The sequence below is a fragment of the Arachis hypogaea genome, chromosome 1 (genome assembly GCF_003086295.3).
Source record: "Arachis hypogaea cultivar Tifrunner chromosome 1, arahy.Tifrunner.gnm2.J5K5, whole genome shotgun sequence".
Classification (NCBI taxonomy): domain Eukaryota; kingdom Viridiplantae; phylum Streptophyta; class Magnoliopsida; order Fabales; family Fabaceae; genus Arachis; species Arachis hypogaea.
The window spans coordinates 28,317,875-28,389,963 of NC_092036.1; the positions used below are offsets into that span (position 1 = coordinate 28,317,875).

The following is a 72,089-nucleotide window of genomic DNA, read 5'->3' on the forward strand; positions in this document are numbered from 1 at the left end:
GCATGATAAGAATATAAGAAGAATAGAATTTAGAGCCGGTGAACTCGTCCTTCTCTACAATTCAAGATTGAGGTTGATGCCCGAGAAATTAAGATTAAGATGGGAAGGTTATTAGGGCACCCTACCAATTTTGAAAGTTTTTGGTGTTAAGCTTGCTTGAAGAATGTAATTTGGAACATGGTTTTTGAGCTAAGAACACAAGCATGTGAGTCTTGAGCCAATTGCGTGGTTACATCATATAACCACTTATCCTCCTTCTTGTGTGCATTGTTCTCCTTCTATGATTGTGATCCTTGATTTGTTTGACTCTATATGTCCATTATTGTGTGTATGAATGCATGTATGTGATTGAGGTCATCATTTCACTTAGCCACTTGCCCAAATAGCCTTACCTTACAATAACCTTTGTAGCCAACTTTGAGCTTACGATTAACCCACTTGTTCTTTATTTTAGCACATTACAAGCCAAAAGCGGAAAACCATAAATGTCTTTATTTGAGTCTTTGATTAGCTTAGACTAGTGTGTGTGTGTCATTCAAGTGTAGGGAAACTTGGGACATTGGTTGAGGTAAGAGTATGTTTTTGTTTTTGTTGAAAATATTGGGAATTGGGTACATACTCATGTGTTAATTAAATATATAAACCATATGCATTGATACCTTTGTATATGAGTACATCAAAAAAAAAGAAAAGAAAAAAGAAAAGAAAAAAATGAATAATAAAAAGAAAAAAATATAGAAAGAAAAGAAAAAGAAAAAGAAAGAAAGGAAAAAGGGACAAAATTCTCCAAAGTAAGGTTCAATAACAATCAATGCATATGTGTAGTGATCAAAAGAGAATACATGAGTATGTAAAAAAGTGAGGAATGGGTAGTTAGGTTAGCACTTAATTATATAGGTTGTTATATAGGTTAGGTGGGAAGCTTAGATTAATCAAAGATTCAAATTCTAGTCCACTTAGCCATATATATAACCCTACCTTTACCCTAGCCCCATTACAACCTAAGAAAAGACCTCATGATATATGTATGTATGCATAGAATAATTGTTGATTGTTAGAGAAAAAACAAATTTTGGAAAGCATGAAGTAGAGGAGAATTGAGTGATCAACCCTATACACCGAGCGAATAGAGTGCAAACACTTCCGATGAGGGTTCGAGGCTCAATTCCTTGTTCCCGGCTCTCACGAGCGTTCTTCATGCAAGTTATGCGCACCTCACTTTGATGATTGGAATTGGTAGAGTTCATATATTGTTTCATCATTTTGCCCTACGTGCTCATATATGTTCTTGGAAGATTGATTTTCTTTTGACCAAGTAGATAGTAGCATTCATTTTAGTTGCATTCATATAGGTAGATTGCATCTCATAAATCTCATTCTCTTGTGATTCTTTGGTATTTTGCCTTCCTTTAGCATGAAGACATGCTTGGTTTAAGTGTGGAAAGGTTGATAAACCCCATTTTTAGGGTTTATCGTGTATTGATTTTGGGGGTTTTATCAATGTTCTATCACACTTATTCATACATAATGCATGGTTTTGTGTTTCCTTCCCAATTTTACTTCATAGTTAAAAACATGCTTCTTTTACACTAAATATGCCACATTTTAATTCTCTTCTATTACCATTCGATGCCGTGATCTGTTTGTTAAGTGATTTCAGAGTTTATAGGGCAAGGATGGCCTAGAAGAGAGGAAGGAAGCATGCATAAATGGAAGGAGCATGGAAAATGGAGCTTTGGAGCTTGGGCAGTGACGCGTACGCGTGCCTTACGCGTACGCATGGATGCGCTCTGCTAGGATCGACGCGAAGAAGCCAAGGATAGAAGCCGACGCATTCGCATGGTTGGGCAAGAACTGCATGGATGCGCGCGCGTGCTTTACGCATGCGCGTGGATCGTAAAACTCCAGGGGCGCGCACGTATGCTGTATGCATACGCGTCGGTGCTCGCACGTGATTTTTAGCCGCTTAGGCCAGGATTTTATCCCTTTGGACCCTCCTATCCATTAATGCTCAAAGCCTTGAATCCTTTTTTACCCTTGCCTTTTGGTTTAAAGGGCTATTGGCTTTTTCTGCTTGCTTTTTCTTTTTCTTTCTTTTTCTTTATTTTTTCGCCCTTTTTTTTTTCAAGCTTTGTGTTTTTCAATGCTTTTTCTTGCTTCAAGAATCAATTTTATGATTTTTTAGATTATCAATAACATTTTTCCTTTTTCATCATTCTTTCAAGAGCCAACAATTTTAACATTCATAAACTTCACTATAAAAAATATGCACTGTTCAAGCATTCATTCAGAAAACAAAAAGTATTGCCACCACATCAAAATAATTAAACTAATTTCAAGATAGAATTCAAAATTCATGTACTTCTTGTTCTTTTGCAAATAGAAACATTTTTCATTTAAGAAAGGTGAAGGATTCATGGAACACTCATAGCTTTAAGACATAGACACTAGTCACTAATGATCATGTAATAAAGACACAAAAATAGACAAAACATCAAGCATAGGAAACCAAAAAACAGAAAAATAAGAACAAGGAAATTAAAGAACGGGTCCACCTTAGTGATGGCAGCTAATTCTTCCTCTTGACGATCATATGGAGTGCTTGAGCTCCTCAATATCTCTTCCTTGCCTTTGTTGCTCCTCCCTCATAGCTCTTTGGTCCTCTCTAATTTCATGGAGGATAATGGAGTGCTCTTGGTTCTCCATCCTTAGTTACTCCATATTGGAACTCAAATCTCCTAAAGATGTGTTGAGTTGCTCCCAATAGTTGTGTGGAGAAAAATACATCCCTTGAGGCATCTCAGGGATTTCTTGATGAGGGACTTCTTCATGCTCTTGTTGAGGTCCATGAGTGGGCTCTCTTGTTTGCTCCATCTTCTTTCTAGTGATAGGCTTTTGAGATGAATCTCTCCATCTTTCATGACTCGGAGGTGGAAGCAATTGCCTTCCCTTTCCTCTTTCTAGAGGTTTCTCCGGTCTTAGGTGCCATTAATAGTTATGGAAAAACAAAAAGCAACGCTTTTTCCCATACCAAACTTAAAAGGTTTGCTCGTCCTCGAGCAAGAGAGGAAAGAAAGGAGGAGAAGAAGAAGAAATGGGGGAGATAGAGGTGTAGGAGTGGTTCAGCCAAGGATGGTTTGGAGTGTTTGTGATGTGTGAAAATGAATGAGTAAGGAGGGGTATTTATAGGGTAAGGGGGAGAGGGAATTCGTGTGATAGGGGTTGGGTTTGGGAGGGGAATGGTTTGAATTTAAGTGGGTGGGGGTAGGTGAGTTGTATGATGAGAGATAGTGTATGGATGTGAGTGGAGAAGAGATTATGGGAAAGAGGGTAGGATTTGATAGGTGAATGGTGTTTGGGGAAGAGTTTTATGGAAAGGTGTGAAGAGGAATGAGAGTGAGTTGGGGTAGGTAGGGATCTTGTGGGGTCCACAGATCCTGAGGTGTCAAGAATTTCTCATCCCTACACCTTTCTGGCGTTTAAACGCCCTCTTTGTGGCATTTCTGGCATTAAACGCCAGGCTGATACCCCTTTTTGGCGTTAAACGCCAGTCTAGCTGCCAGTTCTGGCATTTAACGCCCAGAATGCTGCCAGACTGGGCGTTAAATGCCATTCTGCTACCCTTTCTGGCGTTTAACGCCAGCCAGACACCAGACACCCTTTTCTGGCGTTAAACGCCAGTCTGTGTGCCATTTCTGGCATTTAACGCCCAGAATGGTGCCAGACTGGGCGTTAAACGCCCAATTTGCTATCCTTACTGGCGTTTAAACGCCAATAAGCTCGTCCTCCATGGTGTGCTGTTTTTGATGATGTTTTTAATTTTGCTTTAATTCTGCAGCTGTTTTTGTGACTTCACATGATCATCAACCTAAAGAGGGCATATAATAACAATGGAAAATAAAATGAAAGAGTAATTAATATAGATAAATAACATTGGGTTGCCTCCCAATAAGCGCTTCTTTAATGTCAATAGCTTGATAGTGAGCACTTACAGATCTTCACAAATGCTCAGAGCATGATTGTGGCCTCCCAACACCAAACTTAGAGTTTGAGTGTGGGGGCTCTGCTTGACTCTGTATTGAGAGAAGCTTTTCATGCTTCCTCTCCATGGTTACAGAGGAGGATCCTTGAGCCTTGAACACAAGGTAGTCCTCATTCAGTTGCAGGACTAACTCTCCTCTGTCCACATCAATCACATCTTTTGCTGTGGCTAGGAAGGGTCTTCCAAGGATGATGGATTCATTCTCATCCTTCCCAGTGTCTAGGATTATGAAGTCAGCAGGGATGTAAAGACCTTCAACCTTCACTAAGACATCCTCAACAAGTCCATAAGCCTGTTTCATTGATTTGTCTACCATCTCTAGTGAGATTCTTGCAGCTTGTACCTCAAAGATCCCTAGTTTCTCCATTACAGAGAGTGGCATGAGGTTGATACCTGACCCCAGGTCACATAGAGCCTTCTCAAAAGTCATGGTGCCTATGGTGCAAGGTATTAGGAACTTTTCGGGATCCGGTTTCTTCTAAGGTAATGTCTGCTGAATCCAGGTATTCAGTTCATTGATGAGCAATGGAGGTTCATCCTCCCAAGTCTCATTACCAAATAACTTGGCATTCAGCTTCATGATTGCTCCTAGATACTGAGCAAATTGTTCTTCAACAGTGTCTTCATCCTCTTCAGCGGAAGAATACTCATCAGAGCTCATGAATGACAATAGTAAGTTCAGTAAAATCTCTATGGTCTCTGTATGAGCCTCAGATTCCTTTGGTTCCTCAATAGGGAACTCCTTATTGGTCAGTGGACATCCCTTGAGGTCTTCCTCACTGGGAATCACTGCCTTTTCACTCTCTCTAAGTTCAGCCATTTTGGTTATAGTTATGGCCTTGCACTCTCTTTTGGGATTCTCTTCTGTATTGCTTGGGATAGTACTAGGAGGAGTTTCAGTAACTCTTTTACTCAGCTGAACCACTTGTGCCTCCAAATTTCTGATGGAGGACCTTACTTCATTCATAAAACTGAGAGTGGTTTTAGATAGATCAGAGACTATGTTTGCTAGGCCGGAGAGGCTCTACTCAGAATTCTCTGTCTGTTGCTGAGAAGATGATGGAAAAGGTTTGCTATTGCCAAACTTATGTCTCCCACCATTATTGTTGTTGAAGCCTTGTTGAGGCTTCTGTTGATCCTTCCATGAGAAATTTGGATGATTCCTCCATGAAGGATTATAGGTGTTTCCATAGGATTCTCCCATGTAATTCACCTCTTCCATTGCAGGATTCTCAGGGTCATAAGCTTCTTCTTCAAAGGAGGCTTCTTTAGCACTACCGAATGCAGCTTGCAATCCAGTCAGATTCTGAGAAATCATATTGACTTGCTGAGTCAATATTTTGTTTTGAGCTAATATGACATTCAGAATATCAATCTCAAAAACTCTTTTCTTCTGAGTCATCCCATTATTCACAGGATTTCTTTCAGAAGTGTACATGATCTGGTTATTTGCAACCATCTCAATGAGCTCCTTGGCTTCTACAGGGGTTTTCAAATGAAGAGATCCACCAGCAGAATGGTCCAATGACATCTTGGACAATTCAGACAGACCATCATAGAATATACATATGATGCTCCATTCTAGAAGCATGTCAAAAGGACGCCTTTTGGTTAATTGCTTGTATCTTTCCCAAGCTTCATAGAGGGATTCACCTTCCTTCTGTCTGAAGGTTTGGACTTCCACTCTAAGCTTGCTCATCTTTTGAGGTGGAATGAATTTGGTCAAGGAAGCATTGACCAACTTTTCCCAAGAGTTCAGGCTTTCTCTAGGTTGTGAGTCTAACCATGTCCTAGCTCTGTCTCTTATAGCAAAAGGGAAAAGCCTAAGTTTGTAGACCTCGGGATCAACCCCATTGGTCTTGACAGTATCACAGATCTGGAAGAATTCAGCTAAGAACTGATGAGGATCTTCCGATGGAAGTCCATGAAACTTGCAATTCTGCTGTATTAGAGAAACTAATTGAGGCTTAAGCTCAAAGTTGTTTGCTCCAATGGCAGGAATTGAGATGCTTCTTCCATAGAAGTTGGAAGTTGGTGCAGTATAATCACTAAGCATCTTCCTTGCATCTCGAGCATTGTTGTGGGGTTCGGCTGCCATGTCTGCTTCTTTTTCAAAATTCTCTGTAAGGTCCTCTACGGAGTGTTGTGCTTTAGCTTCTCTAAGCTTCTTCTTCAGAGTCCTTTCAGGTTCAGGGATCAGCTTCAACAAGAATGTTTTTATCCCTATTTCTGCTTATATGAAAAAGAAGAGAACAAAAGTGAGTAGTGGAATCCTCTATGTCACAGTATATAGACTCCTTGATGTGTCAGAGAAAAAGGAGTAGAAGAATGAGAAGAGAGAGGAGGTGAGTGGTGCACGAAAATTACACTCACACTATGTAATTCCGCACAACTAACCAGCAAGTGCATTGGGTCGTCCAAGTAATAGCTTACGTGAGTAAGGGTCGATCCCACAGAGATTGCCGACTTGAAGCAAGCTGTGGTTATCTTATTATTCTTATTCAGGATATCAATAGTGGTTCTTAATTTTAATTGTGAAAAGTGAAAGAGCATGAAATCAATCCTTGTTACGCAGTAATGGAGAATGGGTTGGAGTTTTGGAGATGCTCTGTCCTTTGAATTTCTGCTTTCCTACTATCTTCTTCTTCACGCACGCAGGTCTCCTTCCATGGCAAGCTGTATATTGGTGGATCACCATTATCAATGGCTACCAGCCATCCTCTCAGTGAAAAGGGTCCATGTACATGGCTAATCATATGTTGGTTCTCACTAATGTTGGAATAGGATCTATTGATCCTTTTGCGTCTGTCACCACACCCAACATTCATGTGTTTGAAGCTCGTCACAGTCATCCCTTCCCGGATCCTACTCGGAATACCACAGACAAGGTTTAGATTTTCTGGATCTCAAGAATGCTGCCAATTGATTCAAGCTTATACCACGAAGATTCAAATCTCACGGATTTGAATGCTCTGTTGTCAGGAGAGGCAGTCAAACTCATGAGCCAGGAACCCAAGAGACATCCATTCAATCTAAGGTAGAATGGAAGTGGTTGTCAAGCATGCATTCATAGGTTGAGAATGGTGATGAATGTCACAGATCATCACATTCATCAGTTGAAGCACGAATGAACATCTTAGAGTAGAAACAAGCGTGATTGAATAGAAAACAGAAATAATTGCATTAATTCATCGAGACACAGCAGAGCTCCTCACCCCCAACCATGGGGTTTAGAGACTCATGCTGTCAAAGATACAAATTCAGATGTAAAAAAAATGTCATGAGGTCCAAAATAAATCTCTAAAAGTAGTTTTTATACTCAACTAGTAACCTAGGTTTACAGAAAATGAGTAAACTAAGATAGATAGTGCAGAAATCCACTTCTGGGGCCCACTTGGTGTGTGCTTGGGCTAAGCATTGAAGCTTTCACGTGCATATGCTATTCTTGGAGTTAAATGCCAGTTTGTAACCTATTTTTGGCGTTTAACTCTGGTTTGTAACTTGTTTCTGGCATTTAATGCAAGAATATGGCAGAAAGCTAGTGTTGAACGCCAGTTTGCGTCTTCTAAACTTGGGCAAAGTATGAACTATTATATATTACTAGAAAGCCCTGGATGTCTAAGTTCCAACGCAATTGGGAGCGCACTATTTGGACTCCTGTAGCTCCAAAAATTCCATTTCGAGTGCAGGGAGGTCAGAATCCAACAACATCTGCAGTCCTTTTTCAGCCTCTAAATCAGATTTTTGCTCAGGTCCCTTAATTTCAGCCAGAAAATATCTGAAATCACAGAAAAACACACAAACTCATAGTAAAGTCCAGAAATGTGATTTTTGCATAGAAACTAATAAAAATGTACTAAAAAGTAGCTAGATCCTACTAAAAACTAAGTGAAAACACCCCAATAAGCGTATAAAATATCCGCTCATCACAACACCAAACTTAAACTATTGCTTGTCCCCAAGTAACTAGATAAATAAAATAGGATAGAAAGAAAATCAAGAGGCAATTTCAGAGTTTTATATGAAGCTCAAATTCTAATAAGATGAGTGGGACTAGTAGCTTTTTCCTTCTGAATAGTCTTAGCACCTCACTTCATCCTTTGAAGTTTAGAATGATTGGCATCCGTAGGAACTCAGAATTCAGATAGTGTTATTGATTCTCCTAGTTTAGTATGTTGATTCTTTAACACAGCTACTTTTATGAGTCTTGGCCGTGGCCCTAAGCACTTTGTCTTCCAATATTACCACCGGATACATAAATGCTACAGACATGTAACTGGGTGAACCTTTTCAGATTATGACTCGGCTTTGCCAAAGCCCCCAATTATAGGTGTCCAGAGTTCTTAAGCACACTCTTTTAGATCACAACTTTAACCACTCAGTCTCAAGCTTTTCACTTGGACTTGCATGCCACAAGCACATGGTTAGGGACAATTGGGTTCAGCCGCGTAGGCCAGGATTTTATTCCTTTAGGCTCTCCTATCCATTGATGCTCAAAGCCTTGGATCCTTTTTACCCTTGCCTTTTGGTTTTAAGGGCTATTGGCTTTTTTTTTTTCACTGCTTTTTCTTGCTTCAAGAATCAATTTTATGATTTTTCAGATTATCAATAACATTTCTTTCAAGAGCCAACAGTTTTAACATTCATAAACAACAAGATAAAAAAATATGCACTGTTTAAGTACTCTTTCAAAAAAAAAGTATTGCCACCACATATAAATAATTAGAATTTTTCTTTTAAGAACTCGAAAAAGTTACCTCCTTATTCTAAAAATATCTGCTATTTCATTCATGTTCAATGATGATGAGAAAAATAAATTATAGCTTACTTGGAGATGATAAAAATAAAAATAAAAATATTAACTACTACTACTCATATGACTCATAAAATAGATTTCTAATAGTAGAAGTTATCACAGAGTTAAGATTAGGACTCAACAACCTTTATTTAGGGAGATGGATGCTCCTTCAATTTGTGGGTTGTCTGGACCTTCAAGAGAAAGCTTCTGGCGCTTCAGCTCCTGTAGTTCACCTCTTGCTTCTCCTGTTCCTTAAGCAGTTTGTAGATTATACTATTTTGATTCTGCTGTTCTTCCTTAAGTTGATCCATTATTTCTTGCAGCTTGGTGACAGATGCTTCTAAGCGGGTGTAGTAGTCAATCTGAGGGATTTCTGGGAGGAACTTCTGCGCCCTCTTTTTGATGGAGTTTTCTTGTACTTGTTGTCCCTCCATTGACTTCTTGGTGATTGGATGTTCAATTAGGATGAACTCATCTACTCCAATCTTCACCCCAGCCTCTTTACATAGCAGAGAAATCAAGTTTGGGTAAGCCAATTTGGCGTCCTTGGAGTTCTTATTTGCAATTGTGTATAGCTCACAAGAAATTAGTTGATGAATCTCCACTTCGTTTCCTTGCATAATACAATGGATCATCACTGCTCTCTTGATAGTGACTTCGGAGCGGTTGCTGGTAGGCAGTATGGAACGTCCAATGAAATCCAACCAGCCCCTAGCAACTGGTTTGAGATCCCCTCTCTTGAGTTGGTTTGGAACACCTTTTGTGCTAGTTGTCCACTTGGTTCCAGGGATGTATATGTCCTCTAGAATTTGGTCCAAGCGCTTATCATCACACACCATTCTCCTATTAAAGGATTCTAGATCATCTTGTAGTTGAGGCAGCTTGAAGACCTCTCTTATTTTGTCAAGGTGGAAGTAAATCATCTTCCTTCTGACCATGGTTCAAAAGGTATAGAAAGCGGTTCCAGTCATTCTCTGCCTCTCTGTTTGCCACAGATTTGAGTAGAATTCCTGAACCATGTTTTTACCCACCTTTGTCTCAGGATTAGCTAGAATTTCCCAGCCTTTATTTCGAATTTGCTCTTGGATCTCCGGATATTCGTCTTTTTTCAGATCGAATTTAACCTCCGGGATCACTGACCTTAGACCCATTATTTTGTCGTAATGGTCCAAATGTTCCTTGGTTAAGAACCTCTTTTGATTCCAAAGTGGTCTTGGACTATTCTCTTTCTTGCCTCTTGAAATGGTTTATTTTTCCTTAGAAGCCATGATCTTAGTGAGTCTTAGCTCAGTGATCACGCACAACACACCAAACTTAGAGGTTTGCTTGTCCTCAAACAAAAAAAAAAGGAAAAGAGAAGAGAAGGAGGAGAGCCAAATTTGAATTGTGGAGGAGAGGGGGTGGCCGAATGTTAATTTAAAAGGGAGGGGTGGGTTCGAAAATTTTTGAAAAAGATATGATATAAGATATGATTTGTAAAAGATAATTATGATATGCAAAAGATGTAATTTTAAAATTGAATAGATAAGAGAGAGTTTTGAAAAAGATAAATCTAAATTTGAAAAGATAGTATGATGAGTTGAAAAAAAGATTTGAAAAGATATTAGAAAGATATATGAATTTTGAAAAAGATTTGAAAAGAAATTAAAATGATATATGTATTTTGAAAAAGATTTTGAGAAGAAGAAAAGATTTTTAGGATTAAGAATTATTTTTGAAATTTGAAATTGAAAGATTGACGATTTGTAATATGTTTATGCAAGAAATTATGGATGAAAACATAAAAAAAATTGATTTGGAAAACAAAATTACCTCTCCTCCACATTCCTGGCGTTAAATGCCCAAACACTGCTTGTTTTAGGCGTTTAACGCCCAATTGCTGCTTGTTTTGGGCATTTAACGCCCAGCCAGGTACCCTGGCTGGCGTTAAACGCCAGAAAGTCTTTATCACTAGGCATTTTTCTAAACGCCCAAGATGCTACAGTTCTGGCGTTTAACGCCCAAAAGTGCCTCTTACTGGCATTTTTGTGCCAGTGAGCTTCTTTTCTCTGCTCTCTGCTCTGAATCCTTCTGTAACTCTGTGAACTCCTACAAATAAGAATTAGTTATGATGATAATTTATTAAACTCCTATTTATTATTTAAATAACAAATAAACTGTAGTAATGGCTGGGTTGCCTCCCACCAAGCGCTTCTTTATTGTCTTTAGCTGGACCTTATTGAGCTTTAATCTAGTCTCAGTTTTGAGCATTATTGCTCAAAATTGCTTTCAAGATAATGTTTGAATCTCTATCCATTAATAATAAACTTTTTGTCAGAATCAATATCCTGAAGCTCTACATATCCATATGATGACACGCCTGTAATCACATATGGTCCTCTCCACTGGGATTTTAGTTTCCCAGGGAATAGCCTGAGCCTAGAGTTAAACAGCAGAACCTTTTATCCTGGCTCAAAGACTCTAGATGACAGGTTCTTATCATGCCATCTCTTTGCTTTCTCATCGTAAATTTTGGCATTTTCAAAAGCATTGAGTCTGAATTCCTCTAGCTCATTCAGTTGGAGCAATCTTTTCTCTCCGGCTAATTTGGCATCAAGGTTTAGGAATCTGGTTGCCCAGTAAGCTTTATGCTCTAATTCCACAGGCAGGTGACAGGCCTTTCCATACACAAGCTGGTATGGAGAGGTTCATATAGGAGTCTTGAATGCTGTTCTGTATGCCCATAGAGCATCATCCAAGTTCTTTGCCCAATCCTTTCTTCAAGCAATTACAGTCCGTTCCAAGATTCTTTTTAGTTTTCTATTAGAGACTTCAGCTTACCCATTGGTCTGTGGATGATATGGAGTTGCCACCTTGTGGCTAATTCCATATCGGACCATGGCAGTATAAAGCTGTTTATTGCAGAAATGAGTGCCTCCATCACTGATTAGAGCTCTAGGGACACCAAATCTGCTAAAGATATGTTTCTGGAGGAACTTCAGTATTGTCTTAGTATCATTAGTGGGTGTTGCAATTTCCTCCACCCATTTAGATACATAGTCTACTGCCACCAGAAAGTAAGTGTTTGAGTGTGATGGTGGGAAAGGCCCCATGAAGTCAATACCCCATACATCAAACAACTCAATCTCTAAGATTCCTTGTTGAGGCATGGCATAACCATGAGGCAGATTACCAGCTCACTGGCAACTGTCACAGTTACGTACAAAATCTTGGGAGTCTCTATAGATTGTAGGCCAGTAGAAGCCACATTGGAGGACTTTGGTGGTTGTTCGCTCACCTCCGAAATGTCCTCTATATTGTGATCCATGGCAATGCCATAGGATCTTCTGTGCCTCTTCTCTAGGTATGCACCTACGGATTGGTCTGTCTGCACATCTCTTGAAGAGATATGGTTCATCCCACAAGTAATACTTCGCATCAGAAAGTAGTTTTTTCTTTTGTTGCCTGCTAAACTCCTTGGGAATGAATCTTGCAGCTTTATAGTTCGCAATGTCTGCAAACCATGGCACTTCCTGAATGGCAAAGAGTTGCTCATCCAGAAAGGTTTCAGAGATCTCAGTGAGGGGGAGAGATATCCCTTCTACTGGATCTATCCAGGACAGGAGGTCTGCTACTTGATTCTCTGTCCCTTTTCTGTCTCTTATTTCGATATCAAACTCTTGCAGAAGCAACACCCATCTTATGAGCCTGGGTTTTGAATCTTGCTTTGTGAGTAGATATTTAAGAGTAGCATGGTCAGTATACATAATCACTTTTGATCCTACTAGATAGGATCTAAACTTGTCAATGGCATAAACCACTGCAAGCAGCTCTTTTTCTGTGGTTGTGTAATTCTTCTGTGCATCATTTAGAACATGGCTAGCATAGTAAATGACGTGCAGAAGCTTATTATGCCTCTGTCCTAATACTGCACCAATAGCATGGTCACTGGCATCATACATTAATTCAAATGGTAATGTCCAGTCTGGTGCAGATATGACAGGTGCTGTGACTAACTTAGCTTTCAAAGTCTCAAAAGCTTGCAGACACTCTGTGTCAAAGATAAATGGCGTGTCAGCAACTAACAGGTTGCTTAGGGGTTTTACAATTTTTGAAAAATCCTTTATAAACCTCCTATAGAATCCTGCATGTCCCAAAAAGCTTCTGATTGCCTTAACATTGGTAGGTGGTGGTAATTTTTCAATTACCTCTACCTTGGCTTGATCCACCTCTATCCCCTTGTTCAAAATTTTGTGTCTAAGGACAATTTCTTCAGTCACCATAAAGTGACATTTCTCCCAGTTTAAAACCCGGTTGGTCTCTTGGCACCTTTTCAGGGCAAGTGCTAGATAGTCAAGGCAGGAGCTGAATGAATCTCCAAATACTGAGAAGTCGTCTATGAAGACTTCTAGAAATTTTTCTACCATATCAGAGAAAATAGAGAGCATGCATCTCTGAAAGGTTGCTGGTGCATTACACAGACCAAATGGCATCCTTCTGTAGGCAAATACTCTAGATGGACATGTGAATGCTGTTTTCTCTTTATCTTGGGGTTCTACTATAATCTGGTTGTAGCCTGAGTAGCCATCCAGAAAGCAGTAATAGTCATGACCTGCTAGTCTTTCTAGCATTTGGTCTATTGATGCCAGGGCATCTAGGCCAGTTTCACTAACCTTTTCTTTACTGTTTTAGGGTAGTTTCATGCATTTTCTTAGGAAATAAGCAAGTTTTGGATGAAATTACATTTACACCTTGATTCAAGCAACTATTGTGAATTTTATATGATTTCATAAGGATTATGCAAGGATTGAATGACAAATTGTTGATGCATAATCTCATGACTTAGACTAGAGCTTTGATGCACTTTATTTGCTTGATTTCAGGACAAAAGAAGCAAGGAAGAACCACGTTAGTAGCCACGTTAAACTAATTAACGTGACCACTAACGTGGAATGGGAATGAGCTTGCAACGTTAATGAGAAAAGTGATCGCCAATAACGTCTTCGAAGCCATCATAGCCCATGTTAATTGCCATGTTAACTACATTAACGTGGTAGTTAACGTGGAGGAAAAGGGAGCTCCAGTATTAGTGGTAAAAGTGAATACCACTATTGCTCCAAATTGGCAATTGGCCACGTTAAGAGTCACGTTAACTTAGTTAACGTGAACTCTAACGTGGAAGAGGAAGACAACGCCAACGTTAGTAACACTTACCTTTGCACTAACGTTGGATTAAGCCAACATTGTCCACGTTAGTGGTCACGTTAAGACCACTAACGTGAGAAATAACGTGGAGCAAAGCATGATGAGCCAACGTTAGTGGCACTCACCTTTGTCACTAACGTTGGAGATGGCATTCACTACCACGTTAGTGGCCACATTAATCCAATTAACGTGAGCTCTAACGTGGGAAGGATGGGTGTTTGGAGTGTTAGTGACAAAGGAAAGTGTCACTAACGCTCTCGAAGCTTCGGCATGCCTACGTTAAGAGTCACGTTAGTTATACTAACGTGAACTCTAACGTAGGGAAAGGGGGCACAATGCAACGTTATTGGAAAAGGTGATCCCCAATAACGTTTGCGAAGGACAAAGAGGCAACGGTAGTGGTCACGTTAGTGCCACTAACGTTGAAGTTAACGTGGATCATTTGGGGTTGGAACATTAGTGAAAAAGGTGATTGTCACTAACGTTCTCGAACCCACATTTTCACTTAACGTTAACACCACTAACGTCCTAACTAATGCCCATGCCTAACTCACACTTTTCTGCAAGCTGAGCCCACTGAAGATTGTAACTGCTTCAACTCAAGATCTAAGGCCCATATCCAAGACTTGAAGAACTCGCTAGAAGATCAAGAAGAGTAATATATATAGGAGTAGTTTTGAATTATAGAGAAGCTTGGCACTTTGGAGAACTACCCTCTGTATATTTACTTTTCTGCATTTTCTAGTTTAGCATGTATTCTTCACTGCCATTTTCCATTTCCAGAGCTATGAACAACTAAACCCCTTTCATTGGGTTAGGGAGCTCTGTTGTAATTTGATGGATCAATTATAGTTCTCATTCTTCTACCTCTTTCTTTTCTCTTGATTTACTAGAAAGCTTTCGATCTTAATTCAATTGGTTAGTTGTCTTGGAAAAGAAACTCTCCATAATTGGATCTCCTCTGAGCCTTGGAAAAGGGATGAGGAGATCATGCTAAAAATGCTTTCCCATGTTGGACCAAATTGGGGTTTGGGCAGATATAGTGACATGTAATCCTCTCAACACTTTGATTTGGAAATACATGTGGTATAATTAGTGACCACACTTCATCTCTTCCTATGAGCAATTAAATCAAGGAATTGGGCACTTGTTCAAGCTTAGAGAGATTGGATTGCCAAGGAATTGGGATCCAAGCACATAAGATTGCCAAGGAGATCAATGAATACCTTGATTGAGGAAGAGATGAGAATGAATTTGATCCGGAGAATGCAACATCTCCTGAGCCCAATGAATCCCCCATTTTTGATCTTACCCATTCTCTTTACTTTCTGCCATTTATTTCCATGTTCATCTCCCCAAATCCCCATTTAAGATTCTGCACTTTATTTTCTATAATTTACTCTCCCGCCATTTAATTTCCTACAATATCAACTACATTCTGTTTAGCTCAACTAGCACACTCTTCCAACTAAAGTTGCTTGACCAATCAATCCCTGTGGGATTCGACCTCACTCTATTGTGAGTTTTTACTTGACGATAATTCGGTATACTTGTCGAAGAAAAATTTGTTGAGAGACAAGTTTTCGTGCATTAAGTTTATGGCGCCGTTGCTGGGGATTGATTTTGTATCAACAATGATTAAGTTGGAAGTTCACTAGATTGAGCATTTTTATTTTGTTTGTTTATTTTATCTAGTCATTTACCTTCAGTTAATTAGTTTCTTCCTCATCCCCTCACCCCTCGTTGTTTTCGTTTTTCTTTGTTATTATCTACAATTCTGCTCACTAACCCACTAACTATTTGACAATTTGTACCACTCACACTAACAGCCACTCTAACAAGAATAATCATTTCATTTTATTTCTTGCTGTGTGCTCTGTTAGTTGTATGACAGAAAGAAGAGGCGGAGCTTCAACTTCCTTTGATTCAGAACCTAAGAGGACCCTCCATAGATCAAGGAGGGAAGCAAGAGTAAAAAGAGTTGTTGGTGCTGAGGAAGAGGAAGAGTACTTTGAAATAAACATGGAGGAGAACTTGGAAAACAACCATGAAGGAGAAGCTCACAACCATGCCAGAGAAGGCCCTGTGAATCATGCTGGGCAAGAAAGGAGAGTTCTAGGCTCTTACATCAATCTAAACCCAGGAAATTATGGAAGTAGCATCCCAAAGCCCACCATACATGCCAACAACTTTGAATTAAAGCCCCAACTCATCACCTTTGTTCAGAACAATTGTTCATTTGGAGGAAGTGCCCAAGAAGACCCCAATCAACATCTAACCACCTTCCTAAGAATATGTGACACTGTGAAGTCTAATGGTGTTCATCCAGATGTCTATAGATTGCTTTTGTTTCCTTTCTCACTCAGGGACAAAGTATCTAAGTGGCTGTAATCCTTTCCGAAGGAGAGCTTAACAAATTGGGAAGATGTGGTGAACAAATTTTTGGCAAGATTCTACCCTCCTCAAAGAATTAATAGGCTGAGAGTTGAGGTACAAACTTTCAGGCAACACGATGGTGAGACTCTCTATGAGGCATGGGAGAGGTTTAAAGACATAACAAGAAGATGTCCACCAGACATGTTCAATGAATGGGTTCAACTACACATCTTCTATGAAGGTCTTTCTTATGAGTCAAAGAAGGTAGACCATTCATCAGGGGGCTCTCTAAACAAGAAGAAAACCATTGAAGAAGCTATAGATGTCATTGAGACTGTCGCTGAGAATGACTACTTCTATGCTTCTGAAAGAAGTAACACTCGAGGAGTAATAGAGTTGAACCACATGGATGCATTGCTGGCTCAAAACAAGATGATCACCAAGCAGCTAGCAGATCTTACCAAGAAGGTAGAAGAAAACCAAATCGCAGCAATCATCACCTCATCACCAGCTCAAGAAGGAGTGAATGTGGGAGAAGAAGGTGACTGGGAACAAGCAAACTATGTTAGAAACTGGTGGACAAAATTGTGATCATCACTAATGGCTCTTTGGTATGTGCATCTATTAACTCAGCACTTCCTTTCCACAACTCCGTTCAACTAACCAGCAAGTGTACTGGGTCGTCCAAGTAATAAACCTTATGTGAGTAAGGGTCGATCCCACAGAGATTGTTGGTATGAAGCAAGCTATGGTCATCTTGTAAATCCCAGTCAGGCGGATTCAAATGTGATTGGATTAGATAATTAAAAGATAAATAAAATAAACAGGAGATAAAGATAAAGTTACTCATGTAATCCAATGGTGGGAATTTCAGATAGGTGCATGGAGGTGCTGTGTTCCTTCCGAATCTCTACTTTCTTATTACATTCATCCAATCCTTCTTACTCCTTTCCATGGCAAGCTGTATGTAGGACATCACTGTTGTCAATGGCTACATCCCATCCTCTCAGTAAAAAAGGTCCAAATGCTCTGTCACAGCACGGCTAATCATCTGTCGGTTCTCAATCAGGTTGGAATAGAATCCAGTGATTCTTTTGCGTCTGTCACTAACGCCCAGCCTTCAGGAGTTTGAAGCTCGTCATAGTCATTCAATCTCAAAATCCTACTCGGAATACCACAGACAAGGTTAGACTTTCCGGATTCCCATGAATGCCGCCATCAATTGTAGCTTATACCATGAAGATTCTGATTAAGGCATCCAAGAGATATGTGCCCGGTCTAAGGTAGAACGAAAGTGGTTGTCAATCACGCGCATTCATAGGTTAGAATGATGATGAGTGTCATGGATCATCACATTCATCAAGTTGAAGTGCAACGAATATCTTAGAACAGGAATAAATCGAATTGGATAGAAAATAATAGTAATTGCATTAAAACTTGAGGTACAGCAGAGCTCCACACCCTTAATCTATGGTGTGTAGAAACTCCACCGTTGAAAATACATAAGTGAAAGGTCCAGGCATGGCTGAATGGCCAGCCCCCATGAAGGTCTAAGGACTAGGCGTCCAGAGATCGAATAATACAATCAAAGATATCTAATAGAATAGTAAAAAGTTCTATTTATACTAAACTAGCTACTAGGATTTACAGAGGTAAGTAATTGATGCATAAATTCACTTCCAGGGCCCACTTGGTGTGTGCGTGGGCTGAGCTTGATCAATCCACGAGCTGAGGCTTCTCTTGGAGTTGAATGCCAAGTTGTAACGTGTTTTGGGCGTTCAACTCTGGTTCGTGACGTGTTTCTGGCATTTGACTCCAGAATACAGCATAGAACTTCCGTTGAGTGCCAGTTTACGTCATCTAAGTACGAATAAAGTATAGACTATTATATATTGCTGGAAAGCTCTGGATGTCTACTTTCTAACGCCGTTGAGAGCGCGCCATTTGGAGTTCTGTAGCTCTAGAAAATTCATTTTAAGTGCAGGGAGGTTAGATTCCAACAACATCAACAGTCCTTTGTCAGCCTCCTATCAGAGTTTTGCTCAGGTCCCTCAATTTCAGCCAGAAAATACTTGAAATCACAGAAAAACACACAAACTCATAGTAAAGTCTAGAAATGTAAATTTAGCATAAATACTAATGAAAACATCCCTAAAAGTAACTAGATCATACTAAAAACTACCTAAAAACCATGCCAAAAAGCGTATAAATTATCCGCTCATCAGAAACTCACCCAGACAGACCCATGATCCATACTCAAAAAATTATAATTCTGGTTGGAGAAACCACCCTAACTTTGGGTGGGAAAATCAACAAGACCAAGGCCAGGACCAGAGACGCCACAATCACAATCCTAATAACAATACAATTCACCAACATGCCTCCTAGAGATCCTATCAACATTCACCTAATCACCCTTCTCAGCCACCTAATCTCAACCCACCATCACCAACCGAGGATAGACTTTCTGAAATTGAGACTCTACTTGAAAGAATGTGTAAGGAAATTCAAGACAGTAAAGTTTTCCGGGAAGAAGTGCAATCCAATATGCAGAATCAAGAGGCTGCCATCAAGAAACTTGAAACACAAATTGGCTACTTATTCAAGCAAGCCCCTAGCCACAACATCCACAGTAACACTAATCCAACTCCAAGGGAGGAGTGTCAGGCTATCACTCTCAGAAATGGAAAGGAATTGAGGGAGACCTACAAAAAACCACAAGAGAAAAACTCAGATGAGAAAGAAAAAGGGACAAGAGGAAATACAAGTCTCCACCCCTAAGCCCTAGTAAGAGGGAAAAGTGCTGAAACCAGGCTTCCCAAAAGCCCCATACCCCCAGCAATTAAAGAAGAAAGGAGAGGACAACCAATTCTCAAGGTTCTTGGAAATCTTCAAGAAATTACAGATCAACATACCCTTTGCTGAAGCAATAGAGCAAATGCCGCTCTATGCCAAGTTCTTGAAGGAGTTAATGACCAAGAAGAGAAGCTGGAAGAACAACAAAACTGTGATACTCACCGAAGAATGCAGTGCCATCATCCAGCACAAAATACCTCAGAAATTAAAGGATCCTGGGAGTTTCCAAATCCCTTGTATCATAGGGGAAATAACTGTGGAGAAGGATTTATGTGATTTAGGGGCAAGCATAAATCTGATGTCTTTAGCAATGATGTGAAAGATGAGGATTGAGGAGGCCAAACCAACAAGAATGGCCCTACAACTAGCAGACCGGTCATTCAAATTTCCTCACGGAATAGTGAAAGACTTGTTGGTAAAGGTAGGAAACTTTATCTTTCTAGCAGACTTCGTAGTGTTGGATATGGAGGAAGGAGCTAAGACCTCTATCATCTTGGAAAGGCCATTCTTAGCCACCGCTGGAGCCATCATTGATGTCCAAAAGGGTGAACTTGTCCTTAGACTACATAAGGAGAAAATGATATACAATGTGTTCAAGGCCATGAGTTACCCACAAGACTCACTGGGAGAGTGTATGAGGTTGGACTCAGTGGATGCTGTGGTGCAAGAGACTCTTGAAGAAGAAGAACTTAAAGGGTTAACAGAAGAAGAAGAGTCAGCATCAAGCGAAGAGGTTGCAACAGCTGAAACTCATGTTCATGGCACACTAGCGGGGAAGGATAAAAGAAAAGAAGCACCCAAACTTGAATTAAAGGCACTACCACCCACTCTCAAGTATGCATACTTAGGAGAGAATGAAAGCTATCCAGTGATCATAAATTCAGCCCTCAGCTACAAACAGGAGGAAGAATTACTTCAAGTCTTACAAAAGCATAAGGATGCCATTGAATGGACACTTGCTGACTTGAAGGGAATCAGTTCAGCCATATGCATGCATAAGATATTATTGGAAGATGATGCCAAACCTTCCATTCAACCCCAAAGGAGGCTGAATCCGATTATGAAGGAAGTGGTACAGAAAGAAGTCATGAAGCTGTGGTAGGGAGGAGTAATCTACCCAATTTCGGATAGCCCATGGGTCAGCCTTGTCCAAGTGGTCCCCAAGAAAGGAGGAATCACTATGGTACCCAATGAAAGGAATGAGCTAATCCCTACAAAAACTGTCATAGGATGGAGGATGTGTATTGATTACAGCAAGCTCAATGAATCCACAAGAAAAGATCATTTCCCACTTCCCTTCATGGACCAGATGCTAGAAAGACTTGCAGGACACGCATACTATTGTTTTCTAGATGGTTATTCAGGATATAACCAAATAGTGGTTGAACCAAGAGACCAGGAGAAAACATCATTTACTTGCCCATATGGGGTGTTTGCCTATAGGCGTATGCCATTTGGGCTATGTAATGCGCCAGCAACTTTTCAACGCTGGATGCTTTCCATCTTCTCAGATATGATAGAGAAGTACATTGAAGTCTTTATGGATGACTTCTCAGTATTCAGAGATTCCTTTTCTAATTGCCTAAATCATCTTGCCTTGGTATTAAAAAGATGTCAAGAGATCAATTTGGTCTTAAATTGGGAAAATGCCATTTTATAGTGACAGATGGAATAGTCCTTGGCCATAGAGTTTCTAACCAAGGTATTGAGGTGGACAGAGCTAAGGTGTAGCTAATTGAAAAATTACCTCCACCAAGTGATGTTAAGGCAATTAGAAGCTTTTTGGGGCATGCTGGCTTCTACAAAAGATTTATTAAAGACTTTTCAAAAATAGCCAACCCTTAAGCAATCTCCTTATGTCTGATACACCATTGATCTTTGATGAGAAGTGCATGCTCGCATTTGAAAACTTGAAAAAGAAGCTATCCTCAGCTCCTATCATCACCCCCACCTGATTGGAATTTGCCATTTAAACTGATGTGTGATGCATCTGATTTCGCAGTTGGGGCAGTGTTAGGACAGAGAAAAGAAAATTTGGTGCATGTCATATACTATGCCAGCAAGGTCCTCAATGACACTCAACGAAATTATACCACTACCGAAAAGGAGTTGCTGGCAATAGTTTTTTCATTTGACAAATTTAGATCATACCTCATTGGTTCTAAAGTTATTGTTTTCACTGATCACACAGCACTCAAATATCTATTTGCCAAACAGGAGTCAAAACCAAGACTAATCAGATGGATCTTATTGTTGCAGGAATTCAACATTGAGATTAGAGACAAAAAGGGTGTGGAGAACAAGGTAGCAGATCATCTATCCAGAATCCCTTGTGAGAAAGATGTTACACATGATGCAAGTGTAAATGAGTTCTTCCCAGATGAGCAATTAATGTTGGTTCACAAAGCACCCTGGTTTGCAGATATTGCCAATTTTAAAGCAGCTGGTGACCTACCCCCTAGGATCAACAAACATCAAAGAAGAAAACTCATCAATGATGCTAAGTATTTCATTTGGGATAAATCTTATCTCTTCAAGAAATGCTCAGATGGAATCCTTAGGAGTTGCATTTCAGAAGAAGAAGGACGGGAGGTCTTGTGGAGTTGTCATTAGCGCTAGCTATGGAGGTCATTTTGGAGGAGAAAGAACCGCAGCAAAGGTACTGCAATGTGGGTTTTTCTGGCCCACTATCTTCAAGGATGCTAAGGAAATGGTAAGGAGCTGAAATGAATGCCAAAGGGCTGAAAATCTGCCCAAGAGAAATCAGATGCCACAACAATACATTCTAGAACTTGAACTGTTCGATGTATGGGGAATCGACTTCATGGGACCATTCCCAACCTCATATTCGAACAAATATATCTTGGTGGCATTGGACTATGTATCTAAGTGGGTAGAGGCCGTGGCAACCCCAACAAATGACAATAAGGTGGTCATAAACTTTCTTAGAAAGAATATCTTCACCAAATTTGGAGTCCCACGAGCTCTCATCAGTGACGGAGGGAGTCATTTCTGCAATAGACCATTGGAGACCCTACTCCTAAGGTATGGGGTGAAGCATAAGGTTGCCACACCTTATCATCCCCAAACAAGTGGGCAAACTGAGATATCCAACAGAGAGTTAAAAAGGATCTTGGAAAAGACTGTGGGGGCATCAAGAAAGGACTGGACAAAAAAGTTAGATGATGCTCTTTGGGCATACAGGACAGCCTTCAAAACACCAATTGGGATGTCCCCATATCAACTGGTGTATGGAAAGGCCTGTCACTTACCATTAGAGCTGGAGCACAAGGCCTTTTGGGCTCTCAAGATACTAAACCTGGATAGCACTGCTGCTAGTGAAAAGAGGATCTTACAGCTGCAAGAACTGGAAGAGTTTAGGTCTCAAGTCTATGAAAACACCAAGATCTATAAGGAAAAAGCAAAAAGGAGACATGATCTCAACCTGGCACCAAGAAGTTTCGAAGAAGGACAACATGTGCTTCTCTACAACTCCAAACTGAAACTATTTCCTGGGAAACTCAAATCAAGATGGTCCGGGCCCTTTCTAGTCACAAAAGTCTCACCTTATGGACACATAGAAATCATGGAAGAAAGCTCAAAGAGGACATTCACTGTGAATGGGCAAAGAATCAAGCACTACTTAGGTAGCATGGGGGAAGAACCAAAATAGAAGTATAATCTCAACTAGAGAAACCACCGTTGAGCTAGCGACGCTAAAAAAGCGCTCTGTTGGGAGGCAACCTAACATGAGGTAGTCTCTTTTCATTATTGTCTTAATAAAGGACTCAAGTAGAACTCTCTGTATTGTGAGGAGCTAAGTTTGGTGTTGCACACCAAAACCTTCCAAGGGTGAATATGAGACTCTAAGTTTGGTGTTCCACCAAAAGACTCACCCTGAAGAGTGCATTGCAACCCTTCATTGATAAAGCATCTGCTCTAACAAACAGAGAAACTACTTGATGAATGTTTAATTTTTAATGCATTCTAAATAAAAGCACATGAGGTTTCTACATGTATTCAATTTGTTGCATTAGGCAAAGAGCTAAGTTTGGTGTTTAGACCCCAAACTAAGTTAAAAAAAAGAATTCACAGGCATACATGCATGCTAACCACTTTCTAAGTTATTGGGGAAACAAGCAACTTCCAATGGTTTTACAGGAGGTCAATCATTCTCAGGAAGGAACCATACATCATCATCTAAGGATGAATCAGATGCAAGGAAGTGCAAGTGGACATAAAGAAGACAAACATGGGAGAGGACATGAGCATTCCGATAAGTAAAAGGTAGTGGAGTTCCTTCCTTGTTTTATCTTTTGCATGTTTTAAATAAGGAAAATCATGTATGAAATAGAACATGCTTCCATAGTAGCTTAGGAATTTTTAGTTCTATTTTAAAGCTTTAGTTGCTTAGGTCTAAGTGTGTTAGTCTAGGCCCTAGCTTTCATTTTCATCTTGCTTATATGTACGCTTGCCATTCTAAGTCAATTAAAAAGAAAATGTTATGAAAAACAAGAGTGGAGTTATCTTGTGAAGAAGATTCTGAAAGTTTGTGGTATGGTCATTGGTAAGCTAAGTTGGTTCACCTATAAGGTATAGAGGCAACTATATGCTCTAAACCACATGCTTGAAACACATTCTATGAGACTAACCAAACAATAAGATCCCAATAAGAGAAGAAAAAAACAATAAGAGTTTGAAAAAGAAAGAAAAACAATAAGACATAATGCTAGGCACCAAGGGTTTGAATATTGAGGCATGTGTCTGTGGTGTCCATGTGCAAGGGATATGCTTGGATGAATAAGCTCTTAGGGGTGCCTTATTGATGCATGAAAACTTGTCTCTCAACAAATTTTCCTTCGGCAAGTATACCGAATTGTTGTCAAGTAAAACTCACAATAGAGTGAGGTCGAATCCCACAGGGATTGATTGGTCAAGCAACTTTAGTTAGAAGAATATGCTAGTTAAGCTAAACAGAATTGAGATTGAGATGCAGGAATTTAAATGACTAGAAAGTAAATAACAGAAATTAAAGTGCAGAATCTTAAATGGGGAGTTGGGATAATGAGCAGGAAATTAAATGGCAGAAAGTAAATAGAATGGGTAAGATCAGAAATGGGGAGATCATTGGGTTCAGGAGATGTTGCATTCTCCGGATCAAGTTCATTCTCATATCTTCCTCAATCAATGCATTCATTAATCTCCTTGGCAATCTTAAGTGATTGGATCCCAATTCCTTGGCAATCCAATCTCTCTAAGCTTGAACAATTGCCCAATTCCTTGATTTAATTGCTCATGGGAAGAGATGAAAGTGTGGTCACTGATTATACCACATGTATTTCCAAATCAAAGTGTTGGGAGGATTAAATGTGTAACAACCCTAGTTTTTGAAAATCAAATAATTAGTTATTTGTGATTTATTTTAAGAAAATTATTTTACTAAAGGTAATTAAATGGAGTTTCATCATAATTGGAGTTTAAATTAATTAGAATTCTTATATAATCTTTATTAGATATTTGGTATAATTGAAATTATAATTTTGATAAATGAAAAATAAGAAAGAATTGTATAATTTAATTTAAATAAATCCTATTTTGAATGAATTATGTTATTAATTTGAACTCCTAGAAATTATTTTATTAGAAATGATTAGATTGATATTTATAAATACTTTAAGTTTAAGTCAATTAATGTTTATGTACAATTTTTATTATGATTAATTACTTTATAAATTGAAATTAAAGTTTCGGGAAGATAGAAAAATAATAGAGATTTGTATGATTTAATCTAGAAAATTGATATTTGAATTTAAATTGTACTTTACAAAATATAATTAACTTGTTCATTTTTTAATGTAAATTAAAAATAATTGATTGAACTTAGCAATATGTTGATAAATAATGTTTCTAAATATTTTTAATAGAGTACATTTGATTTTAAAATTATCCTATCCTCCAATTTTATCAAAATATTTATTCATATCTATCCATATTCTTTTATAAAATCCTAATTCCTAAACCTAAATTCCCAAATTGGAAACCCTAAATTCCCTAATTCACTGACCCTAACAGCACCCTTACCCTCCTTCAACATAACACCACACAGAACGGAAGAAAGGAACGCATAGACAAAGGGAAGATGCTGCTGCTTCGCTGCCGTCGTGACCGCCGTGACCGCCGCACGAGAGGATCCCATGCCACCATCGTTAGCGTCGCCCAGCCTTACCCGCGCTTCTGTGTTTGCTGTAAGCCGTTCGTGGAGCTGCGAAGAGCATCATCGTCGCGCCCAACCCATTTCGCCGCCGTCGCTGCTAGCGCTCATCGCAGGAAGCATTGCCGTCGCTGTCAGAGATCGGTGTTCCCTCACCGTTGCTGCGTCGCTGTCGATGAAGCTTCTATCGCCGCCGTGAATTGCGAACAGAGGAGAGTGAGAGAGGCCGAAGATGCGAGAGAGAAGAGGTGATGAATGAAGTCGTCCCTGAAGCCTTGGCCGTTGCTACCAGAGGCGTGGAGGAAGGGAGGCAGAACCGCGAGATAGAGGATGCACTGTGACTATCATTGCTGCTGCGAGTGTGGTCCACCGTAAAGTTGCACGCCGCCATCGCCATCGGAAACCACCGTTAGAACTACTACTATTTTGGTAAGCTTACCCTGTTTTTGAGTCTTCCTTGTCGCCCAATTTGTCTCTACTGTGAAGCCTGTCATTGAGACTTTGTATTAAACAAAATTATCACCGTGAGTTACTCTGCACCGCCGCAGTTGCCACCGAGGTCGTTGGTGCTTGTCAAGAGTGCTATTCTGGTTCTGAATTGATTAGTTCATGCCACTGCTGCTGCTGAGAAGTGATCAGAAATGCCGCTGCTGTTAGTTCGGTTCAAGGTTGCTGTTACCACTGCGAATTAAAAATAAAAGAAGGCTTTGTTGCGTTTGATTATCGAATTTCGGCTAGTCGAGGTAGGGGATTTAACGTTTTTAATTTAGAATGCCTACAAAGTTATTGGATAAGTGCAAATGGTTAATAATAGTTAAGAATTTCTTAATTGATAAGAATGACTTGAAATGTGTTTGAGAATGGTTAGCTATTGTGATTTTTCTGAGTTATGATTTGAATTAAATGTGGCTGTGATTACTTTGAATTATAATTGAAATTAGATGCGGTTGTGAAATGTGACTGAATTATTGATTCTGCGATGAATTGGTTGAGATTCTGATTTTGAGTGAATTATTGACTTGTTTGATGTTGAAGGGGATATTTGATGAATGGGAATGGCTGTGAAGTTTACTTGTAACTAGTTGAGATTGGTTTTGGTGGTTATTGAAGGATTGGGACTAAGAGATTAAACTGTTTTGAGAACCTGTGATTTTCTGAAATAATATAGTAAATTTTAAGAGTATCTAAATAATTTTGTAATGGTTAGACTAATTCTCTGTGTCATGATTTATTGATTCTGACTTGGCTGTGATTGTGGCCGGTTCCACTGTTGTAAGTGATTGATTTGATGATTGTGCGTACTGAATGTGGTAAGGGATAGAATAAATGGTGTTACTTTTGTTGCTGAGCTTGCTGGTGTGAATTGATGAGTTATTGTGTGTTTGAATGATGATGAGTGTATATGGAAAATTACGCTTGGCATAGTGTAGAAAAGAAAAGGTTTGATGATGCTTAAGTACTTGATATCGTGTGAATTATTGATTCTGGGTTCTTGGGCTGTGTTGGCAATGAAGACAATTTTGAATAATTGGAAAGAGGTTAAACGTGTGATTTTGGAAGGGTTATAAGTTCAAATGTGGTTTTTGATAAGTAAGGTTGTTGAAAATGCTTAAGGCAGAATTTCTGCATACATGACAGTAGAAAGAATCAATTTCTGGGAGCATCCCAGGTCATATACTTGAATGAAACTATTTTTGCATGAAACTTTACTGTGTTTTGAGCATCTCATAAAAAATTCAGAATTTATTGATGAGTATTTTGGGAGAAATGAATTTTTGAAGATTGATGGTTTCTGCAGAAAATTCTGTTTCTTTACTGCAGAAGCACCAACTTCCAACTCACTTAACTTTCAATTCTGGTAAGTATTTGAGCTGAAACCAACGGCATTTTCAAACTTCCTGTGTTCACAATCTTCATTTTAAATTTCATGTCAATATCCTATTTAACCAAGTAGATATGTTGAAAAGAGTATGGATAACTCACTGGATTTTGGAAACCGAATTCTAAAAGGCCTGGCTGTGTTTCTCACTTCATAACTTTTTCATATGACATGGTATTAATCTGGAATTTGATTCAATAAAAAGCTAAAAGAGTCTTGTTTGAGATCGTGAATTTTGAAAGGCATTGGGTGAAAACTGGATTTTTAAGGAATTTACCAAACTTACTACTTGCTGCTGTTTTTCTGCATTTTCTTAGGAAACAATAACAGAATTTTAAGAGAGATGGTACAAGTTTTTATTGTGACCAAATTACCTCAACACCAAGTTTCTTGGAATACTAGTTTATTGAGTTTAATTTTGAAAGAATCCTATGATAAATGAAAGTTAGTTACGAATTGATAAGGTGAAAGTTGAATTGATATTGGAAAGGTTGAAGAGAGTTTGGTAAATTGTTTTGTTGGGACCCGTAAGGGTGGCTAAGCCCGAGTTTTAGGGGAGGTGCTGCCGGAATTTTGTAAAATCTGAGGTTTTACTTAAGAAAGAGTTTTATTTGATTACCTCTAATGAGAGGTTATCTTTTGAAAGGAGTTTAATGAATTTAAAATAAATAATTTTCTTGAGCCTTTTGATAGAGAACTAAACTGAAAAGTTGTTTTAAAGTTGGCTTGACCCAAGATTGCCAAAGTAGAGATTATGAACTGAAATGAGGATTAAGACAAATGCTTGAGAAAGTTAAGAAAGGTTTAGGAATATGTGTTAAGGATTCAAAGGGAAAGAGGAAATGAAGATTGATTTGTGGATTGTTGAGGTTGAGAAAGGATAACGAAAAACGATAAAAGGCGGGAATACCCCATGAACTGTTAATTGTTTAACTACGGGGGACACCCATGGACTGATAATTGGTTGAATTCGGGAAGTACCCACGAACTGAATGATCATTGATCTCGGGGAAACCCATAAATTGTTATTTGTTTTATAAGCGGGAAAAACCCACGGACTGATAATCATTGATTACGGGAATAACCCATGAATCGTTGTATGCCGATCTCGGGTATAACCCACAAACTGAAGATCACTATGTTATTGTGTATTGATCTCGGGGAATAACTCACGAACTGAAGATCTCTGTTTTATTGTTGTGAATTGATCTCGGGGACGCCCACGAACTGAGGATCACTGTTTCCCCTTGTGCGTATATTATGGGGTCGGGCTTTGCGCCGACTGCCGGTAGTCACGGAGTGGTATTTTTACCACCGACACATATGCACTAAGGACACAAAGGGAAGCCATATCTGGGACTTGTTCCTAGGTAATGTCGGGTTGCAGGGTGTAAACCGACACGTGAGCTCATGGCCTGCTTAGGACAGACATGCATCATATTAGTTGTGTATTTGCATTTGGTTGCATTGCTTGTATTACCTGTTTGTGATTGTGTTGTTTGTCTTATTGTGATTTGTTTGTGTGTTGAATTGAGTTTCTTACCTGTGCTAGTAGTTTGTGAATGGATAGAGATGATTAATATCTGTTGTTATGACTTTGAATCAGTTATGTGGCTGAAAGGTATTTAATATGACAAGTTTTGCAATTGAGATCAGTTTTGGGTTTATAAATTCAAAGAAAATAATTATTTAACTAAAGTAAGATTGACAAGTATTTCAAAGGGTTTGACAAAGATGGACTATTAAGCAAAGTTAATTATTTGCATGTTAATCATTACTTTTACGGCATTCCCATTCCCTACTGAGAACGTGTGGTTTGTTCTCACCCCAAAATCTTCCACCCTTTCAGTGACACAGGTTCGAAGACTCCGTTTGAAGCTGCAGGCGATTATAGATCTCATTTATGAGTTAAGTTTATGACTCGAGTTATTTTCATAGAAGTTCCCTCGCTCTTATTGCTTAACATTTTATTTTATACAGAGGGATAGGATTTGTATGTGAGTTTTATTTGAAATCTTTTGTATGACAGATATTATTATTAATGATTATGTGATTATTATTACTTGGTGATGCTTGCTATATGATTTGATAAATAAAAACAAAATTTTCTGGTATTTTTACTAAAACAAAATCGCGATATCGAACTAAAGGCTCAATAGTAAATAGTTAATAAAGGAAAACAGGTTGGTAACATCTTACTTTCGGTACGATCATGACGTTCTGGAAGTTGGGTCGTTACAAAATGTCACAATATCCATCCAAACTCCAATTTGGTCCAACATGAGAAAGCATTTCTAGCATGATTTCCTCATCCCTTTTCCAAGGTTCAAAGGAGATCCAATTATGGAGAGTTTCTTTTCCAAGACAACTAATCAATTGAATTAAGATCGAAAGCTTTCTAGTAAGATCAAGAGAAAAGAAAGAAGAAGAAGAATAAGAACTATAATTGATCCATCAAATTACAATAGAGCTCCCTAACCCAATGAAAGGGGTTTAGTTGTTCATAGCTCTAGGAATAAAAAATGGCAGAAAAGAAGAATCCATGCTAAAAGTACAGAAAAGTAAATAGCAGAGAGTAGTTCCCAAAAGTGCTAAGCTCCTCTCTAGTTCAAAACTACTCCTATTTATACTACTCCTCATGATCTTCTAGTAAGTTCTTCAAGTCTTAGATGTGGGCTCTGGACCTTGAGTTGAAGCAATTCTCATCTTTAGTGGGCCCAGCTTGCAGAGAAATAAGAATTAGGCTTGGGCATTTAGTGAGATTAACGTTGGGTAATATTTTGAGTGCAAGAACGTTAGTGGCATTCACTTTTTCCACTAACGTTCCACCCTTATATACCCACGTTAATTCCAACGTTAGAAATCTTAACGTGACTTCTAACGTTTCTTACTCAATCCTTGGCCAACGTTAATGGGACTCACTTTTCCCATTAACGTTGGCTTGTGCCCCTTTACGCAAACGTTAGTGGGAATCACTTTTCCCATTAACGTTGCTTGTCTCTTGCCCCTACGTTAGATTTCACGTTAGCTTGGCTAACGTAGCTCTTAACGTGGGTCTCTATCACCTTCGAGAGCGTTAGTGACACTCACCTTTGTCACTAACGCTCCAATTGCCTTAAGTCCCTACGTTAGAACCCACGTTAACTAAGTTAACGTGGTTCTTAACGTAGTAATGAAGCCATCTCCCAACGTTAGTGACAAAAGTGAGTGTCACTAACGTTGGTTGTTTGAATTCAACTCCACATTAACTCTCACGTTAACAATCTTAACGTGAGAGTTAATGTAGGCAATGCTAATGATCCAACGTTAGAGACAAAAGTGAGTGTCACTAACGTTGGCGTTGTTGATCCTCTTCCACGTTAGAGTTCACGTTAACTAAGTTAACGTGACTCTTAACGTGGGGCATTGCCTAGTTTCCCAACGTTAGTGGTGTTCACTTTTACCACTAACGTTGAGGAGAAACGTTATTAGAGTTCATGTTTCTCGTTAACGTGGAGTCCTCTTTTTCTTCTACGTTAAGTACCACGTTAACTTAGTTAACGTGGCTCTTAACGTAAGCTATGAATGGCTTCGCAGGCGTTATTGGTGATCACTTTTCTCATTAACCTTGCAAGCTCTTTGCCATCTCACGTTAGTAGTCACGTTAACTAAGTTAACATGAATGCTAACGTGGTTCTTCCATGCTTCATTTGTCCTGAAATCAAGCAATTAAAGTGCATCAAAGCTCTAGCTAAAGTCATGAGATTATGCATCATCAAATTCTCATGCAATTCTGGCAAAAATCTCATGAAATCATGCAAAATTCACAATAGTTGCTTAAATGAAGGTGTAAGTGTATTTTCACCCAAAACTTGCCTTATTCACTAGGAAAATGCATGAAACTACCCTAAAACAGTAAAGAAAAGGTTAATGAAACTGGCCTAGATGCCTTGGCATCACTTATCACTTGGTAACTTGGGTTAACTAATCCGGGATTATCAGCTGAAAGTCCACTATCTAGAGTAACCCTTGGTACAGAGCACTTAGTGACCCAAAGAGGTGCTGGACACCAAGGTCTCAAGAAAGAAAAATGACAAACCATATGCCTGTGGTGTGTATGTATGGGGAAAAGAGGCTTGAGGAAGTAAGTCCTTAGGGGTGTCTCAACACCTAGCACCTTGAACCAACTGGTTCGGGAGTGTTGGCTGAAAGCTTATCATAAAGAGACGCCCTTTTACAAAGCACTTAGCCTGAAAAAGAATGCAATAAACTTTGGAAAAGAAGGAAGGATCAATAATAAGAAGTCTCAAATGATACAATCAAGCAAGTGTTCAAGGGCATGATAAAGGCCTGGAAACCAGTAATGGAATGAACCTAAGTTGCTATGCATGAAACCCCATAAAACCAAGGACTTAACTTCCACAATAATGACTCATTTCTCTTGTCATTTCATTCATCATTCTCATGTTTCAGTACTTGCTTAGGGACAAGCAAGCTTTAAGTTTGATGTTGTGATGCCAGGACATCTAGGCCAGTTTCACTGACCTTTTTTTTACTGTTTTAGGGTAGTTTCATGCATTTTCTTAGAAAATAAGCAAGTTTTGGATGAAATTACATTTACACCTTGATTCAAGCAACTATTGTGAATTTTACATGATCTCATAAGGATTATGCAAGGATTGAATGACAAATTGTTGATGCATAATCTCATGACTTGGACTAGAGCTTTGATGCTCTTTATTTGCTTGATTTTAGGACAAAGGAAGCAAGGAAGAACCACGTTAGTAGCCACGTTAATCTAATTAACATGACCACTAATGTGGAATGGGAATGAGCTTGCAACGTTAATGAGAAAAGTGATCGCCAATAACATCTTCAAAGCCATCATAGCCCACGTTAATTGCCACGTTAACTACATTAACGTGGTAGTTAACGTGGAGGAAAAGAGAGCTCCAGCGTTAGTGGTAAAAGTGAATACCACTAACGCTCCAAATTGGCAATTGGCCACGTTAAGAGTCACGTTAACTTAGTTAACATGAACTCTAACATGGAAGGGGAAGACAACGCCAACGTTAGTAACACTCACCTTTGTCACTAACATTAGATTAAGCCAATATTGCCCACGGTAGTGGTCACGTTAAGACCACTAACGTGAGAGATAACATGGAGCTAAGTATGATGAGCCAACATTAGTGACACTCACCTTTGTCACTAACGTTGGAGATGGCATTCACTACCACGTTAGTGGCCACGTTAATCCAATTAACGTGAGCTCTAACGTGGGAAGGAGAGGCGTTTGGAGCGTTAGTGACAAAGTTAAGTGTCACTAATGCTCTCGAAGCTTAGGCATGCCCACGTTAAGAGTCACATTAGTTATACTAACGTGAACTCTAACGTAGGGAAAGGGGGCACAATGCAATGTTATTGGAAAAGGTGATCCCCAATAACGTTTGCGAAGGACAAAGAGGCAACGTTAGTGGTCACGTTAGTGCCACTAACGTTGAAGTTAACGTGGACCATTTGGGATTAGAACATTAGTGAAAAAGGTGATTGTCACTAACGTTCTCAAACCCACATTTTTACTTAACATTAACACCACTAATGTCCTAACTAACGCCTATGCCTAACTCACACTTTTCTGCAAGCTGAGCCCACTGAAGATTGTAACTACTTCAACTCAAGATCTAAGGCCCATATCCAAGACTTGAAGAACTCACTAGAAGATCAAGAAGAGTAGTATATATAGGAGTAGTTTTGAACTATAGAGAAGCTTGGCACTTTGGGGAACTACCCTCTGTATATCTACTTTTTTGCATTTTCTTGTTTAGCATGTATTCTTCACTGCCATTTTCCATTTCCAGAGCTATGAACAACTAAACCCCTTTCATTGGGTTAGGGAACTCTGTTTTAATTGATGGATCAATTATAGTTCTCATTCTTCTACCTCTTTCTTTTCTCTTGATTTACTAGAAAACTTTCGATCTTAATTCAATTGGTTAGTTGTCTTGGAAAAGAAACTCTCCATAATTGGATCTCCTTTGAACCTTGGAAAAGGGATGAGGAAATCATGCTAGAAATGCTTTCTCATGTTGGACCAAATTGGGGTTTGGATGGATATTGTGACATGTAATCCTCCCAACACTTTGATTTGGAAATACATGTGGTATAATCAGTGACCACACTTCATGTCTTCCCATAAGCAATTAAATCAAGGAATTGGGCAATTGTTCAAGCTTAGAGAGATTAGATTGCCAAGGAATTGGGATCCAATCACTTAAGATTGCCAAGGAGATCAATGAATGCATTGATTGCGGAAGAGATGAAAATGAATTTGATTCAGAGAATGCAACATCTCTTGAGCCCAATGAATCCCCCATTTCTGATCTTACCCATTCTCTTTAGTAATTTAGTGACCTCTTTCTGCACCACCTCCTTCATGGCTGGATTCAGCCGCCGTTGTGGTTGAACCACTGGTTTGGCATTATCCTCCAGTAGGATCTTGTGCATGCATCTGGCTGGGCTAATGTCCTTGAGATCACTAATGGACCACTCAAGAGCTGTCTTGTGTGTCCTTAGCACCTGAATTAGCACTTTCTCTTCCTGTGGTTCTAAGGCAGAGCTTATGATCACAGGAAAAGTTTCACCTTCTCCCAAAAAAGCATATTTTAGAGATGGTGGTAGTGGTTTGAGCTCGGATTTGGGAGGTTTCTCCTCTTCCTGAGGAATTTCCAGAGGTTCTTTTATTTCCTCTGGTTCCTCCAGATCAGGCTGAACATCTTTAAAGATGTCCTCTAGCTCTGATTCGAGACTCTCAGCTATACTGATCTCCTTTACCAGGGAGTCAATAATATTAACTTTCATGCAGTCTTGTGATGTGTCTGGATGCTTCATTGCTTCAACAATATTCAGCCTAAACTTATCCACATTAACCCTCAGAGTCACTTCCCCTTTTTGGACGTCAATAAGGGTTCGTCCAGTTGCTAGGAAAGGTCTTTCTAGAATGAGGGTTGCACTCTTGTGCTCCTCCATTTCCAGCACTACAAAGTCAGTGGGAAAGTCAAATGGCCCAACTGTGACAATCATATCCTCAATTACGCCTGATGGGTATTTAATGGAGCCATCAGCAAGTTGAAGACAAATCCGGGTTGGTTTGACCTCTTCAATCAACCCAAGCTTTCTGATAGTGGATACAGGAATTAGGTTGATACTTGCTTCAAGATCACATAGAGCTATCTTGGTACAGGTACCCTCTAATGTGCATGGTATCATAAAGCTGCCAGGATCCTTAAGCTTCTCTGGTAAGCTCTTTAAAATGATTGCACTGCATTCTTCAGTGAGAAATACTTTTTCAGTTTCTCTCCAATCCTTCTTATGACTTAAGATCTCCTTCATGAACTTATCATAAGAGGGTATTTGCTCAAGTGCCTCTGCAAACGAAATCTTGATTTCAAGAGTCCTGAGATAGTCTGCAAAGCGGGCAAATTGTTTATCCTGTTCTGCTTGGCGGATTTTCTAAAGATAAGGTATTTTGGCTTTGTATTCTTCAACTTTGGTTGCTGCAGGTTCATTTCCTACAGAGGTAGGTTGAGAAGCCTTCTTGAGGGAGTTATTATCAGCACTTGCAAGTGTCTGACCCCTCATAGGCATTTGAACGCCAGGATTGGGGGCTGGATTGGCGTTTAACGCCAGATTCCCTTCATTTTCTGGCATTTGAATGCCAAAACTGAACATGGGTTGGGCGTTTAATGCCAATTTTTCTCCCTTTTCTGGTGTTTGAACGCTAGAACTGGGCGTCCACTAGGCGTTTAATACCATTTTTTCACCATTTTTTGGTGTTTGAACACCAGAATCATTCCTCTCTGGGCTCTTACTGTCCTAAGAGGGATTTTGCGTAGCAGTCTACTCATCCTCTATTATTTGTTCTTTTCTTGGCTTTCTGTTGCTTTGAGCTGAGGTATTCAATATTTTTTCACTCCTTAATTGAACTGCTTGGCACTCTTCTATTATCTGTTTTTGATAATTGCTATCTTGTTTGGTCAAGTTGTGCTTCCATGTTCCTGTTAGCATCCTTAGTGTCTTGTAACATCTCTTTAAATTCTGCCAACTGTTCTGTCAGATAACATAAATGCTGATTGATTTCAGCAACTTGTTCTAGAGGACTATGTTCAGTGGACACTGGCTTAGCCTCTTCTTTTATGGAGGACTCACTACTTAAGTACAGATGCTGATTTTTAGCAATTGTATCAATGAGCTCTTGAGCCTCTTTAATTGTTTTTCTCATGTGTATAGATCCACCAGCTGAATGGTCTAGAGATATCTGAGCTTTTGCTGTAAGCTCGTAGTAGAAGATGTCTAACTGCACCCATTCTGAAAACATTTCAGAGGGGCATTTCCTTAGCATCTCTCTATACCTCTCCCAGGCATTGTAAATGGATTCACTATCCTCTTGTTTAAAGCCTTGGATGTCCAGCCTTAGCTGTGTCATCCTCTTAGGAGGGAAATATTGATTGAAGAATTTGTCTGACAACTGTTTCCATGTTCTTATGCTAGCTTTAGGTTGGTTATTTAACCACCTCTTAGCTTGGTCTTTTACAACAAATGAAAACAGTAATAATCTGTAGACATCCTGATCTACTTCCTTATCATGTATTGTGTCAGCAATTTGTAAGAACTATGCCAGAAACTCAGTAGGTTCTTCCCGTGGAAGACCGGAATACTGGTAATTTTGCTGCACCATGATAATGAGTTGGGGATTCAACTCAAAACTACTGATTCTGATGGAGGGTATACAGATACTACTCCCATATGAAGCAGTAGTGGGGTTAGCATATGACTCCAGAGTCCTTCTAGATTGTTCATTTCCACTTAGGTCCATGATGGAAAAAGGGAGATAATATGGATTTATTTTATTATATTTATTTATAAAAAATTTTTTTTCGAAATAATAAAATAAAATAAATAGAAAAAAAACTAAAATAAAAAAAATATTTGAAAATATTTTATGAGGAGAGAGAAAGTGGTTAGGATGTTTTTTAAAAAGATATGATTTTAAAAATCTTAAAAAGATATGATTTGAAAAATTTTGACCAAGTCAACCCAAGGGATTCGAAAATTATGAGCAATTAAAGGAAAAGATTTTTTTATTTTTGAATTTTATTATGAAAGAGAAAAATACACAAAAGACACAAGACTTAAAATTTTTAGATCCACTGCTCCTTGTTTTCGAAAGTTTTGGAGGAAAAACACTAAGGCACACCAAACTTAAAAATTTTAAGATCAAAACACAAAGAAGACTCAAGAACACTTTGAAGACTTACAAGAACAACAAGAACAAAAGAAAGAACACCAAACTTAAAATTTTTAGAAAAAAAAAATAAAATTTTCGAAAACTAAAGAAAAAAATTAACAAGAGAACACCAAACTTAAAATTTGGCACAAGATTTAATCAAAGAAGAATTATTTTTAAAAAGATTTTGGAAAGGAAGACTCAAAGGGGCAACTATTCCCAAGAAAATAGACACATTCAACAAAAGCAAAGATTGAACAGATAAAAACTATTTTTTAGATGACAAAAATACAAAGGACACCAAACTTAAAATATGCAACTAGACTCAATGAGAAACTAACAATTAATAAAGAAAAATAATATTTTTTTGAAGAATTTTTTTTTGAAAAGAAAGTAAAAGACTCTAAACCAAAAAGACAAAATTTTCCTAATCTAAGTAACAAAATAAACCGTCAGTTGTTCAAACTCGAACAATTCCCGGCAACGGCGCCAAAAACATGGTGCACGAAAATTACACTCACACTATGTAATTCCACAAAACTAACCAGCAAGTGCACTGATATGTGAAAAATGATCCAACACAAAACTCACCAGCAAGTGTACCGGGTCGCATCAAGTAATAAAACTCACGGGAGTGAGGTCGATCCCATAGGGATTGAAGGATCGAGCAATTTTAGTTCAGTGGTTGATTTAGTCAAGCGAATCAAGTATTGGTTGAGTGATTTTGTATCCAACAGTAAGTAAATAGCAGAAAATGTAAAGGGAGAGGGATAAATTGCAGAAATTAAAGAGAACTGAAAGTAAAGGTGCTGAATCTTAAAGAACAAAAAATTAAATGACTGAAACTTAAAATGCAAGAAATGTAAATTGCAGTAACTTAAAGTGCAAGAAATATAAATTGCGTGAATAGAAAAAGGGATTTGAGGACTGGGAATTCAGAATTTAAGCAAGGGAAATTAAATTGCAACAATTAACTAAACAAGAGATGAATTGAAATTGACTAGATCTCAAACAGCAAATGGAAATTCAAATTGCAGCAGTGGTTCATCAGAAAAACCAAAAGGAAAAGTGGATCTCAAGACTCCAGAGACTAAATAGCAAAGTCTAGACCTCAATTGCCTTCCCAGATCCAAGTTCACAAAACAATTAACAAGAAATTAAAGATTGCAGTAGTGAGGAAATGAAATTTAGCTCAATTATAAAGTAGGAAAAATCCAAGAGATCTTAAATGGAGATTGAGACAGAAATTCCTCAATTCTTCACACCCAAGACTCAAACAAGAAAAGTAAAAATGCTCAAGCAAGAACAAGGAAGAAGAGAGATCAATTCTCCTTCCCAATTCTCTCAGATCTCAGGTCTAAGCTCTCAAAGAAAATGAAGTCTCCAAATGTAAAAATTCCAAAATCAAAAGAAAGGTCCTAAGTGCATCAAACTATCTCCTATTTATACACTTTTTATTCTTGGATTTTGGAATTTGGACGGGCTTTTGATTTGGTGAAGAAATGAATTAAATTGGATTTTTAATCCAATTTTCAACCCATGAAGAATTTAGCTTTCAGGAGGCTGCTCTGCTCTTGTGGAGAGCAGAACAGGGAAATGGTGCATGCGGCCTCATTGCGTGCTCGTGCTGCGTGTGATGGGCGTTCAAGATGCTGCCCTGCCCTTGCGGAGAGCAGGGCAGTGTGCATGCATGCTTGCCTTCCCTGCGTGCTTGCTGCGCGCCAAGTGCTCATGCCCGTGCCAATTTGTGCGCTGGCCGTGCACCAAGAATTGCTGCCCGTGCCAAGAATTGCTGCTCTGCTCTCCTTGTGGGCAGCGCAACAACGCAACCAAAGGTCAGGTCCCAGGTTCGAAACCTGGTGGAAGCACACGCTGCCCCCTTTTTCCTTGGTTTTCTTGGCACCAAAGTAACGCCTAGTTCCTTGCTTTCCCAAGGTCTTGTGTTCGATTCTTGGAGATTGAAAACAAGCCAAATTTTGCTTGTTTCCCTTGTACTTGAGCGCTACTCCTTTCCTCCTTGTTCTTGGGTTCGAAACCCATGGGTAACACTAGGAGAGCAATTTCCTTTGAATTTTTCTTGATGGAAGCCCGATATTGCTCTTGATGAGGGCAGGGTAGAATTTTTGCTTCCTTTGGTCTTTGGCATAGAATTGTGCTCCGCTCTTATTGTGGGCAGGGCAGTGATATTTTGGAGGCTTGGTTTATCATGCTGCTCTCTTGGAGAGCAGTGTGCTCTTGTGGAGAGCAATGTTTGCTTCCTCCTTCTATGTTGCACCACACTTCTTAAGCCACGTTTTTCTTCTTTTCTTCCTTTCTTCACCTACAAGAAATCAAAACAACCAATCAAAGTATCACTAAATTCATAAGGTTTATAAATCATCAAAAATCAATTAATTTTAGCCCAAACCTCATGATTTAGCATCAATTAAATGGTGGTTGTTTGATTTAAAGAAGTTATGCATTTTCATTCCAAATTACTTACTTAGGATGCAAGAAAGTGCATAAAGACTAGTGAAACAAGTGAAATTAGTTTGAAAAATGGGTATATGATGACTTGTCATCATGCATTAGGTCGTCCAAGTAATACCTTACGTGAGTAAGGGTCGATCCCACAGAGATTTCCGGCTTAAAGCAAGCTATGGTTATCTTATTATTCTTAGTTAGGATATCAATAGTAGTTCTTAGTTTTAATCGTGAAAAGTGAAAGAGCATGCAATGAATACTTGTTACGCAGTAATAGATAATGGGTTGGAGTTTTGGAGATGCTCTGTCCTTTGAATTTCTGCTTTTCTACTGTCTTCTTCTTCACGCACGCAGGTCTCCTTCCATGGCAAGCTGTATGTTGGTGGATCACCGTTGTCAATGGCTACCAGTCGTCCTCTCATTGAAAAGGGTCCATGTACATGGCTAATCATCTGTTGGTTCTCACTAATGTTGGAATAGGATCCATTGATCCTTTTGTGTCTGTCACCACGCCCAGCATTCATGAGTTTGAAGCTCGTCATAGTCATCCCTTCCCGGATCCTACTCGGAATACCACAGACAAGGTTTAGACTTTTCGGATCTCAGGAATGCTGCCAATTGATTCTAGCTTATACCACGAAGATTCTGATCTCACGGATTTGAATGCACTGTTGTCAGGAGAGGCAGTCAAACTCGTGAGCCAGGAACCCAAGAGACATCCATTCAATCTAAGGTAGAATGGAAGTGGTTGCCAGGCACGTGTTCATAGGTTGAGAATGGTGATGAGTGTCACGGATCATCACATTCATCATGTTGAAGCACGAATGAACATCTTAGAGTAGAAACAAGCGTGATTGAATAGAAAACAGAAATAATTGCATTAATTCATCGAGACACAGCAGAGCTCCTTACCCCCAACCATGGGGTTTAGAGACTCATGCCATCAAAGATACAAATTCAGATGTAAAAAATGTCATGAGGTCCAAAATAAATCTCTAAAACTAGTTTTTATACTCAACTAGTAACCAAGGTTTACAGAAAATGAGTAAACTAAGATAAATAGTGCAAAAATCCACTTCTGGGGCCCACTTGGTGTGTGCTTGGGCTGAGCATTGAAGCTTTCACGTGCATATGCTATTCTTGGAGTTCAACGCCAGTTTGTAACCTGTTTTTGGCGTTTAACTTTGGTTTGTAACTTGTTTCTGGCGTTCAACGCCAGAATAGGGCAGAAAGCTGGCGTTGAACGCCAGTTTGCGTCATCTAAACTTGGGCAAAATATGGACTATTATATATTGCTAGAAAGTCCTGGATGTCTACTTTCCACCGCAATTGAGAGCGCACCATTTGGACTCTTGTAGCTCCAAAAATTCCATTTCGAGTGCAGGGAGGGCAGAATCCAACAGCATCTGCAGTCATTTTTCAGCCTTTATATCAGATTTTTGCTCAGGTCCCTAAATTTCAGCCAGAAAATACCTGAAATCATAGAAAAACACACAAACTCATAGTAAAGTCCAGAAATATGATTTTTGCATAAAAACTAATAAAAATGTACTAAAGAGTAGCTAGATCCTACTAAAAATTAAGTGAAAACACCCCAAATAAGCGTATAAAATATCCGCTCATCAGTGAGTTCAAAAATTTTTAGATGAGTGGAGAAGGAATATTAGCAATTAAATGAAATAAATAGAAAGAGATAAGAGAGAAAGAGTTTTCAAAAAATTAAAAGAAGCAACATAAAATTAGAATTTAAAACAATTAGTTAATTAAAAAGATTTTTGAAAAAGGGGTTAGTGATTTTCGAAAATGAGAGGTGAAAAAGATTTGAAAATAAATTTTGAAAAAGATAAGAAGTTAGAAAAAAGATTTTGAAATTAAAATTAAAAAAAGATATGATTGAAAAAGATCTTATTGAAAAAAGATATGATTGAAAATATATGATTGAAAAAAGATTTGATTGAAAAAAATTTGATTTTAAAAAGATATTATTTAAAAATATATGATTGAAAAAGATTTGATTTTTAAAATTGACGACTTGACTAACAAGAAATTAAAAGATATGATTCTAAAATTCAAAGGTTGAATCTTTCTTAACAAGAAAGTAACAAACTTGCAATTTTTGAATCAAAACATTAATTGTTAGCAAGGATTTTTGAAAATGTGGAAAGATAATATTTTAAAATTATGATTTAAAACATAAAAATTTGAAAAAAATTTGAATTTGAAACGAAATTACCTTCCCTGTGTCATCCTGGCGTTAAACGCCCAGGATGCTATCCATTATGGCATTTAGCGCCCATAATGCTACCTCTTTACTGTGTGTTTTTTTAAACGCCTAGCTTTTTCTCTATGATTCCTCTGCTGTATGTTCTGAATCTTCATTTCTCTGTATTATTTACTTGAAAAGAGATATTTTTTATTTTTGAAATTTTAATGAAGAGAGAGAAAAACAACAAAATGAAATAAAACATAAAAATGCAAGATCAAAACAAGTAAGGCATGCAAGGATACTTTGAATGTCAAGATGAACACCAAGAACACTTTGAAGATCATGATGAACATCAAGGACATATTTTTGAAAAATTTTTTAAGAAAAGAAAGATATGCAAGACACCAAACTTAGAAATTTTTAATGTTTAGACACTGTGGATTTGAAAATGCATATGAAAAATAAGAAAAGACACAAAACAGGAGAATTTAAAGATCAGAACAAGGAAAATCATCAAGAACAACTTGAAGATCAATGAAGAACACAATGCATGAATTTTTTTTGAAAACTTGAGAAAATTTGAAAACATGCAATTGACACCAAACTTAGAATTTGACACTAGACTCAAACAAGAAACACAATTTTTTTTTGTTTTTTTTCTTAGGATTTTATTAAATTTTTTTGTATTTTTTGAAAATAAAAATAAAAAGGTTAAACATAAAATAAAATTACCCAATCTAAGCAACAAGATGAACCGTCAGTTGTCCAAACTCGAACAATCCCCGGCAACGGCGCTAAAAACTTGGTGCACAAAATTGTGATCACACTTTTCACAACTCCGCACAACTAACCAGCAAGTGCACTGGGTCGTCCAAGTAATACCTTACGTGAGTAAGGGTCGATTCCACAGAGATTGATGGCTTGAAGCAAGCTATGGTCATCTTGTAAATCTCAGTCAGGCAGATTCAAATGGTTATGAGGTTTTGATAATTAAAAGATAAATAAAACGGAAAATAACATAGAGATACTTATGTAATTCATTGGTGGGGATTTCAGATAAGCATTTGGAGATGCTTTGTTGCTTTTGAACCTCTGCTTTCCTATTGTCTTCATCCAATCATGTGTCCTCCCTTCCATGGCAAGCTGTATGATCCTCTCAATGAAAATGGTCCGGCTACGATTTCTGTACGGCTAATCAACTGTCGGATTTCTCGTCTCGGATGAAAAATACCAGGCACATCTACCGCAAAGCTAATCATTTGTCGGTTTTCACTTATGTCGGAATAGGATCCATTGATCCATTTGCACACTGTCACTGCGCCCAACAGTCGCGAGTTTGAAGCTCCTCACAGTCATCCCTTCCCAGATCCTACTCGGAATACCACAGACAACGTTTAGACTTTCCGGATCTCAGGAATGCTGTCTATTGATTCTAGCCTATACCACGAAGATCCTAATCACGGGGCTGGATGCTCTGTTGTCAGGAGAGATGATGCGAATCCATGGATCAGAGACCCAAGAGAGTATACTCTGGCTGGCGTCCAATGACTACGTTGAACATCATGTAGACCGCTTTGTGGTTGTTAGGCATGCGGATCTTGTCTAAGCGAGTACTGAAGATAGTAGGTGATTGTCACGGGTCACCCCTTCAGTCTGACTTAATTGAATTAAGTACAAGAGTATATCTTGGAGAAGAAGTAGGCGTGAATTGAAGGAAAAATAATAGTACTTGCATTAATTCATGAGGAATAGCAGAGCTCCTCACCTTAATCTTTGAGGTGTAAAAACTTCACCGTTGAAAATACATAAGAGAAAAAGGTTTAGGCATGGCCGAGTCGCCAGCCTCCAAAAAGGGTTCGAAGAACTCCCAAAAGGTCAAAGAGCTCTAATACAATAGTAGAAAGTGCTATTTATACTAAACTAGTAAACTAGGTTTACAGAAAATGAGTAACTAAGTGCAGATAGTGCAGAAATCCACTTCCGGGGCCTACTTGGTGTGTGCTTGGGCTGAGCTTTGAAGCTTTCACGTGCATAGGCCATCATTGGAGTTAAACGCCAGCTTGGATGCCAGTTTGGGCGTTTAACTCCAGTTCTGGTGTTAGTTTCGGCGTTTTACGCCAGAAAAGGGTCTTTGGTGGGCGTTTGGACGCCAGTTTGGGCCATCAAATCTCGGGCAAAGTATGGACTATTATACATTGCTGGAAAGCCTAAGATGTCTAATTTCCAATGCAATTGAGAACGCAGGAGGGTCAGAATCCAACATCGAGTGCAGGAGGGTCAGAATCAAACAGCATATGCAGTCCTTTCTCAGCCTTTGAATCAGATTTTTGCTCAAGTCCCTCAATTTCAGCCAGAAAATATCTAAAATCACAGAAAAACACACAAACTCATAGTAAAGTCCAAAAATGTGATTTTTGCATGAAAACTAATAAAAATATACTAAAAAGTAACTAAAACATACTAAAAACTACCTAAAAACAATGCCAAAAATCGTATAAATTATCCGCTCATCAGTGGATATCTTTGATTTGAAGTTTCTTCTCAATTTTACAATGCATTTCACTCTTTCTCTCCAAGTGTTTGAGAAAATGTCAACTTTAGCTATGGAGTAGATTTTTCATTCTTGGCTTGGGGGTTGAGATATTGGAGACACTTGAATTATCAATGTTCTTTGTTGATTATCAATTGGAAATTGCTAATTGATTTGCATGTCACTAAAGCTAGACTTCCCTAGGGTTTGACTAGGACTTGTGGACTCAAATTAATTACCCTCACTTGACTTTTCTTCATAGTTAGAGGTTGACTAAGTGAAGCAATAACTAATTGTTGTCACAATTGATGGAGATTATGATGATATGAATTCAAATTCTCACCTCTAGCCAAGGCTTTTACATTGCTTGATTGTCATTCACACTATTAGCTTGTTCCTTTCTTGCATTAAGCTCCTAAATACCAAGACAACTTCTAACCAATGACGTGCATCTTAGAGCAACTCCTAGGGAGAATGACTCGGGACTAATACTCTCGATTATTGATTTTGGATTGTGGTGACACAATCTCTTTGTTTGATGCAGAATTGCTTGTCGGTTTAGACTATACTCACGATGGAATTTCATTGATGAATTCTATACCAGCAAGAAATCTCTCATCACTACTCCGCTGCCTCAGTAGGGGGAAGATAACAACGACGATGACGATTACCGGAATCTGTAGAGTTTAGGGATTTAATTTATTTTATGTCTATTTCATTGCATTTTGCTTCTGTGACATTTATTATATTCAAACAATTGATATTTAATAAAATCATTAGTTGATTTCTGGTAATTTTGAATTTTTGCCCTAATTATGTTAACAAGAATTTTAATTTAACTTCTAATTCTGGCTTAATTGTGAAAAAAATTACCGTAAGATTTACCGACAGACAAATTCGATCGTCATTGGGTGCCAAAACACATAATATGGCACCAAAATTACCGTCGGAATATCAACAACTTAGTTTCGACAAATTCATTAAAAAATCGACAAAAAATTCGCCAGTAATTAGAGCCAGACAAAATAATCTGCCGGTATATAATTTTAGGCACCGTTTATACCCTCAATTTCAATTCAATGGCACTCAGTGTTTATCTTGTAGCTATTAAAATCTAAGAAAACTAATGAAAAAAATTTAAAAACTACTAAAGATGCTTAGGCATCACTAACCAAGTCTCCTATGGTCTGTTGTTTTCATGTAGTCTTATGGAATTCCATGGATTTAGATCTAGATGTCTATAAAGTCATGGCTCACTTTATATATTGACTTCTCCTGTGACCAAGGTCTTAGATTGAGCAAATTACCTTTCATGTGCCATGTTCTATTCACCAAAGTTTGAGCACCTTTAATTTGGTCCTTGAAGCTAACTAAGACTTTATTTCTTCTAACTTCCAAATGGCTACTCCTTGCGGGTTTTTTCCATATGCCCGTGATAGTATTTTTGCTAACTTTGAACTTGATCTCCTTGTTAGTCATGATTTTTTCCATAATATTATAGCAGTTGGGGTTGAATCCTGGGCTGGTGTTGGGCTTCAATGTAACAGTTTTTCCTTCTATAGGATCGATTCCCCTTTTGACCATGCTATGGCAGCTAAAAGGATGATTAGGTAGGTTCTGCATTTGGTATAGTTTGCTTGTGTATGATATAGTTTAAGATGAATTTTGTACGTTACTTAAGTGTTACTCTCTTTGTGTGCTGGTAGGGTAATCCTATGATAATGGTGGTCACTAATATAAGCTTTAGCTATTGTCAGGTTTAAACAAGTGCTTTTAGTTTGCAGAAGTAAACAATTTGGAACATTACTCTAGTGTGCTAGTATTTTCATATGGATAGTAATGGCTCATATTTGGTTTAAGTAGTTTTCAGGTGAGAAAGAATGGTTAAGTTGAAAAAGAGGTGGTAGCTAGGTTCTAAGATTACTCTCAAGTTGAGAAAAAAGTTCACTCCAATTGGTTACTTAAGTTCATATACATATTTTTGTATTCGTTGGGGATAAAGTGCTTAAAAGAGAACCTAATTACAAACTAAGCGGGGGAAGAAAGCCCCTTGTTCATTATTGACTAAAATACTAATCACCCTTTTAGGAGGCGTGTCTAATGCATACGCATCTTTAGTTGTTGTTTTTCTTTAATTTCATCCAATAAGCTAATGATTCTTGTTAGGAAAGCAATGATTTCATGATTTAGTGAGTGTTACTTTGAGTTAGTTTGAATTTATTTGTTACAAGAGAATTTGGAGGAGAGTTTGCAAAGATCAAGAAGAAAGAAAAGGCTAAGAATCATCATAAAGAAAAGGCAGCAGAAGGAGGAATCAAAGAGAAAGCTCTCTGGACAAGAAACCATGCCACATAAAGCCATGCGTACAACGTGAAGAGCAAACAGAGGCCAATTGTGCCAAAGTAAGGCCATGCGTTGTTGATAAACCCATATTTTATGATATATTTTGTGCTTAATCTGAGTGATTTATTCAATCCTTCACCCACTTATTCATATTAATTGCATGGTTTTACTTTCCCTTCCTTATTATGTGATGTATGTGAAAAACATGTTTCCTATGCTTTAAAATTAATTATTTTAATTACCTTTATTTCCATTCGATGTCGTGATTAGTGTGTTGAGTAGTTTCAGATCTTCTAAGGCAGAATGACTTAGAGGATGGAAAAGGAAACGTACAAAAATGGAAGGAAAGTGCAAAATAGAGTTTTGAAGAAACTGGCATCCACGCGATCACATGGACGACGCGATCGCGTGCCAAGAGCGAAGAAGCAGAGACGCGGCCGCATGACTGACGCGACCACGTGACTTGAGCGAATCGCATACGATGCGGATGCATCACTGACGCGACCGCGTGATAAGAAGAACTCCAGATGACGCGACCGCGTGACCCACGCGGACGCGTGACAGAGGTTTCGTACCAGAATTTACAGAATACGCCCCAGCGAATTCTTAAGCCCTTTTGGCCCAGATCCGAGTACAGACAGCATAGATTGGAGGTTATAAAGTGGAGGAATGCATCCATTCAATGAGCTAGGCAGTTTTTAGTCACTTTCCATGATTTAGATCTAGTTTTGAGAGAGGTTTTCTCCTCTCTCTCTTTAGGATTTAGGATTTAGGACTTCTCTTAGTTTTAGGAGTAACTCTCGATCCCAGGTTCAATGTTCTTTTACTCTATGTTATTTCTTATTTTCAGACATTTGAATGCTTGCTTGTATTAGTTATGTTGCCTAATTGGCCTATGCCACTTTCATGATGATTTTATTATTTAATGATATTTGAGGTATTTCAGTTTATGATTGTCCCTTTTTATTATCCCCAATCTGAAGATATTGTTATTCCAGTAGATTTAATTTCCTTCCTTTTGGTCTTGGTTAAGAAATCAGTAACTCAGGAGTTATCTTAGCTCAACATAATTGATAACTATTATCTTTGCTAATTGAACTGAACTTCAATAATCCCAACCTTTTCTTAGGAAATAAATAGGATCCGAAGGTCAACTAATTAGTCCCTTGACTTTCCTTTGCTTTAGCAAAGGTTGACTAAGTGGGATTAAGATTCAATTTTCATTATTATTGATAAGAATAACTAAGTCTGGATTTCCAATTTCTCATACCTTGCCAAAGGGTTTGCTTTACAGTGTTTATTTATTTTAATTGTCATTTAAATTACTTGTCATACTTCTTCCTTAATTCCAAAACCCCCAATTTTACCTTTTTCATAGCCAATAATAAGAACATACCTCCCTGCAATTCCTTGAGAAGACGACCCGAGGTTTGAATACTCGGTTATCAATTTCAAAGGGGTTTGTTATTTGTGACAACCAAAACGTTTGCACGAAGGGATTTCTGTTGGTTTAGAATCTATATCTACAACGCGACTATTTTTATAAAATTCTTTACTAGCAAAAATCCTAACGTCAGTTGTACTTTGGAGGCTATGCGTATAACTCCCTAAATGGGCCACTCCCAAGAGCCTTAATTCACTCACCAAATTCTCTAATTCTTCAAACACTTAAATGGGTAACTCAAGGCTTAACATAAGCCCATAAACTCAAGCCTTAATAGCCAATTGTAGAAAAGATCAAAGGAGCTTATCTTGAAGGAAAAACTCTAAAAGAAGACTTGATTAATGATATTTGATTTGATTTAGTTTATTTTTTGAATTAGTTTTGAATGCTGAATTTGTTTCAGGGTTAGTATACAAAGAAACGGAGCCACATACGTGAGCCTCTCCTTCAGGCCGTTTTACAATTTAGAATTTTGGTTTTCTTGTGATCATGAGCAATTAATGTCCTCTTGTTAAGGTTAGAAGCTCTATTTATTACCATGGTTTAATGGTTATTACTTTTCTATTCTCGATTTATGCATTGATGTTTTCTTAAGAATTTGGTTTTCGTTCTTCATCACAAGGATTTGAGTTTATTGGAAAATAGCTTGAATATGAATTTAATTCTATATGCATCTTGGAAAAGTTGTTTGATAGAATTAAGCTTGAAAATCTTTTTTCTCAATTCTAAAAGTTTTGAACTTGACTTGATAAGTGACATTGAATCAATTGGGTTTAAATCTTAATAATTGTATGGCTTATGAATCAATAAATGTGTTTTATCTCTTATCATAATTGATTGATCAAGAAATTGATGACTAGTTAACTTAAGGGAAACCGGATCGCCAATGAATTGGGGTTTGGTTAATTAGGTTTTGCCATAAGATACATCTCTGCATGATCAAGATAGATAGTGAAAAGCATTTTTCTTGAAGTTTTAAACATTTTCGAAACCTTAGCATTCCATTCATATTATTTTCTCAACAGTTTATAAATCGCTTTCATTTAATCTTCTATTTTTTGCTAATTGATATTGCTGAAACCCTAATATACAATTGTTTAGTTAGAATAATCGACTAACTCTTGTGTGCTCAGTCCGTTAATCCTTGTGGGAACGATAATCCACTTGTGCGGTATTACTTGATACGATTCGGTACACTTGCTGAGTTGCAGTTTTGCAAAATTCCGCATCAAGTTTCTGGCGCCATTGTCATGGATTAACCAAGATTGACATCAAACCAGTTAGTTGATTGTCTACATTTGACCTTTATTTTTCTGTCTTTTTAATTTTTCATCTTACCTAAAATTTTCTTTACTTTTATGTATGAAATTCTACTTTTTCTTGGTATTTTTGTTTTTATGCAGGACAACCAAGAATAGGAACCTCTTCTATACGACCCTGAAATTGAGCTAACCCTCTAGAGACAAAGAGAGGAAGCTAGAAACAAGAGGGTAGTAGAAGAAATTACAGAGGAGTTTGAACCAGAAAACATGGTAAACAACAAAATTGCCAATTCAGTGGGAGCCCTCAATAAGATCCTAATTTGTTCATCACTAACTTCCTACAAATATGTGACTGATAAACTCCAATTTTGTGGTTTATCTTGTGTTGAATTTAGTGAATTTTAACAAATTTCCTACATTTATTCAATAAAATAGCATGGTTTTGTAAATTCTCCCTAAATTGTGCTTAAGATTGAAAATATGCTTTTCAGGCCCAAAAATTAATAAATTTAATTCACTTTAATTTCATTCGGTGCCTTGATATGTTTGTTTAGTGATTCCAGATTTATAAGGCAAGGATTGAATTAAAGAAGTGAAGAAAAAGCATGCAAGATGGAGAATTCATGAAGAAATGAGGTTTTGTGAAAATCATAGCAACGCGTATGCGTGACTCACGCGTACGCGTTACAAAGAAATTTTGCCAAGCGACGCGCGCGTGTCATCTACGCGTACGCGTGACACTTGTTACGTGACCTCATTAAAGGAACACGCTGGGGGCAATTTCTGAACTCATCCAGGCCTAAATCCAACTCATTTATGAAGCTAGTTGATGCAGAATTCAAGAGGAAACAAAGGGAGAGCAATTAGTGTAGTTTAGAAACATGCTTTAGGTCATATTTTACAAATTTCTCTTAGTTTTAGGTTTTAATTCTTGTCTTGCTTTAGTTTTCCTTGCAATTTATTATTCATGCATCTTTGTTCTCTTAGTTTACATTGTTAATTTTTCTTTTATGTCATTTTTATGTTTATGAGCTCTTGTTGATTTTGATTTTCATTTAATGCAATTTGAGGTTTTATGTTTCTTATTGTTTGCTTGAGTTATTATTGTTGCTTTCTTGCTTTTGGTAATTTTAGATTTTATTATTTCTTTTTTTTTGCCATGCTTTCCTTTTATGCCTTCCAAGTGTTTGATAAAATGCTTGGTTGGATTCTAGAGTAGATTTTTGGTACTCTTGGCTTGTGATTGAGGACTTAGGTCCCTTGAGATCATTGATGTCCAGTTTCATTAGTGATTTAGGGTTGTTAGTTAGTTCTAAGACCAATTATGTCCACTTGACTTAATCCTTCGATGTTAGAGGACAACTAAGTGGAATTAACTCTTTATAATCACCATGTTGTAGTCAATGATCTAAGATAGGATAACTTGACTCTTAATCCTTTCCTTGAGTAGCATTTAGCATTTACATTCCTTAGTTGATGGTTTTATTTTCTTGTCTATCAAACCCAAAACACCAAAAATATACACCCATAACCAACAATATGCACACTTTCCTGCAATTCCTTGAAAGACGACCTAAGATTTAAATACTCTAGGTTTTTTTTGGGTTTGTACTTGTGACAAACAAATTAAACTTTGATTGAGGGTTGTCTATCGGTTTGGAACTATACTTGCAATGGAATTATTTTGTGAAAATTCCTAACCGACGATTTTCCTACATCACATTTTTTGACACAGTCAAGTCCAATGGTGTCTCTGTTGAAGCTTATCGCCTAATGATAAATCTATATTTCATGATGAATTTTGGATTGGAATGAGTAGAATTTATCAAATTATCTTGCATTTATTCATTGAAATTGTATATTTTTGTGAATTCTTCCTAATTATGCTTTAATGTTAAAAACATGTTTTTTGGACCTTTAAATTGCCAAATTTAATTCACTTTTCTCCCATTCGATGCTTTGATGTGTTTGTTAAGTGATATCAAGTTCAATAGGACAATAATGGATTAAAGGAGTGAAGAAAAAGCATGCAAAAGTGGAGAATTTATGAAGAAATAAAGATAGGAGTTCCTCACGGTTGTGCATACGCATGCCTTATGCGTACGCATAAACTCCAAGTTGCGCGTACGTATCCCTTGCACGTACACATCTTTTACAAGTTCTCCAGGTTGCGCGTACACATGGCAGATGCATACGTGTAAGTAATATCAAGTGATTCACTTAAGTGAACACGTGGGTCGCCATTTCAGGGATTTCTTGGGCCAAATCTAACTCATTTCTGAAGTATTTGAAGCTAAACTCAAGGAGGATCAAGGGGGAGAGCAATAATGTTAGTTTATATCATGTTTTAGGTTAGTTTCTAGAGAGAGAAGCTCTCTTCTCCCTAGAATTTAGGATTTTAGGTTTAGTTTCTTGTTCTATTGTCTTAATTTTCATAGTCTTGCTTATTAAATTCTTTAAATTTTAGTTAATTTTAGCTTATTAACTCTTTTGTTAATTTTAATTTTTATTAATGTAATTTGATATTTTATATTTCCTTGATGCTTGTTTGAGTTATTGTTATTACTTTCTTGCATTTGGTAGTTTTAGATTTTATTATTCTTGCAATTTACTATGCTTTCTTTTTATACCTTCCAAGTGTTTATTAAAGGCTTAATTACTCTGTTGGTCCCTATAGTTTCACAAAATTTTTAATTAGGTCCCTGTACTTTTTTTCCTTTTAATTGAGTCTTTGCACCAATTTTTTTTTTAATTGGGTCCCTACACTTTTCTTTCCATTTATTTGGGTCCCGGTACTAATTTTTTTTAGTTATGTCCCTATAAAATTAAGCCAATTACTGCTAGGAAGGACCTAATTGAAAAAAAAAATTAGTGCAGGGACCTAATTAAAAGGAAAAAAATATAGGGACCTAATTAAAAATTTCGCGAAACTATAGGGACTAACAGAGTAAGTAAACCTTTATTAAAATGCCTTCTTTAGTTTTAGAGTAGATTTTTAGCCCTTTTGACTTGGAATTGAGGACTTAGGTAACCTTGAGTTATTAATATCCGAATTGATTGATAATATAGAGATTTTAATTAATCTTATTTCCATTAATAAGTAAGACCTATGGATTAAGATTAATTAAACCCAGTTGACTTACCTCACCATTTAGAGGTTTACAAATTGGGTTCGTTCTTTGTAATTATCATGTCATGGTTAGTGACAATGAGAGTCGTTGATGTCCAATATTGATTGGTGATTGATAGAGAAGGAAACGACGGTTCGGAATTTTAGCAAAATAATTTCCTCATTGGTAGCATAGTTAAAACCGTCAAGTCACCCTCCCAATCAAAGTTTAAATTCAAATACAAAATATAACAGAGGGTAATTAAACCTCGGGTCGTCTTCCCTAGGAACTAGTGACAATGAGCATACAATTTTGGTTGCTAAATGATTAGGGTTTTCAATAATGAGGTGAACAATTAAAGAAATAAAAGAACGATCAAAATTGTAATTAATAAACTAATAAAGGAATAAAAGAACTATCTATGTAATATAAACAAGTAATGCTTTAAAATGATGAAAATGCGGTTCAAAATATAAATGGAATCTTGACTTGGGATGAGTTATAGAATTCCTTCCTTGCCATAACCACAACTATGATAATTGTGATGGATTAATCTCACCTAGTCAACCCTTAACATTGAAGAGTAAATCCACAAATCCTAGCTAACTTACTAATTACCTTAGTAAAATGCTAGCGTTAGTAGAAACAATAACAACTAATAACCCAAGAATTATCACTAAATGTTCGACATTATGACTCTAGTATTTAAATGTCGGACATTATGGGGTTAGGGTAAGGGTAAGATTTATATGGCTAAGTAGACTAGTAAATTGGACCTTTAATTAGCTCAAGTATCCCACTTAATCCTATATTAACCTATTTACATAAAAGAGAAAAACCTAACTTCCCATTTTTCTCCTATCTCACATTCACTCATGCATCTTCTTTCTAATTCACATACATATGCATTCTTTATTTTTATTTTTCTTTTCTTTTCTTTTCTTTTTTATTGGTATATACACCAAAATTTCTCTTTTCTTTTATCATAAAAAAGAAATGCATATATTTTAAGTGATGAATGCATGAGTGTTTACCCATTTTTCTAAATTTCTTCAATGAATGCCCAATGTAAACTTATTACCAATGTTTCTCCTAAATTTCCCCCCACACTTGATTAACACACACTCCTCAACCTAAGCTAACCAAAGATATAATTAATAGACATAAATAGTTTTTCACTTAGGGAGAAAGATGTGCTGAAAATTAGAATAAAAGAGGGATTAAAAGACTCAAAAGTGGGTTACAAAGGTAAATGTAAGGGTTGACCATATGGGTTAGTGAGTTTAATTTCAAAAATGGCATGAATCATACTAAGTGCATTCAAAACATCAAATATAGGATATAAAGATTCAAGCAAATCTAAGATCACAATCATAAAGGAGTATAGCACACAATAACAAAATTTGTGGTTGAAAATTTGCAACTACACCATTAAAGCTCAAATCTCATTTGGTGTTTTGTTCTAGCTCTTTTCTATGTTCCAAAAAATACTTCAAGCAAGTTGAAAACAAGTTTTTCAAATCTAATTAATGGAACACACTAAAAGAGATTTCTTGAAAATTTCTTTGTTGTTTTTACGAAACTTATTTCCTATACTAGGCAACATGCAAATGCAAATATTTACTACCATCGAGCTATAAGCAAGCTAAGATATGTATATAATCAAACTAAACAAAGTGCAATGTAATGAAGTATCAACAAATATTCACAAAAACATAACTATCAAAATTAGAAAATAGTGCAAAGTGTTTAAGAAAGAGACTTTACTCCCCAAAATTGTGGATCCTCCCCTACACTTAAACGTTACACAGTCCTTCGTGCATGCACACAATCCGGGAGATGAAGATCAAAGAGGCGCTACCTTCAGCTAGTGGGCATTGGGATTCGGGCTACTGTATAAAAGAAATAAACAGAAATTGAGAAAGAGGTCATACAAGTGTGGTATGATAAAAGGTAATGTGTGTATTCTAAGTGTACACAGTTTAGAACACACACATTGGCCGGGTAAAACGGCAACCACACAATCAAAAGAAATAGCATGTATTCCTCAATTAAGTAGCCTAGGTTGCAAGTAAAGAATAAGCAAAAGTTAAGGCAGAAACAAACCTAGGTAACCATAACTAAAGTGAATTGAATATATGAGATATTAGATATTAAAATTGTGCAAGTGAAAGTGCAAGATGAATATAGAATAGCACAACAAACAATAACCAATTCAATGATAAAAAGAAGACTACTTATTCATCCTCAAACATAATGAAATAGCCACATGGTAAAGGTACTTGTTGCAAAAAGTGACAAGCTTGATAAGAATCAAGTCAAGTCACTCAAACAAATGCAAAGTATTAACAAGAAATAAGTACCGGTCATGTGATGGATTTGATATGAAAATCATGATGAACAAGTAATTTCAACTCAATTCACTTAATTCAATGCACTTACTAATAATTTATCCTAGGATGCAATCAAAACATGAATATTCAAAACCACTAGGTAGTAGTAAATTGAGGCAAAGTATAAGTGCATAAGTGCATTGATGAAACCCAATCTTGAATAATATCAATGATCATCCAAAGTGCACAATTCACAAACAAATTGCCAAACAAGGATACAATTTAACGCATATGGTAGCTACAACATATGAATCAAACTCAAAATTCATCTAGGCAATAAGACAAAGACTTAATGCTTAATGTACATATTCATAAAAAATTATGCCAAAAATTTAAGCAAGAAGCAACCCAATCAACATCAAGCAAACACTTGCAACTTATTCAATTAACAACAACTAAAAAAAAACTAATATAATTACTAAAATAAAAATGAGATGCAATTAAAACTAACTAGAAGAAGAAGAAAATAGGATAAAAGCAAGAAAAGAGAGAGATGGAGGGTGGAAGTGTGTTAGGGCTTAATTCAAAGTGCAATCAAAAGTATGCCCAAAACAATACTTGTGTGTACGCACAAATATGTGTGTGTACGCACACTGGGTGGAAAATGTAAGTATGCGGACGCACAAGGGTGTGCGAGCACGCCAAGCAAAAAGGAAATTAAGAAGTGTGCGTACGCACAGATGGGTTCGCACGCACAGAAGACTCTCTTTTTTTCTTTTCTTTTTTTTTTTTTTTTGCAAAATGGATCATGTGTGTGTGTGTGAGCACTCCCAATAGAAAGGATGCAAATGAGTGTGTGTATGCATACCTGGGTGCGTACGCACAAAATGGGGATTTTGGGGTTGTTGTGCGTACGCAAAAGCTTGTTCGCGGGCATAGAGAGCAAAACTGGGATGTGCACATGCATAGATACGTGCGAGCGCTCCCAACAGGGGTAGTGCATGTAAATGTGCGTATGCACAGGTGGGTGCGTATGCACAAAATGCAGAATTTGGGGATTGTGTGCGTACGCACAAGCGTGTGTGCATGTACAATGTCCGGTTTTTCCAAAAAAATTTCTTCAAATTCTAAGGCACCAAACCTTAGCTCAACAAAAGTTTCAACCCCAAAACATTTAGAAATTCACAATACTCATGATCCATATGAAAATTAATCTATGTATAATCAAAATTAAACTAATCCTAAGCTAACCAAGATAAACAAAAATGTAATAAAGTCAAAATGTAAACAAGAAAAAAGTAAGAAAGATGTTACCATGGTGAGGTTTCTCCTACCTAGCACTTTTATTTAAAGTCCTTAAGTTGGAAAATTTTTTTTTGGAGCTCACATCAAGGAGGCTTCTGCTTCCATTCCTCCTTGATCCTCCACCCATGCTTGGTCTTCATTTGTCTTCCGGGGTCCCATACTTTGTTTGTCAATACCCCTCCTGGTTGATCTTCAAACTTCCAATGAGGTGACCACATTCTTGAATTCTCACCAAGGCTCCAAATCCTCCTTTGAAAACCGCTCAATTGTGCCTTGCACCACCTTAGGACTCAAATCTTGAGGGTTTAACCTTAGATAGCCTTAATCCACCATGTCACCCATCCTTGATCTCTTTCTCACTTAGCACTCTATAAAGGATTCTAAGTTGACAATCTATTTTCAACAAGGCATATTCATGTGAGTTAATGAAGTTAAAAGATGAGATTGTTACCCACTTAAATGGTGTGTTGGATGGTTGCTTAAGAAGGGAGACTTCCAATAGTCTTGAAATTTCCACTCCCTTTCTCTCCTCTTTGATCACCTCCACTTCTTGTTCAATCTCCCCCAATTCTTCAACCACTTCTTTAACTTTCTCTTGGGGTTCCAAACCATCCCTCATCCCGTACTCTTCAATTGAGGTTGGTTCTTCACATTCATCCACAAAATTGCTTTGGTTGTGGCATAAATATAGCGAGTCTAAGCGGGGTAAGACTTCAATCAAGGTAGCCATGATGGCTTGATGACGCTTGACCTATTCTTGTTTCTCATTATCATCCAAGGGAGGTTGTGGTGGAATAGAAGGCTCATCATATGGAATGAAGTCTTCATAAATGGGGGTTGGTTCATAAGGGTAAGGATATTGAGGTGGTAGAGATAGAGGTAGTTGGTCAAGTTGATTATGGGAGTAGTGATGTTGGAGTGATTGTGGTTCATAAGGTGGGTTGTGAGATGGATATGAAAGTGGCTCCCATGGAGGTATTTGGTGATGTAGTGAGGCTTGAGGGTGTTGTGGTTGAGGATAATGTTGAGGGTAGACTATATAGGAATATAGTGGTTAGTAAGCACTATAGGATGAGGTATGATCATGGTGGTATGGATTGGGAGGTTGCCATGAAGATTGACCATATGAGTATGGCTCCTCCCTCAAGTGATAGCTCAACCCTTGGTGCACACCATCATTAAGCTTGTCATTCCCTACAACATTATAACAACTAAACTCCAAGCCAAAGGGGCGATAGTTCATATAGAAAAATAGAAAATAAGAACAAAAAGCATCAACTAACGAAAGAAACAAAATCCTAATTACTAACAAAAGCAAACAAACAACCCAAAAAGTATCTATTTACACTATTCACATATTCACAACAACCAAAATTATAGCACTCATTGCATTAGCTCCTCGGCAACGGCAACAAAAACATGATTGAGAGGGAAACAACAGTTCAAAATTTTAGCAAAACAATTTTCTCGTTGGTAGAATAGTCCAAACCAACAAGTCACCCTCCCGATCAAAGTTTAAATTCAAATACAAAATATAACCGAGAGTAATTAAACATCGGGTCGTCTTCCCTAGGCACTAGTGACAACGAGCTTACAATTTTGGTTGCTAAATGAAGAGGGTTTTCAATAATGAGGCGAATAATTAAAGAAATAAAAAAAGATCAAAATTGTAATTAATAAACTAATAAAGGAATAAAAGAATTATCTATGTAATATAAACAAGTAATGCTTTAAAATGTTGAAAATGTGGTTCAAAACATAAGTGGAACCTTGACTTGGGATGAGTTATAGAATTCCTTCCTTGCCATAACCACAACTATAATAATTGTGATGGATTAATCTCACCTAGTCAACCATTAACATCGAAGAGTAAGTCAAGTGAGCAAAATTGTTATTAATCCACAAATCCTAGCTAACTTACTAATTACCTTAGTAAAAACCTAGCGTTAGTGGAAACAATAACAACTAACAACCCAAGATTTATCACTAAATGTCAGACATTATGACTCCAGTATTCCATAAATTCATTTTTCCAAACCAAGGGGTGTAAATTTACCCCATAATCAAAATTGGCATTTCATCAAACACATGGTGGGCATAACCATAAAACATAGCAAAACTGGGAAAATCATAAAAACTATGAACAACCAAATGATCAAAATCTATAAAGGCAACTCAACAAACAGAAAATAACCAACAAACATCAAATTCATTAACTAAAACTCAAAATTGCAAAAGCATATATATATATATATATATATATATATATATATATAAAGGAAATTAAAATATAAGAAAGTGTTGAACAAGTAATGAAATAAAAGAAAAAATTAAGAAATACTTACAAAGGAAATAAGCTAGAATCCAAGATCAAAACTTGAAACTATAAAATTCTACAAACCTTAATTAAAAACCATACGAGAGTTGAGAGAAAATCTAACCTAAAACTACCTAAAACTACCCTAAGTATGTTGTATGAAGTATGGTATGAGTGGGTATGTTGCTAGCCTCCTTATATGCTTCAGCAACTTCAGAAATGGGCCAAAAGCCCTCAAGATCGCAAGACACGTGACTTTTTAACGAAGTCATGCGCTCGTACCTGTGCATACGCACAGGTGTGTGTGTACGCACACTTGCTGATTTCCTCTTGTGCGTAAACACCGAAGTTGTGCATACGCACACTTGCTGATTTCTGCACTTGTGCATACGCACATGGACTTGTGCATACGCACACTTGGCTGTGTGCTTCTCCTTTGTTTTCTTCATGTTTTCTCCCAATTGCATGCTTTTCTTCCACTCTTATCAAGTCATTCCTACCTATTACACCTGAAATCACTCATAAAAAAATATTAAGGCATCGAATGAAATGAAAGTGGAATAAAATTGATTAAATTAAGCACAAAATAGCATGTTTTCACAATTGGACATAATTTAGAGAGAAAACACAAAGGCATGCTATTTAGGTGAATAAATGTAGGTTTATATGATGAAATTCACTCAAATCAAACCAAAATTTATCATCAAATATGGATTCATCAGTGATTTAGGGTTGTTAGTTGGTCTTGTTTCCATTGACAAGTAAGACCTATGAATTAAGATCAACTATGTCTATTTGACTTTCTCCTGATATAGGAGATGATGAAGTAGGATTAATTCTAGGTAATTACCATATTTATGGTCAATGACTTGGATAGGAAGCATTGATTCTCAATCTTTTCCAGGAGTGTCTTTTAGCATTTATATTCCTTTAGTTATTTTTTCACTTTCTTATCATTTAATTTCTTGACTTTTGTCATCAAAATCCCTTTCTCTCATAACTGATGATGTGCACACTTTTCTGTAATTCTTTTGAGAGATGACCCGGGACTTAAAACTCCCAATTTTTATTGGTTGACTTCATGACAAACAAATTAAACTTTGATTCGGGTCATTTGTTAGTTTGGAACTATACTATCGACAAAAATTCTTTTTGAGAAATTTTGAACCGAAGCTTGGCCTGTATTCAAGTGTTTTACACCTGATGTTGTTCCCTCTCACAATAAGGGACCGAGCCAAGCAGTCGCTTGAAACTCAACCAAAGGAGAGCATTGCAAATGGGATAATTTGGTCAATAAGTTCTTAACCAAATTCTTTCCACCTCAGCAGTTGACAAAGCTAAAACATGATATCCAAACTTTCACTAAAAAAGATGAAGAATCTCTCTATGAAGCTTGGAAAAGGTACAAGAAATTATTGAGAAAGTGCCCCCAAGATATGTTTACTGATTGGGTGTAACTAAAAATATTCTATGATGGGCTCACCCCACTTTTTGGACTTTATTGGATTCCTCAACTGGAGGATCCATGCATATGAAGACCACTAAAGAAGCTTTGGATTTGATTAAAATTGTGGCTAACAATCAATATTTGTACTCTTTTTAGAGAACAATGAAGAGAGGTGTGATGGAGTTAGATACTTTGGATACTCTTTTGGCATAAAACAAGACTATGTCTCACAAATCAGTGCAATCAACAAACAACTAGGACATTTACAAGTCTCTGCTATAGGAATACAAGGTCTCACCTATGAGGGGCATCATCTGAGCCTTTTAACCAAGATCAACCCCCTCTTGGGAAAGTTAATTACATGGAAAATTCTTCTAGACCACAATATGACCCTTATTTCAAGACCTACAATCCAGGATGGAGGAACCGCCTTAACTTTGGATGAAAAAAATCAAAATCAAAGAACCAATAACTTCAATACCTTCAACAACCCTCGCCCTTCACAAATACCTGCTACACAATCACCACAAAACTGGCAAAAGACCACTCCTTTGAAAAATGCTTTAGAGAAACTCATTCAACATACATCCGTATTTATCCAAAGAAGCACCACTTTTATGGAAGAAACCTCCAATTTTATGCAAGAAACCAAAGCCACTTTTAAGAACCACAAGGCCTTTATTAGGAACCTAGAGGTGCAAGTAGGTTAACTTGCAAAGCAATTTATTGAAAAAGCCAAAAATGCTCTTCTTAGTTACACCATCCCAAATCCAAGGGAAGAGGACAAAGTTATTAATTTGAGAAGTGGAAAGGTGATGGGAAAAGAAGCCATGGAGGATGTCAATAACAAACAATCCAAGGAAGCTATGGAAAACTCCATTCTAAACGATGCACAAACCTCTGATTCTCTGATTCAAGTTCCAAAAGAAAAAGCACCAAAGAAGGCAAAAGTGAAAGAGTATGAGTCCAAACTCCTATTCCCTCAAAGGTTTTAAAAGGAGAACAAGGACAAGCAATTCTCCAAGTTCTTGGAAGTGTTTAAAAATTATAAATCAATATCTCTTTTGCTGAGGCCTTGGAATAAATGCCTCTTTATATCAAATTTATGAAGGAGTTGATAACAAAGAAGAGAAATTGAAAAGAGGATGAAACAGTGGTTCTCACAAAGGAATTAGTGCAATAATTCAAAAGAATTCGTCCCAAAAATTGAAAGATCTTGGGAGTTTTATCATTCCTTGAACTATTGGTGAAAACACTATAGAAAGAATTAATTTAATGCCTCTTTTCTTCATGAAAAAATTGCATATTAAAGAAGTCAAACCAACAAGAATCTCTCTCCAATTAGCTGTTCGTTCCATTAAATTTTCACATTAAGTAATTGAAAACTTGTTGGTAAAAGTGGGGGAATTTATATTCCCTACTGACTTTGTTATTCTTGACATGGAAGAGGATGCAAATGCCTCCATAATCTTGGGGAGATCATTCCTTGCCACTAGGAGAGCTTTAATTGATGTGCAAAAAGGAGAGCTCACTTTTAGAGTTCATGATGAGCATATTATGCTCAATGTCTTCAAGGCCATGCAATATCCTAGTGACTCCGAGGATTGCTTGAAAATTGACTTAATTGATCCTTTGGTGCAAAAAATCCTAGAAGAGGAAGAGCTAAACAATTCTCTGGAGGACTCCCTAATGTAGGCCATGTGGGTGATGAAAAAAATTGTCTAATACCACAAAACGAAGCTATTTTAGCCTCTAACAAGGAAGAGGGACAACCCAAACTTAAATTAAAACTCCTACCTCCTATAGCAACCCGAGTTTTTGAAAAAGTAATTTATTATATTTGTTGATAATTTTATTTTAAAAAAGTTATTTTACTAAAAGTAATTAAATAAAGCCTTATGATACCTTGAATTTTAAAATATTAGGAATCATATATAATTTTTATAATAATTAGAGTTTAAATTAATTAGAATTTTTATATAATCTTTATTATAATTGAATATTTGGTATACCTGAAATTAAAGTTCCAGTGGTGGAAAAAATAATAAAAGGTTATATGATTTTATTAGATAATTGATATTCTGAATTTAAACTATACTATATAGAATGTGATGAATATGTTTATTTTATAATTTAAAATAGGAATAATTATTTAAACTCTGTGATATATTGATAAATAGTGTTCTTAAAATATTTTTAATGAAGTACATTTAATTTTAAAATTATTATTCTATCCACCACTTTTATCAAAATATCTATTCTATCCATATTCCTTTATAAAATCCCTAATTTCTAACCCTAAATTCCCAAATCAAAAGTCCTAATTCCAAACTTGAAAACCCTAACTCCCTTATCCTTTCATACCACCCTCACTCACACACATGCACACAATAGGGAGAAGGAGGAGAGCGCGATGGAAAAGAAGAAGAGAGGGAGAGGGACGGCACCGCGGGGCTTGGTGCCGCCGCCATTGTCGTGTCGCCTGGAGGGAGAGGAAGAGCCACCTTTGAGAGAGGGGGAGCTCTCGCGTCTCACCAATGCATCGTCGTTCATGCTTGTCGTCACTAATCTACCGTCGCTGCTGTCAGGGCCCGTCGCCATCACCGTCGTGTGTTGCAAAGAGGGAAAACAAGCAGAACACAAGGAAGAGGAGTAGTTCTCATCACTGTTGTACCCCCAGTCGTTCCTGCTGCTTCCTAATTCTGCCGTTGATGCCGCCGCCACTGCCACGACTATCCCTGAGCCGTTGCACCGCCATCGAGCTATTGAGCCACCACCTGAGCTGCTGCCGTGAGAGTCACCGAAAAACTGCCACTGTTCAGGTCTTGCTTCGCTCTTTGTTTTACCTTTTTTCATCGCTGCTGTGTTTGTTAGTCGCCTTTCCGGAGCTTCTTCTGTTGTTGCTGTTACCTTGAGCTGCTGTGACTGCTAGCTGCTGTAGATAGATGCTAGGTTCCCAATTTCTGTGGATTTTGACACTATAATGTTAATTGGATAATTGTAAATAGTTAATAGTGGTTAAGAATTAATTAATTGATGTGAATGGCTTGAAATGTGTTTGAGAATGGTTAGTTATTGTGATTATTCTGAGTTATGATTGGAATTAGATGCGGTTGTAAATGGTGATTAATTTGGTGTTGTTTACTAAATTGAAATATGATGAGTTAATTATTAAAAAAATATCGTATTAATATGAATTGAGTTTGGATTATGGCTATGATTGTGACTGGTTTTGTTGTTGTGAGTGATTAACTGAGGAGGTTGATTTTTGGTTTGAGGCTGTGACTGTTACTGGTTTTTCTAATTGTTTTGAAATTACAGAGAATCCTGTTTTATTTGATTATGCTGAATTGGTTGCTATTGGCTGGTTTGCTTGATGGTGTTGTGATAGTTGTTAATGTTGATTTATGATTAACTAGAATTGATTTTGAGAACTATTGTGTTAAAGGATTGAAGTTTGATTACTGAATTATTTTTTTTTGAAATATGATTTTTAAAATAAAATAGTAACTATGTTAATGAATAGATAACTCTAAAATAATTGGAATTATGTGGGGCTGATTTTGGGTGAAATAGAGTAAGTCTAGTTGGTTGAGTTCAAATTTGAAGGATTGGAACTTAAAGGATCAAACTGTTCGTGAGAACTTGATTTTCTGAAAAAAATATAGTAACTTTAAGACACTACTACTTACTAACATTTAAAAAATGTTATCAAATCATATTAAAATGTTACTTATGTATATTAGTAACATTTTTACAAATGTTAAATATACTCTATGTTACTAAAGAGTTTTATTAACATTCTTTTAAAAATTTAATAACATTTAGTAAAAATGTTATAATAGATTCTTCTTGATAACACTTAAAGAAATGTTGCAATAGATATATTTTGTAATACTTAGAAAAATGTTACCATAGATATTTTTTTGTAACACTTAAAAAATGTTACAATAGATATTTTATGTAACACTTAAAAAGTGTCACAATAACTTTTCTAATAACACTTTAAAAAATGTTACAATAGATCTTCTATAGCAATACTCTAATAAATATTACAAAGCTCTTCTTTATTAACAATAAAAAAATATTACAATAGATCTTTAGTAACATTTAAATGCACAAAATATTGAATTAAAATCTTTTTCTTCAAATACATATTCTACACCCACTTTACAAATTAAATCCAAGATATTTAAATACTAAAATTGGTCTAATAGATCAATTTTTCTATTTCTTCAATATGTTTACATTGCATAAACTTTTCCTATAGTAAAGATCAGTTTGACTACATATAAGTATTTACAAGTAATAAAATAATAAAATTCATACTAACAAGATAACACCAAATAACATACTAATTTTATAGCCATATTATTCTCTTATATAACTGGACAACAACTGGGATATTTCTCATGTTTTCAAAGTATTGATATGCCGATACTGGTGCCCCATCTGATAACACCAATTAACATACTAATTTTACAGCCATATCATCCCTGCTGCTTCATATCTTCTAGATGTTGCATATCAATGATTTTCTATTTGAGAATTCAGAATAACTCATACAAAATCCAAATATACAACCGTCACAAAGATAAAAATGATAAATCAATACATTCATGGAAAGATGATAAATCAATACATTCACAGAGATAAAGATATGTACACCATGCATTTTACAATCAGGTAAGGAACAATAACAGGTTAAGGAAAGCAGTAATTCATCATCGTAATTCTTAAGAGATGTACAAGAATACAACTAACAAAAAGTTTAGTAATCAAATACTTCTTTCTTCGAACAAGTCTAAATACACATCAAGAACATAAGAAAAAAGTGCCTTCCAGAAAGAGCACAGGACATTACCGTAACATTTAGGCTTTAGCAATGCAACATGGTGAAGAAATTCACTAGATATTGACGGGAAAAAATTAAAAACAAAAGAAAATTGCACGTACCACTATATCGTTCATACGAATCCAAGATTACCTAAAATATCAATTCTTACATGGGCATAGAATCTAAATTCCTTCAAATGTATTCTGAAATGAAAAATCAAGAAACTCATCTAACCCATCTAAGTACTTCTTAGAAGTTTGCAGTTTGAGCATCCAATTCTTATCCATGACTAACTAATATTATAAAATTCAAAATGCTGCAAAATGAGAAGGAAAAAAAACTAAAATAAGGAGCATTTTACTAAATTATTATTACAGAACAAGGCATTATAATTTGCCATAACACTTTAACAATTATAAAAGCTATGTAAGATGAACTCTCAAGATTAAATATAGAAGAAGTATGACGATCGGATTTTCTATTGGTAAAGAATTGCACAAATATAATCGTGTTGTAAGTATAGTTTCTAAACCAACAGAGAATTCTTTCGTACAAAAGTTTTGGTTGTCACAAGTAACAAAACCCAATAAAAAGTAATAACCGAAGTATTTAAACCTCGGGTCATCTTCTCAAGAAATTGCAGGGAAGTATGATTTATTATTGGTTATGAAAAAAGATATATTTTATTTTGGGTTTTTGAAATAGGAAACAAGTAATGTAAAATAACAAGTCATTAAAATAATAACTAATAAAGCTCTTGGCAAGGTATGAGAATTGGAAGTCCTATCCTAGTTATCCTTATCATTGTGATGAGAATTGGCTTTTGCTCCCACTTGGTCAACCTCTAACTATGAAGTTAAGTGGATAAATCAATTTAATTCCTCAAGTCCTAGTCTTTCCCTTGAAAAGGCTAGAGTTAGTAGAATCCAAATTAATTAGCAAGGAATTCCAATTTTCAGTCAACACCTCGAGTTTGATAACTCAAGCATCACAAATTACTTAACCAAAGCCAAAAGAAAAAATTCTAAATTAAATTGAAAACATCATAAATAGAATAAAGCAATCATAAATCTGAAATATCTCAAACTACGTTTAAACATAAATTCAAATCTAACATGGAAAGGTTCGTAAGCTAAATTGAAAAGATAAATATCAATTAAAGTAATAAAATAAAAGTAAAAAATAAATTAAAGGAACATTGAACCTGTGATGAAGAAGAAATAATCCTAAATCCTAAAACTAAGAGAAATCCTAATTCCTAAAATCTAAAAGAGATGAGAGAACCTCTCTCTCTAAAAACTACATCTAAATTATGAAAAGTGAATTATGAGTCGTCCCCCTTCATTCTTCCACTTTGCAGCCTTTAATCTGTATTTTCTGGGCTTGAAACTGAGCCGAAAATAGCCCAGAAATCACTGGGGGCGAAATCTGACACGCTGATTTTCGTCATTGCAATGCGTCCGCATGGAGCATGAATTCGCGTCGCCTAACTGTACGTCCACTATGACAAATTATATATCAAATCGAAGCCCTGAATGTTAGCTTTCCAACGAAACTAGAACCGCATGATTTGGATATCTGTAACTCAAGTTATGGTCGTTTTAGTGCGAGAGGGTCAGGCTGACAACTTTGCAATTCCTTCAATTTCTTGTATTCCTTCCACTTTTGCACGCTTCCTTTCTATCCTCCAAGCCATTCCTGCCCTATAAACTCTGAAATCACTTAACACACATATCACGACATCGAATGGTAATAAGAGAGGATTAAAATTAGTAAATTTAACGCCAAAGAAACATGTTTTCAATCATAACACAAAATTAGGAAGGAAAAAGTAAAACCATGCGAATAGTATGAATAAATGGGTAAAGAGTTGATAAAAACTACTCAATTGAGTACAAGATAAACCATGAAATAATGGTTTATCAAAGTACTTCCCCAAACTTTCTACTAAACAATTAGAAGAAGAGATCAAAGAATTCTTGATAATAATGCATAAAATTAGGTACAACATATAATCTAACATATGCATTCACTTATTAAGATACAAATTAGAAAATCCTACTTGTTTTGAAGCTCAAACGATTGCTGAAATGGGGATTGACGGTGGCAGAAACAAAAGAGGTACTTTACTCGGGAAAGAACTGAATCATGTGCAGGATCATAAAGATGGTCTTTGGAAGGATTTTCATAATTGTAGGAATAGGCTTATTATAATTGTCAACTAGAAACCTTACCATATTTGCAACCCGCACAGTGAAAGTGTGTTAGATCTTTCCAGTGTGATCAAAATGGAGAAATAAAAGGGACAGAAAAAAAGGCTTAGTCATAAGTTATAACCCAAGCTCGTAAGCAAAATTCAAGTGATTAAGGTGGCCAAACAATGAGCAAATTCCATTGAATACATTTTGAATCTTAGATAGAATAATGGTTGAATGAAAATTTAAAAAATGGATAGAAATAATAGTAATAATAACTGTTCAAAACCAGGTTAATTAGGTATTTAAGCCCACAGGAAAGACTTTTGAAAAGCAGGAACGCGGCATAGATAGTGGCACTAGTGGCAACTGAATAAAAAGTACCATGATGTATAGCAGTATTCATTGGGAAAATTGTTCAACCAAAAGCTCATACGTAAGTTTTGAAAACCTGCTGCAATGCATAAAATATAGGATTTCTCATGAAAGAATATATGACTTACATATTGGCTAATCAGCACAATTACAATATCCTCCTTTGTTGTGAATTCTTGAATGCATCCTCAATTTATTTGACAGTTGTCTCTGAAAACGAACCAAAATGGTGAAACATAAACTTGGGAAATCAACTTGATTAAAAATTGATCATAAAGAAATAGGAAACTAATGCTTAACCCCCCTCCCAACAAAAAATGGCCCACACAACAAAACCTGAAAAAAGAAAAAAAGATTTGATGTTTTCTGAATTTCTTATGTGCTTTTTTCTTAATCTAGTTAGATGACATCTCCTACTAGTTAAATTACATAGTGAAGTGATTTTCTATCAATAAAATTATTATAAATAAGAGTTTATAAGAAGTTAGGCGTTACTACAACTACTGGATTAAATAAAATAAAATAAGTAACTACAACTAGTGGATTAAAGGGTACACAATCAAAGAAAAATAAAATAAAAAAAGTAACTACAATAATCATTAATTTATTCATATCATATCATGATAAGCGTAAAGGCCCTCTAATTTATCTTATGGATGGGCTTTGATTATGGTACTTCAACTATATATGCTATTTGCTATGACTATCTCAAGCCAATGACAATGCATTATAATTTATACCTTATCGTGTGCTTGCCTTCTTTAGTGGACAATAATTATTTAAAAAGGAAAACAGAAGGAATTTTTATGCAAAGAATTTTAATCACAATTCAACTCTGAATCTAATATTTTTATGCAGAGAAGAAAAAAGAAGGAATGACAAGAGATGTTGGTGTTCAAAGCACACCTCAATATCTTAGTTCTAGCAGTCCTAGCCCTACTTCAACACTTTCAATCATAAAAAGGGAAAAAATAGAGCTGCGTGCATATTCACCTAATTCAAATGCCAAAACAAAATCTTAGGAAGAGGTACGTATATGTGGTATGAAGATAGGGATGGAGAATTATACATATTGCAGTCATTTTAGTCAAATGAAAGGTAAAGCAACTACATGCAAATTACATAACAAGTGCTGTAATAGTTTACCTAGATGACAAAATCACAAAGCTACCATTTTGATCTATAAAATGACACAAAGAAGTAAGACATTTGAATAGAAATGGAAGTACCTAGGAAAATGCTCTGTAACAGCTAGATCCAGATAAATAAAAAAGATGTTTGCTAGCATCAAATTTGCTTATGCTTCAAGAATGTAACAATCAAAATGATCAAATGTGTTTGATTCTAATCTTATATGGACATGAATGGATAAAGAAAAAGGAAAAAATAGCAATTCCAAAACGATTGTTGAATTAATATTAGGCTTGAGTCATTCTACTTTGTAAAAAAATTAACTGTAAACTAATAGGCACTGTTGCCTTCTTAATTTTCTATATATTTTATTTCAAAATTCCTCGGACAACATCTATATGAATGATTCAACTTTATAAAATAACAAGTTCTTATATATGGACTATGGAGCAATATATATATATAGTCCCTAATTAAAAAATATATAGTATGTACAAGTATACATTATCAATATTGAAGTTGACAAAAATTTCAGCATGTAACTCTCGGTGCACGCAATAGTCGTAACATATCACATCATATCCAAGTAATGCTTCTCTCATTCTAATTACTAACCACTAACACTTTGCTTTCTATTGAAAAAATTGCTATGATAACTAAATGAATTTAGGAAATGAAGCGAGGAAAGAAAAAGAAGTACCTTAGCAGCTGGAGATGTAATTCTGGAATCATCAGTGTCCTGCTTGAGACTCTCGGGCTTGAATTGAGAAGATCTTAACATTAGGAATTCAATCAACTCATGGCCAACAGATCTTAACAAATATATACAAAAATCTTAAGAAGAATGAAAGAATAATAATGAAACAGCGAAAATTAGAGAAGAAAGAACACGAAAGGAGGTTCTTCTCCTTCTCCGTCAGATTTACCTCAAAACAAAGAGTAACAAACCCTAGAAATGATCGAGAGAGAAAAATAAAGTTTGTTGAAACGAGAGAGAGATTCAAGGAGCGGAGTGCGAGCGAGATTGAAAGCACGATCGAAAGTGAGATCAAGAGCTCGAGTAAGATTGAGAGCGAGATTGCGAACGTGAACAAAATTTGGAGTGAGATCACGCCGACAGCTTTGGCGCATTGATTCTCTGCGTTAGCAGGTTCCCTGATCTTTCTTTTATCCCAGCCATTAGGTTAGGTCTCTGATTTTGACTTTCAGAGTAGGGGAGGTTTATTTATTTTCATGTCAATAGGAATAGGAAACACTTTATTAGTTTTTCTTAAAGAATTATATTATTTAATAACATTTCATTATAAATATTACTTTATATATAATTTTATAATTAATTACTAACACTCTAATAAATGTTAAGGGATAAATGTTATTAAATATTTAAAATGTAGTAGTGAGAGTATATAAATAATTCTATAATGCCTGGAATTGCGTGTGGTTAAATTCTAAATGAATTTGGGTAAATCTAGTTGATTAAGATTAAATTCGAAAGGATTCTATGATTTGTGAAAAACTAGTTATGAATTTTTGAAGTTTGAATGGTTGATTATATCGGAATTGTGAATTATGATTGAATTGTTAACTATTACGATTTGTGAATCTCTGACTAATTGAGAATCTTCTGTTTGACAATTGTTGAAAAAAGGTTGATGAGTTTGTTGAGATTCAGGGAACTCGTAAGGGTGGTTTAAGTCCATTTTTAGAGGAGGTTATGTCGGAAATTTTATAAAAATATAATAATTTAGTTAAATTGAAATATGTAAATTAAGTTTTGAACGTAAGACTAATGAATTGGATACTTGTAGCTGGAAATAGATGTTTAAGTGTTTGAAAATTGTTTGAGGTAAGATGTTGCAAAAGTGAAAGCCGTAAAGTTTGTACAGTATGATTGAACAGAGAAAGAAAGAGATACTGCACAAGAATGTGAAACTGGTGATAAATAATGAGAATGATAACTAAGGATGATATTGAGAATGGTTATGTAAAATTTGCAGCAGAGAGGCAGTCAGATAGATGGTGGTGCGACCACCGAGAACGCTTTCCTAGGATACTTAGCTATAATTCTATGCTGTAAGACAAAGGATGCTTACAAAGTTATCAAGATATACATAGTTAAATTGTACTCCTGTAAGACAAAGGTTGATTACAGTGAGTGTTTACCTCTATAAGACAAAGGTTGCTTACAGTGAGTGTGTTGGGTATACAGGTTGCTTGTAGTGGGTATTGCCAACAAGAAAGCCTTATCCAGTCAAAGGCTGCTGGGTAACATCGGGAGCGGGTATGTAACCGACAAATGACCTCGTTACCTATACTAGGGCTAGACATGCATCATCCTTATTTGTGCATTTGTATTTGATTGTGTTTACTTATTTTATTTCTTTGTGATTGTGCTGTTTGTCTCATTGCAACTTGTTTGTGTGTAAATTTAGGCCTCTTATTTGTGCTCTTAGTTTATAGATGTATTGAGGTGACTAAGAACTGATGTTGTGATTGAGAATTTATTATCACTACAAGAAAAATACCCATTTAAGTACACTTAAAAAGTGTAGCCAAAAGTGAAAAAAAATGATGCCTTAGGCTACGGCTACGCTTTTTGGGCTACGGCTACGCTTTCTCAGGTGATTCCTATTCAGCCGTTGCCTATTCTCAAAGGCTACGCTTTTCTGCACCAAAGGCTACGCTTTTGGCATTTGAGAATAGGGTACGCTTTTAAAGTGATGCTGTCCAGGACCAAAGGCTACGCTTTTCAGCTTCCATTTTACCAGAATAAGCTACACTTTTCAATGCTACTGCATCACCTATAAAGCGTAGCCTTAGGTTCCTCATTATTTTTTTATATACTATAACTACTGTATATAAATGTAGCTTTAGGTCCCTTATTGTTTTTATATATATATATATATATATATATATATAAACAGAAATTTTTAATAATCTTTTTATCTAAAATCTAATGAGAATATAATTATATATATAATCCTGCATTTTTAATTAAATTAGTTAATTATTATAAAATAAAAATAAATACATAATAATACCATACAATAATCTTTAAATAATAAAAATTATCCTGAAACAAAATATATTTATATAATGAATCAAAAATATTAGAATGATCATAATTTTGAGTATTCATACATCTCACTAGAATATGAATGGATACATCAAGTGAAGTCAATAATAGAGGTTCTTGTCCTTGATAAAAGTGACACTTGTAATATGTTCATAACCAGGAAAAGAGTTGAGGAAGAATACAGGTATACAGCTGCTAAGGATGATGAAGAACTTGCATTATGGCTACAAGCAAAAACCAACCTTTTTCATCAATCAGAAGAGAATAAAAAACACAATTGAAAATAAGCATGAGACCAATATATATTTATAATGATCTAAAATTACTAGGCAAAAATTAATTTAACAAGGCAAAAAATTTTGATTGGTGTATAATTACTAGCAAAGTAGCAAGGAGGGGAGATAGATAACACTTTTTATTGTTATTTATTTGTTTATGATTCTGACCCATTGAAAATAGGAGAGGGGGTAATTTACTTATCTAAAAGAAATGGCAAAGCTATATTTTTGGAAGAGGAGGGTAATTGACCCATCAAGGGAGAAATTGATAAGCATTCGAAAATAGTGTCCACTGTCTCATGAAAAGTTCAAAATCAGATTAGATAGAATTGGGCTTATCTCAATTGCAGTTGTTCCCACTTAAAGATAATCAAAATCAGCACAATATTTTCATAACAATAATGCACATGATTGACAATTGATAAATTTAAGTTCATCTGTTCCTAGAGACATATAACCTCTAGAATTATAAACATAACAATATCAATAATATTAATTTATTCTTCTTCCTATTTAATTTACAATAGAACAGAGCATGCACAACACTTTATTCAACTGAACTATACATGTGACATTGCAGCAGCAACAATTGATGCAACTCATGGTAAAACAAATATATTAATTCTTAGACCAAAATGTCCAAAGAGACCACCATAATGATGCAAAACCTTGCTATAAGCATATTCTACCAATGGTTACTAAAAACAGACCTTGATTGAGTAGAAGATCCCATCAGCATCGGCAAGAAGCACACCAACATCAGAAGCCTGGTCCTGTATGCAAAAAGGGTGACTAAAGGCAGGAGAAAACATAAGGAAACCAATAT

At 36.6% G+C, this 72,089-nt stretch overlaps 1 long non-coding RNA gene and 1 other non-coding gene across 2 annotated transcripts; both read left to right on the forward strand.

Moving 5' to 3' along the window:
* Window positions 1–5,627: 5,627 nt before the first annotated feature.
* LOC112713325 (small nucleolar RNA R71) lies at window positions 5,628–5,735 on the forward strand. Its single transcript, XR_003158303.1, has one exon. It is a non-coding gene; the product is annotated as a small nucleolar RNA R71 (small nucleolar RNA).
* A 19,537-nt stretch (window positions 5,736–25,272) lies between these two features.
* LOC112801109 (uncharacterized) lies at window positions 25,273–29,408 on the forward strand. Its single transcript, XR_003201754.3, has 3 exons — window positions 25,273–25,896; window positions 26,016–26,210; window positions 29,196–29,408. It is a non-coding gene; the product is annotated as an uncharacterized lncRNA (long non-coding RNA).
* The last annotated feature ends 42,681 nt before the right edge of the window (window positions 29,409–72,089 follow it).